This window comes from Nycticebus coucang, chromosome 1, assembly GCF_027406575.1.
Source record: "Nycticebus coucang isolate mNycCou1 chromosome 1, mNycCou1.pri, whole genome shotgun sequence".
NCBI classification, from domain to species: Eukaryota; Metazoa; Chordata; class Mammalia; order Primates; family Lorisidae; genus Nycticebus; species Nycticebus coucang.
The window spans coordinates 90863684-90935772 of NC_069780.1; the positions used below are offsets into that span (position 1 = coordinate 90863684).

The 72089-nt window shown below is 40.9% G+C and overlaps 1 protein-coding gene across 1 annotated transcript; it reads right to left on the reverse strand.

The window, feature by feature from the left end:
- Positions 1-3070: 3070 nt before the first annotated feature.
- On the reverse strand, positions 3071-51505 carry LOC128590611 (uncharacterized). The gene is given in 2 exon segments (XM_053597961.1): positions 3071-3127; positions 49463-51505. Coding segments are annotated over 2 exon segments (2100 nt in total).
- Between the last annotated feature and the right edge of the window lie 20584 nt (positions 51506-72089).

The window sequence follows — 72089 nt, forward strand, 5'->3', positions numbered from 1 at the left end:
AATCTAAATGCTATTTCAGCCCAAACTGACCAACATTTTACTGGACTAGTTTGAAAGTGTAGACAGAGAAAATAGAAAAGAAAAAAGAAAAACATATATATGGGGGTGTGTATGTGTGTGTGGGGTGCCAAGAATGAGCCCGCGGTTAGGTACCCATACATGTTTCAATAGAGGGGTGAGATTTTTCACTCTATCATGACTGAAGTGTATGAAAATTGCACCTCTTTCTGCTTAGTCTTCTTTCTTTCTTTCTTTTTTTGTAGAGACAGAGTCTCACTTTATGGCCCTCGGTAGAATGCCGTGGCGTCACACGGCTCACAGCAACCTCCAACTCCTGGGCTTAAGTGATTCTCCTGCCTCAGCCTCCTGAGTAGCTGTGACTACAGGCGCCCGCCACAACGCCCAGCTATTTTTTGGTTGCAGTTTGGCCGAGGCTGGGCTTGAACCCGTCACCCTCCGTATATGGGGCCGGTGCCCTACCAACTGAGCCACAGGCGCCGCCCATGCTTAGTCTTCTTTCACACTCATCTAGTAAAGAGAATGACTTATCTAATTGGTGAACTTGAGGAAGACACTGATTATACTTGGCCCAGTACCTTTGGGTGTTCTTTAAGGTTTGCCTACCTGCAGAGGATACATTCTGAGAAACTGCACAATAATAATAAGTGCAAACACATAAATAGAATTTACTGCGTTCCAGGCACTGTTCTAAGCATTATATAAATGAATTCACTTCTCTTCACAAAACTTTTAAGTAAAAGATATAATTATTATACCCATTTCACAGATAGGGGAACGGGGGCTCAAAGAGGTTTAGTGAGTTCCCCAAGGTCACGCTGTTGGTAAATGTTTCTTTTTCTTTTTTTTTTTTGGCCGGGGCTGGGTTTGAACCCGCCACTTCCGGCATATGGGACTGGCGCCCTACTCCTTGAGCCACAGGCGCCGCCCAGTAAATGTTTCTATATGTTCTTCCAGAGGAGGCCTGAACATTCTAGCTAATACAGCTTCTGTTGGGCAAATGTGATTAGTATTTAAAAATTCATTTTGCTATAGATCTGAAACCATTAACATGTTCTATAATCAGTTTCATAAGTAATTAAGGTAATATTATTTTTTCCATTTGTCTCTTGAGTCTTCTTTTTTTTTTTTTTTTAGAGACAGAGTCTCACTGTACCGCCCTTGGTAGAGTGCCGTGGCGTCACACGGCTCACAGCAACCTCTAACTCTTGGGCTTAAGCGATTCTCTTGCCTCAGCCTCCCGAGCAGCTGGGACTACAGGCGCCCGCCACAACGCCCGGCTATTTTGTTGTTGTTGTTGTTGTTGCAGTTTGGCCGGGGCCGGGTTTGAACCCGCCACCCTCGGCATATGGGGCCGGCGCCCTACTCACTGAGCCACAGGCGCCGCCCGTCTCTTGAGTCTTCTAAATTGCTCTGTCTTATACTCAGGGGGAGAAGAAAACATGTGATTACATTTATTGCCCCAAAAGCCTGACATTTAGAAGCCAGAGTTCAGGAAAAGTAACATACATAAAAATGAGTTTTCAATGCTGAATAGCAACACCTCACTCCTCCCAAAACAAATGACCCCTCAAATGCCTCCAAAGAGGATATTCCAAACTCGTTATATCTTACTGATATCCCTAAAGTGTTGGAAATGTTCTCTGTCGGTGCTATCTAGTGCAGTAGCCACTAACTAGCCACATTTAGCTATGGAGCCCTTGAAAGGTGTCTAAACAAATTTTAATTTATTTTAATGTGAGTTAATTCAGTTTTTTTTTTTTTTTTTTTGGTGACAGAGTCTCACTTTGTCACCCTTGGTAGAATGCTGTGGCATCATAGCTCACAGCAACCTCAAACTCTTGGGCTCAAGCGATTCTCTTATCTCAGCCTCCCGAGTAGCTGAAACTACAGGCACCTCCCACAACGCCTGGTTATTTTTTAGAGATGGGGGTCTTGCATTTGCTCAGGCTGGTCTCAAACCTGTGAGCTCAAGCAATCCACTGGTCTTGGCCTCCCAAAGTGCTAGGATTACAGGCAAGAGCCACCACACTTGGCATCCTTGGGCTAGTATTTACATGTAACCAACATCCCACGACATGATTATAGTAGGATATTAAATTAATGAAGCACGAGAATACATGAAGTGCTGTATTGGAGGAAGTTCTAGAATCAGGGGTCCTCAAACTACCGCCCGCCGGCCACATGAGGCGGTGTGATTGTGCTTGTTCCCGTTTTTTTTTTACTTCAAAATAAGATAGATGTAGCGTGCATAGGAATTTGTTCATACTTTTTTTTAAACTATAGTACGGCCCTCCAACGGTCTGAGGGACAGTGAACTGGCCCCCTGTTTAAAAAGTTTGAGGACCTCTGAAAACAGCCAACATTCATTCATAAAGACCTCAAACTCCCTTGCTCATAACAGAGTTATGAAAAAGTGGAATGGGGGTGGCGCCTGTGGCTCAGTCGCTAAGGCGCCGGCCCCATATACCGAGGGTGACGGGTTCAAACGCGGCCCCGGCCAAACTGCAACCAAAAAATAGCCGGGCGTTGTGGCGGGCGCCTGTAGTCCCAGCTACTCGGGAGGCTGAGGCAAGAGAATCGCTTAAGCCCAGGAGTTGGTGGTTGCTGTGAGCTGTGTGAGGCCACGGCACTCTACCGAGGGCCATAAAGTGACACTCTGTCTCTACAAAAAAAAAAAAAAAAGTGGAATGGGGCGGCACCTGTGGGTAAGGAACCGGCCCTATATACCGAGGGTGGCGGGTTCAAACCCGGCCCCAGCTGAACTGCAACCAAAAAATAGCCAGGTGTTGTGGCGGGTGCCTGTAGTCCCAGCTACTAGGGAGGCTGAGGCAAGAGAATCGCGTAAGCCCAGGAGTTGGAGGTTGCTGTGAGCTGTGTGATGCCACGGCACTCTACCGAGGGCCGTAAAGTGAAACTCTGTCTCTACAAAAAAAAAAAAAAAAAGAAAGAAAGAAAAAGTGGAATAGAGAATGAGAGGATTTTATGAAGAAGGTTTTGGGAGAGAAAGTTGGTAGAATGTTGGGATTCCTGCTCACTCCCTGAATGCCCCTTACCTCTTCTCTCTGTCACCGCCCCTCAACACAGGAAAACCTAGAATGATAATAAGCTGGAAAGGGGGAAATAGTAGGAAAGGGTAAAAGCGCAAAAGAAGACCACATTCCTCACACCTCCATCGGTAGACAGCTCAAAGAAGGCTTCAATGGGAATGAGGTGAGAAGATTTTATGTTGAAATCAAATTTAAAGCTTTGACTACTTTCTAGGACGTTTTGCATTTCTAGCTTGAGACAATGTTTGCGCTTTAAAAGATCAGATAATTTTTTTTTTTTTTTTTGGTTCTGAAGGAAAGTACTACCAAATCCAAAAAGGGGGGAGGGACCAGATATGTAGCAGCACCCCTCGCCCCCTACCATAAGAATGTGACCTTTTGTAACTGTCCTAGGAAATAGCCCCAAGCTGAAGCAGATAACCGGTAACTGGTTCTGAAAGAAAAAAGCTAAACAAATGTTTAATTGCTGATCTTTGTCTTAAGACAGATGAGTAATGAACCAGAGTTCTTCTTATCTGGAAAAGCCCCTATGTCTGCTACCCCTCCCTAAAGCCCCTGCTATGTCTGCTACCCCTCCCTAAAGCCCCTGCTATGTCTGCTACCCCTCCCTAAAGCCCCTGCTATGTCTGCTACCCCTCCCTACTTTATGGTTTTTGCCTTTATAAACTTGTAAAACCTGCTGTTCAGGGCTTGACTCCTCGGCTCCTAAAAGAGTTGTGAGTCAAGCCCCAGCATGCTGGAATAAAATCCTCTTGCTGTTTGCATCAAGCGCCGTCTCTTGCAGTTGATTGGGGTCGTCAGAGCTCAGGGCAGAGTGGGGGGTCCTGCCCCAAGTCTTTCAGTTCTTGGCCGGGGCTGGGTTTGAACCCACCACCTCTGGCACATGGGACCGGTGCCCTACTCCTTGAGCCACAGGCTCTGCCCCAGATAATTTTTTTTTTTTTTTTTTGTAGAGACAGAGTCTCACTTTCTGGCCCTCGGTAGAGTGCCGTGGCCTCACACAGCTCACAGCAACCTCCCACCCCTGGGCTTAAGGCAATTCTCTTGTCTCAGCCTCCCGAGTAGCTGGGACTACAGGCACCCACCACAATGCCCGGCTATTTTTTGGTTGCAGTTTGGCCGGGGCCGGGTTTGAACCCGCCACCCTCGGTATATGGGGCCAGCGCCTTACCAACTGAGCCACAGGCGCCGCCCTAATTTTTGTTTTTATCAAAGAGTAAATAGACAGATGGTGTTGAATCACCCCAAAATATGATTCCTTGGTATAAGGATTATTTTGAATTAAAGGCTATTCATAATCAGGAAACTCTGAATGAAGACTTTCCTCTGTCTACCTAAAATCTTAAAGGACTGCTAGACTCCTTATCACATGCTAATAGACCTGGCCCTAAGGTCATTTGAAGCACAATACCTGTCTCTCAGGTTAATATGCTAGTCAATCTTTCTCTCCATCTACACAGCCCCACCTTAGCAAGCACTTACTACACCTATACTTTCTTTTTTTTTTTCTTTGTAGAGACAGAGTCTCGCTTTATAGCCACGGCTCACAGCAACCTCCAACTCCTGGGCTTAAGCGATTCTCTTGCCTCAGCCTCCCTAGAAGCTGGGACCACAGGCGCCCGCCACAACGCCCGGCTATTTTTTTGATTGCAGTGCAGCCGGGGCCGGGTTTGAACCCGCCACCCTCGGTATATGGGGCCGGCGCCTTACCAACTGAGCCACAGACGCCACCCTACACCTATACTTTCCAGTTTTTCTCCCCCCTTCATTCTAAAAGGCATCCTTAAAAGCCACTGACTGGGCGGCACCTGTGACTCAGTGAGTAGGGCACCAGCCCCATATACCACGGGTGGCAGGTTCAAACCCAGCCTTAGACAAACTACAACAAAAAAACTGCCGGGCATTGTGGCGAGTGCCTGAAGTCCTACCTACTTGGGAGGCTGAGGCAAGAGAATCGCCTAAGCCCAAGAGCTGGAGGTTGCTGTGAACTATGTCACTTTGTCACCCTCGGTAGAGTGCCATGGCATCACAGCTCTACCGAGAGTGAGACTCTGTCTCTAAAAAAAAAAAGCCACTATCACTGGAACTTTGGGAAATCACTCTTGTTGTTCCCCCCATCCACATGGCATTTGGAAATAAATCTTTCTCTTACTAATCTACCAGAGCCGTGAGTTCATCTTTTCAGCCAACCAACCAAGGGGAAAAGTGGGAAAGTTTCCCTGAAAACCCAACAGTGTCATAAGAGATGAGTTTCATCCAAACATCATCAGATGTTTCTGTTAAAGTAAGCATTCTTCCCAGTTTGCTGTGGACAGTCCTGTGGTTTACAGTTATTATGTCTGTGGTCCCAGGGTAATTGTGGATAGCACTGCCTCTGATAGTTAATAGTGTCCCACATTGGACAATAAACTTCGTGGTCAGCCTGTTTACAATTTTATGTCTTATGGATGTAGGTCAATTTTCGAATTGGCCAATTTATTGGAAACCAATTGGCTAAATTTACTATTTGTCTTTTTTTTTTTTTTTTTGTAGAGACAGAGTTTCACTTTATGGCCCTTGGTAGAGTGCCATGGCATCATACAGCTCACAGCAACCTCCAACTCCTGGGCTTAAACCATTCTCTTATCTCAGCCTCTCGAGTAGCTGGGACCACGGGCACCCGCCACAACGCCTGGCTATTTTTTGGTTGCGGTTCAGCCGGAGCCGGGTTTGAACCCACCATCCTCGGTATATGGGGCCGGCATCTTACCGACTGAGTCACAGGCGCTGCCCTACTATTTGTCTTTTGCTTTTAACATTTGACTGGTTTTCATTTTATTTTCACAACAGCTATGAAATATCTTTCACTGGCCAAAAAAAGAAAAAAAGAATGATGAGAGAAGTCAGAGGCATTGGGTTTTTATAGACAGGAGAAGGATTACTCCCACTGGGCCGATGTAACAGGACAGCGGAAGACCAAAGAAAGCTGTTTTTCCAATTACATGGCATGAGTCCTCCATACTCAAAGCACCAGCTCCATAGTCATAATTCCCAGATTTTTCCACCCATCTGCCTGTCAAAACCTGGAAGAGTTCCCTGCTGCATCACACTCTTTATAGGCACAGCCAAGCACCCCAGAAAGTCTCACACAAAAAGTGCTTCTCTGAGAGTAGAGAGTAATTCAAGCAAAGGCACAAACTGCTGCATTGTGGAAGACCAGGTTCCTTTTTTTTTTGAGACAGAGTCTCCCTATGTCACCCTTGGTAGAGTGCTATGACATCACAGCTCACAGCAACCTCCAATTCTTGGGTTTAGGTGATTCTCTTGCCTCAGCCTCCCAAGTAGCTGAGACTACAGGCACCCAGTTCTTTTTTCTTGCAGTTGCCACTGCTATTTTAGCTGGCCAGGGCTGGGTTCAAACTTGCCACCCTCAGTATATGGGGCCAGCACTCTACCCAGTGAGCCAAAGGCGCTGCCCAGAAGACTAGGTTCTTGACACACCAGAGATTCATCACAATCTTGTCTAAAATCTTCCACTTTATATACTAATCATGGTTTTCTTCACTCTTTGTTTGCCTAATTGTTTTGTACACCACTCATACATTCTGTCCCAAACCAGTTGCATCACTCAGCTTCAGTGCCTGGCTCGGGAGTCTGAGGAGCACTTCAAGACCAGCGGCCTCTTCAAACACACTCCAGATCAGGGTATTCAGTGGAGGGGACAAGCCAGCCTACGGTAGGCTTTGTGTGGGTCAAAAGGGATCTCCCAGGTAGGGTTGCCGGGTCTCATGCCTGTAATTCCAGCACTCTGGGAGGCTGAGGCCTGTGGATTGCTTGAGATCAGGAGTTCAAGAGCAGTGGAACTGAGAAAGAGTGAGACCCCATCTCTACTAAAAATAGAAAAACTACCCTGGCTGGTGTTGTGGTGGGCATCTGTAGTACCAGCTACTAGGGAGGCTGAGGCAGGAGAATCACTTGAGCCCAAGAGATGAGGTTGCTGTGAGCTATGACAACACAGGACTCTACCCCAAGCAATAGAGTAAGACTCTGTCCCCAAAAAGGGGGTGGGATGGGGATCCAAAACCACCTTATAGCTATCTTTGTTTTCACTCTTTATTCTGAAAGGCCAGACAGACCCCATTTTGCACTTTCTTTCATCTTCCACTCATCACTTGCAGAAACAGGCTGTTAAACAAACATCCGATGGAGACAGGGGATTAGCCCAGAGTTACAGCAAACCCTTATAAAACCACATTCCTATCTTTGGTTCCCCTTGCACTTACCCAACATCCCACCCTGTAGATCTAACCTTGCCAAGTCTCTTGCTTTTGTAAACTGCTTTGCTTCAAGGATTCCTCCCCTCTACTGCCCCAACTGAAAGAAAGATATAAAAATTTCCTCCCATTGTCATTAGGCCCAAGAAGCCGGCCAATAAAGGCCCCCATACTCAGTTTGAACAGTGTGCGTTTTCTCTGTAATTCCATTGGTATTGGGTACAACAATTCTTCTGCTAATCTCCTTGTAATTTTTTTCCAATACCATCTCATTCAACTTTGCATTTATCATTATATTCCTAAATTACACTTTTGATATGATTAAACGTTGGCTTTTCATCCTACTATCAGAATTTCTTCCTTCAGTAGGTCCTTGCCCTTGGGAATTTGAAGAATGAACTCATAGACCACAGATCAGTGGTAATATAGGATTTATTCTAGACAGAAAGGAATACAGGAGTAAAAAGGACCAGGGCTTCCGGCAAAAGTTGAAAGTCTCCACTTGAGCATTGTGACGGGCGCCTGTAGTCCCAGCTACTCGTGAGGCTGAGGCAAGAGAATCGCTTAAGCCCAGGAGTTGGAGGTTGCTGTGAGCTGTGTGAGGCCACGGCACTCTACCGAGGGCCATAAAGTGAGACTCTGTCTCTACAAAAAAAAAAAAAGAAAGTCTCCACTTGAGTCCTGTGTCTGGAGGCAATTGTAGTTTGGAAAATTACAATTGGTCAGGACTTTGTAAGTGAAAAAACACTTTTTCAAAGTTAATTAGTGTATTAACAAATGAATGAATGCAGTCCCTCCACCCCACAACTTTTTTAGTTTTTGCAGTTTTTGCCTCAGGGAAGGAATTAGAGTGTGTACTCCCTACTCAAGGTGGAACGGACACCAAACTTTTCAGGCTGCTTTGTTCATGACCTTGCTAGAGCCCAGAGGGTATGGCCTGGAAAGGGAAGCCCGTTAGTGCCTGGAGATGGGGGTCTGATTTCTGAGCTCACCTGGGCCTAGAGACTGAGTAGTCCCTGTTCAGCCTTGAGTGGGGGAACTGTGTATCAATCCCACCCACCCATCTCAAAATGACCTTCACTAATACTGCTTCAGAATCTCTACTTAATCTCAGATAGTCTGTAACTGAGGGGGGCACTGTAGTGCTGCCATCCACTTGACCTCAAGCTTAGTTAGGCAGACATTGCAGGCGTGGGAGCAGGTGGCTTCAAGAAACAGCAAGCATTTTTGGAACTGCTGTAACACAGGATGAATGCAAAGGTAATAAATTCAATATATTTCCTTAATTTTACTTTTTTTATTTCCAGTTCTACCTGAAGCCAGGGTTTATTTTTCCCTTTTTCTAATGTAGAGTTTACAGGCAAATTTTGAGTATGTTTTTCTATTTGTTCCCTATCCTCAACCTTCAAGTTACTATAATTGATTTTACTTTTCCTAGAAAAATATTTTCCTTTTAATAAAGCAGTATGAAAGTTAAACAGAGGCCAATCAATAGTCGAATGGTTTCATGAAATACCCAATTAGAATGTAGCAGCTGTCCTCACTTCCAATTTGGGAAAAAAGCAATAAAAACAGATGTTTTGTGGTTTGTTTGTTTGCTAGATCAGAGAAAATTGTTTCCACACTGCTTTGTTGAGATTTCCTGATGACTGAGGGAGAGCTCTTACAGGAAATAGCTTATTTTCCTCTAGAATTCAAATTCAAAGATGTCAAGGTCATTTCTAGTTCAATTCTCTGGATTAAATCATGATGGCAACTAGTCTATTATTTACTGCATCTAGCTTTGAAAAGGTAATACTTGAATGATAGCACAAGGAAGAGGTGCATTAGCCTAATTGGCCCTGGAGTTTCTGTAGTTTTTATGTCAAAGACAATCTGGTGCTCTGATGAAATTAGACAAGAGCATTTCAGTATTTTCAGGGATCATACGATTTACTCACTTTCCAGCACTTCTGAAATATTCAGTGGCCCTTCTACTTCTGTCTGTTCTTCACCAATGTTAGGTAATTGCCCCAGTCGTAAAACTTACCTCATCTCCTTGTCCTAATTACCCCCTGAAAATTTAAACTTATGGCCTGCCCCTAATGGCTCTTCCTGCCAGAGCAGTAACTCCTTATTGACTATTCTACCATCCCATCACCATTCTAAGACTCTCCTCTAACTGAACCTATGTAAAGGTGCGTGCTCTCTCGCTCTCTCTCACTCTCTTTTCTCTCTCTTTTTTCTTCTCTCTCTTCTCTCACTCACTCTCTTGCTCTCCCTCTCCCCCCTCCTCTCTCTCCTCTCCTCTTTCTTTCTTCTCCTCTCTCTTCTCTCCTCCTTGGCGCTACTCTGTAGCATCCCTCCCTAGTCAGTAGAGACCTTTTGTACAAGCCTCAGTGGTCTGTGAGATCTCTGCTGGTCATGAAGGAAAGTACTACCAAATCCAAAAAGGGGGGGGGACCAGATATGTAGCAGCACCCCTCGCCCCCTACCATAAGAATGTGACCTTTTGTAACTGTCCTAGGAAATAGCCCCAAGCTGAAGCAGATAACCGGTAACTGGTTCTGAAAGAAAAAAGCTAAGCAAATGTTTAACTGCTGATCTTGTCTTAAGACAGATGAGTAATGAACCAGAGTTCTTCTTATCTGGAAAAGCCCCTATGTCTGCTACCCCTCCCTAAAGCCCCTGCTATGTCTGCTACCCCTCCCTAAAGCCCCTGCTATGTCTGCTACCCCTCCCTAAAGCCCCTGCTATGTCTGCTACTCCTCCCTACTTTATGGTTTTTGCCTTTATAAGCTTGTAAAACCTGCTGTTCAGGGCTTGACTCCTCAGCTCCTAAAAGAGTTGCGAGTCAAGCCCCAGCATGCTGGAATAAAATCCTCTTGCTGTTTGCATCAAGCGCCGTCTCTTGCGGTTGATTGGGGTCGTCAGAGCTCAGGGCAGAGTGGGGGGTCCTGCCCCAAGTCTTTCAGTCGAGTGCGCCCTTTCAACCTATGACCTATGAAGTGTCAATTTTAAGAAATGTTTGTGGGTTTGTTTATTACAAGTAGTGTGATTCCACTACATAGCCAGCTTCTTCATGAGGTGATGTGTTTCAAACCGTACTAGGCTATTTCAAGCAGAGGATGAGAGAATATTGAAGAAAGTCAAATATTGGGCTAGAAGGTAGTTTATGCCTTCTAAAATTTTCTTGTAACGTGTATGCACCTCATAAGAAAATGATTTTAGACCAAGTGGGGTGGTTCATGTCTGTAATCCTAGCACTCTAGAAGGCCAAGGCATGTGGATTGCCTGAGCTCACAGGTTCGAGATCAGCCTGAGCAAGAGCAAGACCCTGTCTCTAAAAAAATAGCCAGGCATTGTGGCGGGCACCCATAATCCCAGCTACTCAGGGGGCTGAGGCAAGGGAATTACTTGAGCCCAAGAATTTGAGGTTGCTGTGAGCTATGACGCCACAGACTCTACTGAGGGTGACAAAATGAGACTCTGTCATCAAAATGATTTGAGAGCATGCACCACCATAATACACAAATTCATTTACTTAATAATGATATGGATATAGTACCTTAATATTATAGTACACACATTAAAGTTCACAACAAAAATAAAAATTAGAACATGATGACTTTTACATGAATCTTTAGAAAAAATAAAACATACAATTAACATAATTCAAATTTTAAAACAATGCATACCTTTAAATGAATGGTCCAAAAAACAGCTTTTTTATTTTTTTTTGAACAGAGTCTCACTGTACCGCCCTCGGGTAGAGTACCATGACGTCACACGGCTCACAGCAGCCTCTAATTCTTGGGCTTACGCGATTCTCTTGCTTCAGCCTCCTGAGCAGCTGGGACTACAGGCGCCCACCACAACGCCTGGCTATTTTTTTGTTGCAGTTTGGCTGGGGCTGGGTTTGAACCCACTACCCTTGGCATATGGGGCCGGCGCTGTACACACTGAGACATAGGCACCGCCCAACAGCTTTGTTCTTATTGAATACAAATTAGTCTTTGTTTTAAAATTTTTAGTCAATTTTATAAATATTTTTCATAGTTTGAGAAAAATATTTTCATAGAAATTGGTTGCTAATGAACTCACTTCTGAGCTCTAAGTAACTACATATATATGTATATATATATATTTTTTTTTTCTGTAGAGACAGAGTTTCACTTTATGGCCCTCGGTAGAGTGCCATGCCATCACACAGCTCACAGCAACCTCCAACTCCTGGGCTTAAGCGATTCTCTTGCCTCATCCTCCTGAGTAGCTGGGACTACAGGCGCCCACCACAACGCCTGGCTAAGTAACTACATATATTTTCTTTTTTTTTTTTTGTAGAGACAGAGTCTCACTGTACCGCCCTCGGGTAGAGTGCCCTGGCGTCACACAGCTCACAGCAACCTCTAACTCTTGGGCTTAACGTGATTCTCTTGCCTCAGCCTCCTGACCAGCTGGGACTACAGGTGCCCGCCACAACGCCCGGCTATTTTTTTTGTTGCAGTTTGGCCGGGGCTGGGTTTGAACCCGCCACCCTCGGCATATGGGGCCGGCGCCCTACTCACTGAGCCACAGGTGCCGCCCCTTATATATTTTCATTTTATCTGCTTGGCCAGTTTTGCTTTTAAAAATATCCAAGTACTATTTTTTAGATGATAAATGTCAAATTTTGTTTCTATATTGGAATTGAAAAATAAAACAAAACCAAAAGCATTTTGAACAGTTTTTTTTTTTTTTTTTTTGAGACAGAGTGTCACTATTTCCTCCTCGGTAAAGTGCTATGGCATCACAGCTCATAGCAACCTCAAACTCTTGGGCTTAAGCAATTCTCTTGCCTCAGCCTCCCAAATAGCTGGGGATACAGGCCCTCTGCCACAACGCCCAGCTAATTGTATTTTTTTTTTTTTGTAGTTTTGTTATAGTTGTCGTTGTTTTAGCTGGCTCTGGCAGAGTTCGAACCCACAAGCCTCAGTGTATGTGACCGGCACCCTACCTACTGAGCTACTGGAGCCACTTGTGCTGAAGCATTTTTTTTGTTTGTTTGTTTTTTGTAGTTTTTGGCCGGGGCTGGGTTTGAACCAGCCACCTCCGGCATATGGGGCTAGCGCCTACTCCTCTGAGCCACAGGCACCGCCTGTGCTGAAGCATTTTAAGAAAGGGTTTACAGGAGACTTGTGGTAGCCGTGTCTCTGGGGAGATTGAGAACTTTGTGTGAGCAGGAGTGGCTCAAATGCTTTGATGTTCAGATGATTGTAGTATTATTTAAGATAAAATTAGTTTTAAAACTGTTATTAAAGTTCAAATGTTCAAAGATTATAAAATTGCCACCTCTGTAATATTTCTAAATTTGCTAGATTAACTATGAGCTTATGTTCTTGATTTTAAGCCTCTGAATTCTGTGAGACCTAAGACCATGTTCCCCATACTTAGACCAGCAGCTGCAGGACACAGCCTAGCCCACATGGCCCTTTCTTCCCTGCTCCAACTTTGTTGGAACAGCTCCTGGCTGTTCTGAGAGAAACTAGATGTTCCTGTTTCCTGCTTTCAGTCTTGAACTCAGCACCTGGTAAAGGACACAGGGCCTGTCCTTTGTGGCCATCTTTGATACCTTGTGGCCATGTGAGACTTAGGGAGACAATGAAAAGAGATCAGAATGATGCCTATTCTGTCAGAACATTTTTTTGGTAACTTAAAACCTTAAAGTCATGTTGTTACTGGAATTTCTTCTTCAGTAGGTCCTTGGTCTTAGGGGAAGGGATTAGGGTGTGTGCTCCCTACTCAAGGTGAAACCACCCAAAAATTCAGACTACTTTTTTGGTGTCCTTGCTGGCACTCAGAAGGTGTGGCCTGCAGGGTGCAGCCTGTTTGTGCCTAGAGATGGGGGTCTGATGTCTGAGCTCACCTCAGCCTGAAAAATGGTGGGTCTCTATCTAGCCCCAAATGAGACAATCCTGTATCAATGTTATATTCCATGAAACATCTCTCATTTGTAAAATGTAATGATTTGGTTGTTAAAATTCTTTGGGAAACTTGAGTCTTTGTCAAAGAATAAGATTTTTGCCTTTAAAACCTTGCAGTTATCAGTTTAGCTAAGAGAATAATTGACTTCATAGAAAACTGTGATCCTGTTTTGTGAAAAGTGGTCTTTTTGAGAGTAAGAGAAATTAGGCAGAAAGCAAAAAGTTATTGTGTAAGAAAGGAATCTTGTGTGGTAAATTTTGTCTGGAAACAAAATGGTTATTTAAGAAAATGATGGGTGGTGCCTGTGGCTCAAGGAGTAGGGCACCGGTCCTATATGCTGGAGGTGGCGGGTTCAAACCCAGCCCTGGCCAAAAACCACAAAAAAAAAAAAAAAAGAAAAGAAAGAAAAGAGGTGTCCAGACTATGTTAAGAAATTAAGGTTGACTTTATAAGGCCAAAAAGCCTGTTGAAAAGACTAGTCAGATACTTCACCAATAACATTTCCTGATCTGTGGTGAATAAAGAATGTCATTTTATGACAGCTCTGAGCATCACAATTTGCTTGGGGATCTCAAGAGAAAGAGAAATTTACCCAAGGTATGCAGATACCTAATAGCACAGATGAAACCTGGGCTCATGAGAGGCTTTCAAGTTTAACCCGAGATTCCTTATAAAAGTTTCCAACAATGCCAATTTTAAAAGGAAGAAAAGCCTACATGGCTAATAATTTTTCTTGCTGCACTTTATGCAAATAAACCCAGTATACTGAAAGTACAATTTATTTTGGCAATTAAATTAGTTCTGCTATAATTTGTTTTTAGTAAACTGAGAAAATAGAGAAAAATGGTTCAAAAGGGGAAAAAACTGTGGCCCACCTGCATTAGATTCCAGGTCTGCAATGCCAGCTCATAAAATGAGACATGGCTATTTTACTAAACTGATCTGTTAAATAGGACTAAGAGATTGGCCAAAGAATATAGAATTATATATAGTAGTTATATTGACTCTGAATCTTAAGGCTCAACAAGGGTCGCCTGTTGGCTACACTGGAAAAATTTGTGCAGTGTAAACACTATCTGCTGTGTCTATATAGATACCTCAGGAAAAATTGGAACCTGAATATTCACTTGAATTGTCCAGAACTTTGGATTAGTTCTGTAGGGACTCTTAAAGTTAGGTATTATCTTAAGAACTGTTCTAAGTCTATAAATAGGAATACTAATGTTCTCATTGTGTTAACCTTAGCCTTAAAATCCAGAATTTGTGGGTATTTGTAAGCAACTACTAAATGGTTTCATTCTCTTATGCTGAACCCAACCTTGACTTTATCCCTGTCAGTGTAAGGGAGACAAAATGCCATAATGTATACAAGGTGACGGAGATCATGCAGAAGACAGATGAAAGCCCTGGGAATTTACATGAAAGACTGTGTGAAACATACAGGTTGGCCAAACCATTGTATGAAGTTACAAAGTGGGGAAAGGGCCAATTGAGTAGAAATCTGGCCAACCAAAAGCCTTCAAGAGGCTAAGGAAAAACTTTGGGCAGCCCTGGTGCTAGACCTCCAGGCCACGCCTTTTGAATTGTACATATCAGAAGGAAATAGAACAGCTGAGGAAGTGCTCACCCAGAATGTAGCATTCTGGGCAAGACCAGTTGCTTACCTCTCTATGCAACTTGATGGTTTTGAAAGGATGGCCTCTATGTCTAAGAACATTTGCAGCCACTGCCAGGCTGGTGCAAGAGGCTGATAAGTTGACTTTGAAACAATACTTAAGAGTCTGTGTACCATAGCAGTGGTCACTCTTATGAACACCAAAGGGCACCATTGGTTGACCAACTCATGCCTCAACAAATATCAAAGCTTACTGGGTAAAAATCTGAGGTTGGTTATAAAGGTTGTATGCATAAGGCCATACACTTAGGATAGAGGCAAAAGAAAATTAAGAGGCTTTGGGGAGATACTTTTACATTCCCTTGGGGGCCACCCTTGTCAAGAAAGTCAGCCAGCATTGTGTGACATGCAACCAACAAAATGCAAAACAGGGACCATCCTTTCCGCCTGAAATTCAGTCCTATAGGGAAGCCCCTTTGGAGATGTGCAAATGGACTGTATTGAGTCATCCAGATATGGAAGAAAGTGGTACTTACTAATTATGATCTGTATATACTCAGAATAGGTGGAATTCTTCCCCACCAGGCTTGAAGTAGTAAAAGTGTTGCCCAGAGAGATCATCCCATGGTTTAGGTTGCCACTTGGGCTCAGATCTGACAACGGACTGGCCTTTGTAACAGAGATAGTGCAAATGATAGCTAAAGCCTTGAATATCACCTGGAAACTACATGTAGCATATAGGCCTCAAATCTCAGGCAGGGTAGAGAGCATGAACAGAGCCCAAAAAACAGGAATTCTTTGCCAGGAAGCAAAGCTTAATTGCATACAGGCCTTGCCACCGGTCTTGTTCATACAGACAAGTGTATGAACAAGTGCCTTGCCACTGGTCTGTGTCCATCAATCCTCTGCAATTTAGCAGGGACTCCTAAAAGAATTGAGAGAGACTGAATTAGAACCCTTAGGAAGAGTAACAAGGAAGATCTCCACTTGGGTAATCAACCATGTTCTGTTAGTCTTTTGTGTCTGTACATCCTTTCTGTCTGGGGGATCAAGTCTGGGTCAAGGATCAGAACCTGGTCTCCCTCAAACCAAAGTAGAAGGAGCCCTACACCATCATTAGCAGCAAAGATGGAAGGGATCCTTGCCTGGATCCATCATAGTAGGCTGAAGAGAGCTTCACTGCTCCATGGGAAGCAAAGGTAACTTTTAACATGGTCAACATGCCCTACTCCAGCCACATACTGGGAGCTGGCTGGTCAATGCATGGCTGAAACCTGAGACTCATGGGACTTGTCTTAATTGGACTTTGGACTCTTGGAAGGGGAGAGGAGGAATGTGATTTGTGCATTCTCACCTAAGATAGGATAAAAGGTGACTTCTTTATAGCTTTTATGACTGTGAAGGCACCCAGAAGGGAGCTTGAGGGAGCTTGCACTCATAATTGGACACAATACTCAACATATGACACAGGGAAGAGTGAAAACTCCCCACCCCCAAGGCCTGGAGAGAGAATCTGAGAGAAGTCACAGTCCCTGAAATCTGAATTCTGGTCTAGACCAGGAAAATAGGAAAGCCCTGCCAGGTGACTCTGAAGTTTGATGCCTACAGCTCCATGAGAAGGTGCTGCAGCAGAAGGAGCTGGGAAAGAAACTACAGCACAGATCAGAAATACTTCTGTGCCTTAAACTTTACAGAAAGTGGTGTAAGGTCAAATGTGAAAGTTGGGAATCTATGATAGAGAGCACCTGAGACAGAACTACAGCAAAAGAAATGTACTCAAAAAAAGTAGTGAAGACAAATTGCTCCATAGAGTCAATGTAACCTCTGGAGCTACTCTTGCAAATTAATAACCAAGTAAAATCATATGAACACCCCCAAAATAGCCGGGCATTGTGGTGAGCCCCTGTAGTCCCAGCTACTTGGGAGGCTGAGGCAAGAGAATAACTTAAGCCCAAGAGTTTGAGGTTGCTGTGAGTTGTGATGCCATGGCACTCTACCCAGGGTGACAGCTTGAGACTCTGTCTCAAAAAAAAGATAATAAAAATAATAATAATAACCAAGTAAAATCATATGAAAAACTACCAGCTCCTACAGAAGCTGATACCAAGACCCCAAATTAAAATATATAGAGTCTCAAAAGTGGGGAATGACTGAGGATACTGGGGAAGGGTGAGGTCTAGGTGAACAGAGGTCTTCTCAAGGAGACCCCCAGGATACACCTGCAAGGTCCTCCCCATGGTAACTCAGCTGTTAGGAATTTATAAAAACTTAACTTCCTAGACCTGAAAACTAACTCTTGGTTCCGCTTCTGGGAAAGCCTCCGATTCTGTAAAAGCCTGAGCCCATTTCCCCAGCTTAATCAAACTGACCAATGAGAAAGGTACCCATGGGCTGGAACTTTTTGATTAGATATAAATAAGGGTATACCAAGCCAGTCAGGGAGCGAGGCCCTTTTGAATTCTATGCCACTGTTCCACTGGCTGAATAAAAAGCTTTCTTCCTCTTAAATACAGCATTTGGGTGTTCATTCTCTCCATTGGGTCTCGTTTTCCTGAAACACTACAAATTTCTAAGAGCTGAGTCACCACAGTAAGGACCTCACAAGTGTATCCTCCAGGTCTCCTTGAGAAGACCTCTGTTCTCTTAGACTTCACTTTTTCCCGGTATCCCGAATACTACTCCTTGGATGGGAGAAGGAACACGGTCTATAATCTAATCAATAAATCTCCATCTTTCAGTGGACATGTGTTTTGGTGCTGTTATCTTCTCAAGTGTTTCTTAGTTTTTCCCTTCCTTATTTGAGACAGAACACGCCTAGCGTGGATTAGAGTAAAATGCTCTATCCTAGCTTGGTGAAATGCTCTGCTAACTTATCCCACCCCCTACCCCCCCACAACAGGTCTTTGTTATGAAGAAGGCTGTAGGCATTTGTGACAATTAGAACTGTACTCCCACCCCTGCCAAAGTCAGAAGGGGATGGACCTTTCTAAACTCTTCATCTTGAGAGCCAGTTTTGGAATAATGTACCAAACTTCTGTACCATGGCCTCTCTTCTATTTCTAGGACTCTAATTTTTTTTTTTTTTTTGTAGAGACAGAGTCTCACTTTATGGCCCTCGGTAGAGTGCCGTGGCCTCACACAGCTCACAGCAACCTCCAACTCCTGGGCTTAAGGGATTCTCTTGCCTCAGCCTCCCAAGTAGCTGGGACTACAGGCACCTGCCACAACGCCTGGCTATTTTTTGGTTGCAGTTTGGCCTGGGCCGGGTTTGAACCCACCACCCTCCGTATATGGGGCCGGCGCCTTACCGACTGAGCCACAGGCGCCGCCCTAGGACTCTAATTTTACATGTGATAGATCCTTTTTCTAGGTCACATGTATTTCTCATATTCCTTTATGAAGTTTAGGTTTTTTTGTCTCTCGTAATTTACTCAGTTTTTCATAACATGTATTTCAATTTATTCATTCTCTTTTCAGTGATGCTTAACTTGTTAAACCCATCCACCAAGTTCTTTATCTTGTTAATTGCATTTTTCAGCTCAGAATTTTGGTTTGATTCTCCTTTGTAGTTTACATATAGTTCCTTGCCAGAAAGACCACACTGTATTTTAACTCTTTGAACATATTAATCACGGTTACTTCAAAATTCATGTTCAACAATTACATAATATGGATCTCTTATTTTTCTTTACTTTCATTCATTCTTCTTTTTATTTTTTTGAGTTTTTTGAGACAGAGCCTCAAGCTGTTGCCCTGGGTAGAGTGCCATGGCATCACTGTTCACAGCAACCTTCAACTCCTGTGCTTAAGCAATTCTTTTGCCTCAGCCTCCCAAATAGCTGGGACTACAGGTGCTGGCCACAACGCCCAGCTAGGATCTCTTATTTTTCTCTCAGTATTTCTCAAGTATTGTCTTCTATTATGCCTGATTTTTCTTTAATGTCAGAAACCATTTATGAAAAATTATATATGACTTAAATCTCTAAATAGTATTTTCCCACAGAAGTTACATTTTCTTTTTTTACTAAAGTGCTAGGAATCTCAGATAATCTCATTCTAATCAGCAATTGAGATGATTTTTATTTGAGTCTTATTTCTGGGTTCATCCTTGTTTCCTTACTTACATTCCCCAAAAGCCCCTAACCCTACTCCTTTTTGTCACTGGAACTTCATGAGTCTATAAAGTATCTACTTAGCTTTAAAATCAGCAGTTACTTTGGAATTGGCAGACCATAGGTTCACCTCTCTGAACTTCCATTCTCTCTGGGATCTTGGTCTCACAAATCTGGTTGGAAGCTTTTCTATGGCTTCAAATAGATGTTATTTTATTTTATTTTTGTCCAGGACTTCTAGTTCTAAGTCAGGATTAGAATTATGGAAAATACTTTTGTTTTAATAGGCCCACAGAGAGTAATAGCATTTGTTTAGTCTCTGTATTTTAGAGATCTGAAATTTCAGTCCCATAGCAATTAAGAAGCAAATAAGGGGGCAGCCTGTGTGGCTCAAGGAGTAGGGTGCTGGCCCCATATAACTAGGGGTGGTGGGTTCAGGCCCAGCCCAGGCCAAAGCTGCAAAAAAAAAAAAGTAATAATAATAATAATAAAAAAGAAGCAAATAAGGTCTGGGCCAGAAATAGGATGCATGCCTATTTTGTGGCAGTATACTAGGGATCTAAATTAGCTACTTTTAAATAATATATTCTTTAAATTTCACCAGAAACCCTAGTTGATGTCATATGTGCAGTTTCTTTTTGTACTTTCCTTGCAAACACCAGTTCTGGTAAAGGCAGCAAAATTTTAGGGCATGTAACTGAAAAGGAGCCTGTAAAGTTAACTGTCACTGTGGGAATTCTGTGGTTAAGCAAGATCTATAGTGATTGGTTTCTCTTTTAAGCCTCTACAGCTAGTTTATTCGATTTCCTGATTACAGAAACTTTGCATAACTTTACTTATGCAAACTTGAGCAAGCTTCCCAAAGTTGCTTTAAATAGATTCTGAACTCCTACAAAGAATATCTCCTGACCTTACCCTGTGCCTTTTATATTCCCTGGATCATGCAAATAAATGCTTAGTAAGTACCTGACGTATGCATGAGTGAACGAATGAAGCCAATGACATTCTCCAGATTTTCTGAAAACATGAAACGTCAAACTGAAGTTTTTAAAAAGAGCAGATTGCCTATGGTTCAAGCTATTATTTGCCTTCAGGGCTTAAAATAATTTCCAAAGGTTTGTATATCTTAAATCTGTTTTCAAATTAAATTTTTGTATTTTTATGATAATTTACTCTTTCTCTGGAAGAAGATATTGCCATTGACATTTTCCTACCTTGTATGTAAGGGATGATGCCAAGATACACTAATGAATCTGACTAAATGGAGAAAAATTAAAACTTGAACAGCATTTAATGATTTCCAAATATATTTTTCTTGAACATGGCAAAGGTATGCATTAACATTATGTTATTTCTATACCAATTTTTTTTTTATTTATTGCACTCTACCTACTTTTTAAAGCCATCTTAAAAGTTATGAAAATAATAATAGATAATTAAAGAAGATTGTGAATCTTTGGTTTTTTGCTAGATATTTAGAGTGGCTGATTGTTTCTGTTTGTGAAATTTAATAGGGTTTATTTTAAAGGAATTTTTCTTGTTTTATTGTATTCAATAGCAATACTATGAACTGTTTAAATTAGACTAACTATGTAGAAAATACTATCAATAGTCCTGTTTTTATTACAACTGGTGGTTCTAGCCCCAAAAGGAAATGTTCCAACTAGATATATTCTGAACATACAGCATTTAATGTTAAAAATATAAATATGGTTTGGTTTGAACAAAAGCAGACCATTTTGCATTGTTTATGTGAGTTCTTTTGGTGTTCTCTTAAGAACTTTATATGTAGAAAAGAAACTTCAGAAGTTTACCATGTGTATGATCAATCTATTAAATTTATAATTTTAAAATCCCGATACTTTCTTAAGCAAACTTCACAGCATTACTGTATTATTCACTTGTGAGAGTAGTAAATTTTAATAATCACTTTTATAATACCGTTAGATAATATTGGGAACTGTTTAAATAAACACCTTCACCATTTCATTTTGCAGTTATAAGTCAAAGGTACTTCATTTCTTTTTTAAGTATTTCAGTTGTCTTCAAATGGATCATGCCTACTTAAACAACTCTTATAAATATAATAAATTGAATTGTTAAATATGGTATACCTAAAATTCTCTCAGATGTCCTAACGCTGTGCAAAAATTTAGTAAATTTGCACTTAAAAACCGTCTAAGTCTAAATTAATTATTCAGTTTTGCATGTTAAATTAATATAAGAAAACTTGCATTCTAATTAACCAAATTCCTGTTAAAATTACTAATATATAATGTCTTTTATGTACTATTCTTCCAAACACAAAAAAAATTGATTCTTATGCTTCTCTTAAACCCTTAAATTCTCAATCCGTATGTTCCTGTGGTTAAAAGATACATACCTATAAGAAATAAAATGAAATCTAATCTAATTCATTCACTCATTCTTTGAATAGATATTTCCTTAACAACTATTATCTGGCAGGCACTGTGTATAACACAGTGAACAAAGAGAAGAAGCTTGGCTCAGCACGTGTGGCTTAAGCAGCTAAGGCGCCAGCCACATATACCTGAGCTGGTGGGTTTGAATCCAACCTGGGCCCGCCAAACAATGACGGCTGCAACAAAAAATAGCTGGGTGTTGTGGCAGGTGCCTGTAGTCCCAGTTACTTGGGAGGCAGAGGCTGGAGAATCGCTTGAGCCCAGGAGTTGGAGGTTGCTGTGAGCTGTGATGCCATGGCACTCTACCCAGGGCGACAGCTTGAGGCTCTGTCTCAATAAATAAATAAATAAATAAGAAGCAGCTTGCTGTCAGGGAGAGGGCAAATAATAGCAAGTATGACAAATAACAAATAAGTATAACTTATGGTCTGCTAAAACTTGATCTATGCCACAGAGAAAAATAAACTTGGAAAGGGGCTTGTAGCAATTTTAAATAGGATCACCAGAGAACTGAGCTTCCTTATGATTGTAGATTTGAGTAGGGCCGGAGATCTGGATTTGCAGATATTCAGAAACTTTGGTCTTCATGTCATCTGAGCCATAATTTTTGGTCACTAGTTTACCAACTACAAAACATACAGAGGTTAGTCTCACAGCTCTTCTTGTCTCTGAGACCACATTCAAAGAATGAGGACAAGTGTTTGAGAAAAAGGAAAGAGTGTATTAATTTGCCAGCAAATGACGAGAATGGCTGACTGCTCTCTGAAAGGACCATTTCTTCCCCACAAGCAGAAAAAAGGGAGTGTGTAAAGGGAGAGATTTCAGCTTCCGCACACTGTGAGGGTGGTTCTGAGGGATACCATCTCTAGCAAAGACAATCTTGTGGCCTCCCTGAACCTAAACCTCCCAGACTTCCACCCCACAATTCCCTTGAGCCATCCCCTGAGGTACAAAGAGCAAAAGACACTCCCCTGCCCCTCCCATCTACTGGCCTGGGGCAGGGATGCAAGTTTTAGTTGTCAAAAAGGGTGAAGGGGAGCTCACTGCCTGTAACTCAAGCGGCTAAGGCACCAGCCACATATACCAGAGCAGGAGGTTCGAATCCAGCCTGGGCCTGCCAAACAACAATGACAACTACAACCAAAAGAAAAAAAAATAGCCAGGTGGGCACTTGTAGTCCCAGCTACTTGGGAGGCGGAGACAAGAAAAACGCTGAAGCCCAGGAGTTGGAGGTTGCTGTGAACTGTGATGCCACAGCACTCTACCCAGGGCAATAGCTTGAGGCTGTGTCTCAAAAAAAGAAGAGGTGAAGGGGGTTTAAGGAAATAGAAAACATTTTTACCCCTTTTCAGGCCATTATTTCTGTTACAATCTTACCTAATTTTCCTTTCAGTCACAAAAGTCTTTAACTCTTACCCAGGTGGACACTTCAGAGAATTCTGCATGTCTTTAAGATACATAAAGTTATCCCTTTTCATGGTAATGAATTCTGTTTATATTTTTCAGGACCTCCAAACTCATATGGATATTTAAAATGTTATCTGATAGACTTTTGGATATTTCATAGGTTTTGTCTATGGAATAGAGAAAGATGGTTTACACAGGTAGTTACATTAGAAGATTATTCTACCTTCAGAAACATACAATTTTCTTTTTAAATGCACAAAATATAAATATTGCTTGGAATTGTATTAATAGATGTTTTTCCTGAGAAAATCTACTTATTTCATTTAGAAAATGATACTTAGAAGAATATATTTAAAATGGTAGTGGTTTCCAAGAGTAATTACATTAGACTTGCATAAATAAAAGATTGGGAAAGGTTGCTAATTTATTTCTAAAAATTATATTAACGTATTTTAAACTTCATCTGGCCAATTTCATTGAAATGAGCTATACCTGTTTCCACCAATGGAAATTGATAAGAGAAACAGTAAAAATTTTCCGTGAGTTAATTTAACAAAAAGAGTAACTTGCCAATATTTTAGGTTCATTAGAGTTTGATAGGATTTCTGTGTGACTATAAGAAAAATATCAGACATAAATTGATTAAGATTTGCTGATCTCATTTAAGACCCACATGGTACAGAAACTAAATTACGAAATCTATGTAGGACATTAAATTGCATGGCATGTGTGCATACAGGTGATGTAATAAGCTGACAGGCTTTTTCAAGTTAAAAGTTTTAAATAAATATATACTTGTATGGCACACAAAATATTAACTCTCTAAAGCAGAATCACAATTATTCCTCCTACTCCCACTCCAAGACCTAAATTGCTTCAAGTAGTCAGAAGGAGGAAATTGCTAGAACTGGAAAAGCTTTCCCTAAGCCTAGAGGGAGGAAATAGCATATGTTTTGTGAGTAGCTGGAATGGGGAGGTGACAGGGCCTTCAGAGGGAACAGCTACATGGTACACCAAGAAAAGTTTCATTTGAAAGGCGTGGGGGATCTCCTAGTGACCAGGACATAGTGGACATCATAAAAATGCTTTTTGAATGAATGTGTAAATATGAAAACAAGGATGACGATATAGAGGAACAGCTAGAGAACACAAAAGAAAAGGCTAAGAGGTAAGATCTGCTGGAGATGATGTCATCTGAAGTAGTGGACAAGAAGTTTGGCATTTTAGGAATATAGAATTGCTTAGAAAATTCCAGAAATAATTGGTTTGGGGTTATTGAGTATAACTTGAGATGTGGAGATAAGAGCAAAATAAAATTTAAAAGATAGAAATTCATCATACTATGAATGCATTTTTAAGCCAACTTAATATTTAGTCCATACACAATGAGGAAGCAGCAAAGAAGTGATATTCTTAGGCAGATGTGATATGGCGCTGATTTGGAGGATAGATTTGATATAGGTAGTGTTGGGGGCCAAACACAGCCCCACATGATCACCTACTCCGTCCGTTCCTCTGATACCTGTGTTGGAACTATTTGCTTCCCACCTACACTCTTGCCCTTGCCCCAGGAGTGAGGTGCACATTCCTCCACAGTCAGAAGCAATTAAGAAGAGAGATGTGAGATCTCAAAGTATCAAAAATCAGGTCAACCTTGCTATTTCTCTCCTCCTTACTTCATGCTTTATGTTTAATAATCTGGCTGTTTCTTTCTTCCTATGATCAAGCTCAAAGCTCTACTCAAGTGTCTACTAAGACCAGGGCCATGTTTCAGTGTTGCTAACTGTCTTGATTAGAAAGTTATCACTGCTATGTGTAAAATTTTTTGTGAATTATAAAAATATATCCTTTTTTTGAAGAAACAGGTGAGACTTAAGACTCACAGGATTCAAATTTAACCCATATTTACTCCCTTGCTAGACACCGTTGTATTGTTTGCAAACTGAACAGCAATACATATTGTCGACCCTGCCTGAATCCTGTCAATTATCCCTGAACCTCAAGCTCATAACCCTCCTGTTGCTGTTAGATTTCTATCACTGGATTGGGCACCTGTCTGAATTTCCACCATCACCTTTCTGAAATTATGGAGCTCCTTTTAGCTGCTAGTACAGTTTAGGATTTTAGGGGGAAAAAGGCTTCATTTGAAGTTTTATTTTAGAGAAATATTGAACTTTTTTAAAATTTAGGTTTAGAAACCATATATTAAGGGTACAAACTACATATTAAACTTTCTTCTTCTCTTTTTTTTTTTTTCAGTTTTTGGCTGGGACCAGGTTTGAACCTGCCACCTCCAGTATATGGGGCCAGCGACCCAATCCTTGAGCCACAGGCACCACCCTATTAAGCTTTCTTTTATAAGTTATTTATACATATTGATAATAGAAAATTAATATTTTGTTTTATCATGTGGTTAAATTTCATTTTTATAATTGGCCAAAGTCCCTACTATTTGATTTTCTTTCTCAAGAATGCCACTTAAATTGCAAATCAGGTACTCACATATTTGCGGATCTCTTTCTGTAACCTTTATTCTGTTCCATTGTCTACATGTATATTATTACATCAATGTCACTCTATATTAATTACTCTGGCTTTATAAGAGTTATATATATATTATATATATATATACACACACACGTATCTTCTCTTTATGTGTACTAATGTTTTGTGGGTTTTTACTTGAATGTCTACTAGCTTGATTTTAATGTACTCAAACTTCCTTTTAGGTAATGTTTATGTGGTATATCTTTTTCTTTTTTTCTTAGCTTTTCAGCGTTTTATATTTCATGTGACTCTCTGATAAGCACTGTATAATTAGCCTTGATTTTGTTGCGGTTGTCCAATAAAATAATCATTGTCTTTTAATTGGAGAAATTAGTTCATTTTTATTTATTTATTTTTTTGAGACAGAGTCTCATTATGTCACCATTGGTTGAGTGACGTGGTGTCACAGCTCACCGCAACCTCAAACCCTTGGGCTTAAAGCAATTCTCTTGCCTCAGTCTCCCAAGTAGCTAGGACTACAGGCACCTGCCACAAAAACCTGGCTAATTTTTAGTTGTAGTTGTCATTGTTGTTTGGCAGGTCCAAGTTGGATTCAAATCCACCAGCTCCAGTGTATGTGGCTGGTGCCCTAGCCACTGAGCTACAGGCTCTGAGCCTCATTTTATTTATGAACTGATATGTTTCAGTTTAAATCCATCATTTCATTATTTGTTAAGTATTCATTTGTTTATTCTGTATATCTTTTTATCTCATTTAGGTCAGTCACTGCTCAAAAAAATACATAATTTAAGTTATCTTAGCAAGATCCCATTACTAAAATACAAACAAGTAGGGAAACTTTATACGTTGAAATAAAAAAAACTTCACCCAATACAGAAACACACTGTGAATGAGGCAGGATGTAAAATTAGCAGGCAGAGATCTGAAAAGACCAAAATTGGAGAAATAATGAGTGGGTAGCTATTAAGGAGACAAATCTTAAGAAAAATTTAGCATCGGGCGGCGCCTGTGGTTCAGTTGGTAAGGTGCCGGCCCCATATACCGAGGGTGGTGGGTTCAAACCCGGCCCAGGCTGAACTGCAAACCAAAAAATAGCTGGGCATTGTGGCAGGCGCCTCTAGTCCCAGCTACTCGGGAGGCTGAGGCAAGAGAATCCCTTAAGCCCAGGAGTTGGAGGTTGCTGCGAGCTGTGTGATGGCCATGGCATTCTACCAAGGGCCATAAAGTGAGACTCTGTCTCTACAAAAAAAAAAAAAGAAAGAAAAATTTAGCATCTAAGGTACAGTGGCTCATGCCTCTAATCCTACCCCTCTCGGAGGCTGAGGAATGAGGATCACTTCAGGCAAGGAGTTTGAGACCAGACTGAGCATGAGCGAGACCCTATCTCTATAGTAAATAGCAAAATTAGCTGGACATTATGGTGAACATCTGTAGTCCCAGCTACTATGGAGGCTGAGAGGTAGGAGGATCATGTGAGCCCAGGAGTTTGAGGTGAGGTTTCAGTGAGTTATGATGATGCCACAGCAGTCTAGCTTGGGTAACAGAGCGAGACCCAGTCTCAAAAAGAAACAAAAAATGTTCACTTCTAGTCAATCCCATTATTAGAGGGACTAAGTTATGGCTGAAGAAGTGTCCAAAGACCAAGGGTTTGGGGATTAAACTGAGCATTCTCAATTTCTATAGTCACCAGGTATTTGCAATTTGGGCTGCACATAAAACAACCTTACAAACACTGTATCATATAAGAAGTGTCTGTTCCCACACTCAAGACCACGTGGATCAGCTTCCATGGCTCTGCTTCTGAGGTGGCGTTGCTCTGTGAATGTTCATTCTAGGACCCAGAAAGTAGGAGCAGTGGCTGCTTTGGGAGAGGTTTGAATCTCCCAGAGGAATGAGTGGAAATAGACAATGACATTTAAGATGTGGGGTAAAATTTGTACACTGTCACTTCTACCCACATTCCAAGGACCAAAACCAGTCACGTGAAGAAGGTCAACATCAAAGGGAAGGGAGGTGTCCTCCTCCCAAGGATGTCGGGGTTAAAGAGTAAATATCTGTGGAACAATAGTCCAATTGATCTCAGTGTCTGACAATAAAATACTTTTAAGGAATCCATGATTCTCTCCTGTGCTTTTTGCTCTCGCAGCAAAAATGTTATCCTTGGGCTTCTGTACCTCCTTATTTTGATCTTAATGAACCTTTAAATGAAATCTGGAAAGCAGCTGGGTCCTTTCTTTATAAACTCAGCCTAGCATTTATATTTGAACTTGAAAACATTTTTGACTTCTTCCCTCCTTCCTCCACAACAAGAAATTTTGTAGTACTATTAGATGCAAGAAACACCTATTTTATTATTTTTATTTTTATTTTTATTTTTTGAGACAGAGCCTCAAGCTGTCGCCCTGGGTAGAGTGCAATGGCATCACAGCTCACAGCAATCTCCAACTCCTGAGCTTAAGCGATTCCCTTCCCTCAGCCTCTCAAGCAGCTGGGAGTACAGGCACCCGCCACAACACCCATCTATTTTTTGGTTGTAGTTGTCATGGTTGTTTGGCAGGCCCGGGCTGGATTTGAACCTGCCAGCTCTGGTGTATGTGGCTGGCGCCTTAGCTGCTTGAGCTACAGGTGCCTAGCCAAGAAACACCTATTTTAATAGGCAATTTCAGCGAGATTCCATCAAATGTAGGAATCTGTTCTTAGGCTTTAGGATGTTTGTAATTATAGTCTGAAATTTCACTATTTTGAAATGGATAAATATAATAAGTATTGGAATAGTAGAAATTCAGAATGTAAAAATAGGATACTGCTTTTAATCAATTTAATATTTTTCATATTAGAGAAACATAAATTTCTAATGTACTGAAAATATTACCATAAGTAATAAGATGAAGGTAAGAAGTACATTTCTAAGAATGTACTCACATAAATAATAATGTATAACACTTTCTGCTTGCTCAAGATATAAATATAAAACCATGGATAGATTTTATTGCCAACGCCTCAAAAGCACAGGTAACTAAAATAAAAATAGACAAATGGGACTATATTAAACCAAAAAGCTTCTGCACAGCAAAAGAAACAATCAACAAAGGGAAGAGACATCCTGTTGAATGGGATAAAATATTTGCAAACTATACATCCAACAAGAGACTAATATCCATAACATACAAGGAATTCAAACATCTCAATAGTAAAAAAAAAAAAAATCATTAAGAAGTATAAATAGAAAAAGCAAAATAGAAAAACTCAGGCAAGAGGATCGCTTGAGCCCAAGAATTTGAGGTTGCTATGAGCTATGATGCCATGGTACTCTACCCAGAGCAATAACTTGAGACTCTGTCTCAAAAACAAAAACAAAAATACCCAAAACAAACAAATGAAAAAGGAATTGAATTACCATATGATCCAGGAGTCCTACCACTGGGTATTTATCTGAAAGAAAAGAGATACCTGCACCCCCACGTTTACTATAGCACTGTAAGTTCCATCAACAGATAAATGAATAAAGAAAATGTGGCATATATATATGCAATTGAATACTATTTAGCCATAAAAATGAATGCAATTCTGTCATTTGCAGCAACATGGTTGGAACTGTCGGCCACTGTGTTCACTGAAGCCACTCAAGCCCAGAAAGACAAATGTAACATATTCTCACTCACATGTGGGAGCTGAGCAGAGGGTAGAATGATAGACACCAAACACTGAGAAGAATGGATGAGGGGAAGGGAAAGATGGAGAGGTTAACAGATACAAACATGCCATTAGATAAAAGCTATACATTCTATCCTATAGCAAGGTAGAATGACTGTAAGTAACAATAATCATACCATATATTTCAGAGCAACTAGAAGAGGGGAATTAAAATGTTCCCGTCGGGCAGCACCTGTGGCTCAAGGAGTAGGGTGCTGGTCCCATATGCCAGAGTTGGCCGGTTCAAACCCAGCCCTGGCCAAAAAACAAAAAAACAAACAAACAAAAAAAAGTTCCTGTCACGTAGGAATGATAAAAATGCAAAGTGATGGAGATGTTAAATGCCCTGACTTGATCACTACACCTTCTATGTGTGTAATAAATACCACGTGTATCCCATAAATATGTGAAATCTTGTGCATCAATAAAAAAATTTAAAGAAAAAAGGAAATGAAACCTATGTGCAGAAGAAACACTTTAATTAAAAATGAACACAGCAAAATACACACCAAAAAGAGCATGAATAAAAGAAAAACCTCCAGACCACTGAATACATGTAGCAAAAGAAAAGTATAATCTAAGATGACAGAATATTGGGACAGTTATGTTAGCTGTGGTGACAATTTTATCGTTACCTAATGTCTTCAGATAAAAGGAATCAAAGTAGGCACTTCAAAAGAAATAAAAGAACCGTAGGCTTGGTGCCTGTGGCTCAAGAGGCTAAGGTGTCAGCCACATACACCTGAGCTGACAGGTTCAAATCCAGCCTGGGCCTGCCAAACAACAATGAAGGCTGCAACCAAAAAGTAGCCCGGCGTTGTGGCGGGTGCCTGTAGTCCCAGCCACTGGGGAGGCAGAGGCAGGAGAATCACTTGAGCCCAGGAGTTGGACGTTGCTGTGAGCTGTGATGTCACTGCACTCTACCCAGGGCGACAGCTTGAGGCTCTGTCTCAAAAAAAAAAAAAAAGACGTGGCAACTACATGCAAAAGAATGATCCTTGACTGTATCCTAAATGGGGGGGCAAGAACTATAAAGAGGATTTGTGACAATATTTAAAATGGCACATTTTATAAACTGTGAAAGAACAAAACAGGTTCAATGACAGTTTTACTGGGTTTGCCTGACTCAAAATGGCAAAGCATCATTGATGCTAAAAAGTCACAAGCAGCGGGCGGCGCCTGTGGCTGGTCGGTAAGGCGCTGGCCCCATATACCGAGGGTGGCTGGTTCAAACCCAGCCCCGGCCAAACTGCAACCAAAAATAGCATTGTGGCGGGTGCCTGTAGTCCCAGCTACTTGGAAGGCTGAGGCAAGAGAATCACTTAAGCCCAGGAGTTGGAGGTTGCTGTGAGCTGTGTGAGGCCACGGCACTCTACCGAGGGCGGTACAGTGAGACTCTGTCTCTACAAAAAAAAAAAAAAAAGTCACAAGCAGCAAAGACAGACCACAAATTAACCAGCCAGGCAGAAGATAAAGTGCAGGAGAAATCGAGAGTCTTAGTTAAAGAAATAAGAAAAATATAATCTGCAAAATTCAAAAGTTTCAGAAGAAATGACAAGAAGGAAGGATCAGAGGGAGGGAGGGAGGGAGGAAAGGGAACTGGTAGGTAGATCCCAGGTTTCCAGCTTTAACTCTCATGGGCTCTGTGGATTTTTGCTTTGTTACTATTTTTATTATATGGGGATTTCTCTCTCTTTTTCCCTAGCAAGAATGTTTCAAAAATATGTTCAGCAGTTTGCACATGCTACATGTATACTGAGAGGTTTCTCTGACCACTTAAACTCTATTGCCAGAAATAAAAGTCCCTGCTTATGAAAATCTTTACCAAGCCTAAAGCAGGAATGAGATTCTTACATTACAATACAATTTGCCAAGTCTTGGTAGTGATGGTCAGAGAGATGCTCAGTTTCTTCAAATCAAAGTTTTTCTTTTAAGGTAATTTACTCATATAAGATATTAAAATGTACTGTAATATTGGCAGTGCCCATAGGTCAGTGGTTAGGGCACCAGCCACATACACTGAGGCTGGCGGATTCGAATCCAACCTGGGACAGCTAAAAGCAACAATGACAACTGCAACAGAAAAATAGCTGGGCTTTGTGGTGGGAGCCTGTAGTCCCAGCTACTTGGGAAGCTGAGGCAAGAGAATTGCTTAAGTCCAAGAGTTTGAGGTTGCTGTGAGCTGTGATGCCACGGCAGTCTACGGAGGGCGACAGTGAGAGTCTGTCTCAAAAAAAAAATTTTGTAATGCAAAAGTATTCCTGTTTTCTGTTCCTGTGGTAGCACCTCTTTTTGATAAGGTGTGCTCCACACATCTGTGGGGAAAGACCAAGGGAAGAAATTTTGGGAGAATTATTTCCTTAATATTCTAATTTTATCCCACCTTGTTTAGTTCAGAACCCCACATTTATGGGAGGAAATACTCAAAATGCAAAGCTTGTCTCATTCTTTCTTGTGGATGGGCCATAAGGTAAACATATGGGAGTTTGTGAACTTTCTTCTTACTGCTACCATTCCCAAAGCCCTTGGCTTCATCAAAGCTTGTCTCCTTTAATATAATCACCCACCCAGTTTCCTCTTTTCTATTATGAATGATTTTCTGGATCATTCTCCTTCATTCACAGGAGACTTGAAATCCTTTCCCAGAATAAATGTATTAGCCTCTTAGTTCTTTGATTCCATCATCTTCCTTGTCTTCTCCAACCATTTCCATAGTTCCTCTCTGCCCTAGACTTTATTATCAGTAACCGCAGCATCACAGAAGCTTCTCCTTCAAGCACCACACACTCCCACCTGCTCACTTAGCTCTTCTACCAATTCAGTCACTACAATAGTCCAGTCTGCCCCAATTCTTTGATCTCAACCAACCTACATTTTCTTTTCTTTTTTTTTTCTTGGTATCTTTTTAATGTTTCAGGAAGAATATTACATATTTTTTGCTAAGAGTGGTTATGTTTGTTTGTGGTTATGTTATGTTATATTTTTTGCTAAGAGTGGTTATGTTTGTTTGTGGTTATGTTATGTTTGTTTTTGAAATTTTTTTTTTTATTAAATCATAGCTGTGTACATTAATGTGATCATAGTGCACCATACACTAGTTTCATAGACCGTTTGACACATTTTCATCACACTGGTTAACATAGCCTTCCTGGCATTTTCTTAGTTATTATGCTAAGACATTTACATTCCACATTTACTAAGTTTCACATATACCCTTGTAAGAGGGGGATTGGTGGGATTACAACCTACATTTTCAATGTCACTACTCTCCTTTCTCCAATTTCCTCTTTACTCAAGGATTCATGGTCATTATATCACATTTATTTATTTATTTATTTATTTATTTATGTATTTATTTATTTAGACAGAGTCTCACTCTGTTGCTCTGGGCAGAGTGCCTTGGCTTCACAGCTCACAGCAATCTCAAACTTTTAGGCTCAAGGAATTCTCTTGCCTCATTCTCTCAAGTAGCTGGGATTACGGATGCCTGCCACAATACTCAGAGGTCTCCCTCTGGCTCAGGCTGCTCTTGAACTCGTGAGGTCAGGCAATCCACCTGCCTTGGCCTCCCAGAGTGCTGGGATTACAGGCATGAGCCATTGGGCCGGGACTCATCATACCACTTTTATATAAACACCCCCCAAATATCTTGCTTTCTCTCTCTTATATGTACACTAGAGCAGTGTTTTTCAACCTTTTTAACCTCACAGCAAACCTGAACCTGTAGTTAAACTTCTGTGGAACACTTAACTTCTGTTGATCAAAAACTACATAAAATAAAATATATATACACACACACACACACATACACTTATGGTGCTTTCAACTTCTTTTGAAAATAATTTCATTACTTCTCTCTAAAAGATGTTGTGGCACCCCTAAGATTCTCTCATGAAACACCAGTTGAAAATCACTGCACTAGAGAAAAAAAATTCCATTCTTTGTTGAATTCAGTTAACTTAACTCCCTTTGCACTAGATCAGTACAGAAGAAATATATCTACTCAGATAACTTGGGATTGAATGATTGAATATGATATAAATATTATAATTAAAGCCCCCAAACTGGTATTCAGAAGTGGCCAGAAATTTTTTTATGATTTGCTTAAAGTTTTACTTTCACTCTTTCTGAGATGACTATTTCATAACTTCCTCAAACTTCTCATACCCCTTTCTTCACTCCCTTTAGTGATGACTACGCCTCCCATTTTATTGTAAAAATACTCAACATAAAATATTCATACTGCATGGGTCTTCCTTCCTGCCACAAAGGAAAGCATGTTCCGCTCCCTGCAAAAGGGCCAACCCCGCCTAGTGCTCAGGACCCTGTCTCCCCTTTCTGTCCCTCCTGCAGCAACTGCTCCCTACCTAGTGGCTTCTTATTCTCTTTGGCACACACATGGTCTACTTCAACTTCACCTTCCTTGTTCCATGTCCTTTGCCCGCCATCCTATTTGTCTGTTCTTTCTTACTTTAACTTTTTCATTTTCTCCCTTCCCATTTATTTTTTAATCTATTCAAACTGGCTTCTGTTCCCATCAAATTTACTGATGTCGTTTTTGTCAAATTCTCAGTTTTCAAAGTTATTAAATTTAACGGACAACTCATTCTGGTCTTGATTGGGCTCTCAGCAGTATTAGAGATTATTAGGCACTCTCTCTGCTTCTTGAAATAATTTATCCTGTGCTTGGAGGACACAACTCTATTTAGTTCATCTTTTGCTTTCTACTTTGCAGGCAGTCTCAGCATCTTTAATGATTTCAACTTTTCTAGTAACATCTAATATTGGCGTTCTCTAAGCTGTAGCTTGATTGTAGTTTTTGTGTCTGAACATGCACTCTTTGTAAGTTATAGCTAGCTAGTCGCAAGCCTTTGTAAACATTTTCAATGTCAACTCTTACCTTTACATCTCTCATCTTGCCCTCTCCTCTGATCTTTAGGTTCATATTTAATTGCTTGCTAAGAATCTCCTTTGGTGTAATGTATTAGTTGGGGTAGTATTATCAGCTAACAAACCTTCCAAATTTCAGTGGCTTAATGTAAGAATATAAATCTATGTATCATTTCCAGAAATGGTGCACTTTTGGGAGGTACCCAAGGCCTCCGTTCTCTTGGTGGGGAGGTGTATGCCAGACTCCTTCTTTCTTGTGTTTCCCACACTTATCTCGGGCCTGGGGATAGTCTGCCTTCAGTTGATAGGAAATCAGGAGTGGAGTAAGCATACATGTGTCTTGATCTCTGCTCAGCATGATACACAACATGTTCTCCGTTATTCCATTCATGAGAAATAGTCAAATGGCCCCAGGTGGATGCAATACAAGCTGGGAAACACTGTCTCTGGCTGGAAAGCTGCTCACCAGCACTGACCACCCCATCATAAGGGCACTATGAATTTGTGATTGACAGCCAGCTGTCTCTGCTATACTCTGCCTTCGTTGACCTCAAATAGACATCCAGCTCTCTTCTTCTCCTAAACAAAATACAATCTTCTGCTTTTTGAGGGAGACAACCAAAAGTTTCACACAGCTACTACATCCAGCAAAGAGTCCGAGATCCCTAGGTGATGAGTGCTTGTCTCCCTCAGCGTGGATGCCACTTCTCGTGCTCCAAATACAGATGAAATGAAAGGAAAGTCATCTGACCACTTCACCCCCCACTCTGACAACATCAAAAACACAGCGTGGAGCAGGGACAAAAAAAGCTACGAAAGCTACATTCTGAAAAGGGCAGCAGTCACCATTCCACAATAATGATGAAAACCTGATGGGCAGGCCCTGTGCGTTCCTTTAAGCAGGTAGGAGAGAAATTTCTTAATTAGACTTTAATTCTGCCTTCTGCAAGAACTCATGTATTCTATGGGCTCTGTGGCCACAGTCTCCACAGCCCAGAACTACCTTCTGAGATGTCCTATCCTGTCCTTTATCTTGAAGGTCACATCTGAAGTAGATTTGGGGACATCTGCCCCTCTGTTCCTTCTTGGAAGTGTATTTCTTTTGCCATTATTTTCTCGTTCATGCAAGTCTGAGAGCCCCGTGATAGCTAGAAAGCTCAGCGAGGCAAAGGCACGCTACTGGTTTCTTTGGCAATGTGGCATCCCTAAACTTCTCAGGCTTCTTACCAATTTATTTATAGTTCCAGGTACCAAAACCATATCAAAATTTCTTTCTTTGACAGTAGTTCTCAGAACAGTTTATTTTTCCTTATCAAATGCTTCTTTCTTTTTTTTTTTTTTAGTAGAGACAGAGTTTCACTTTACTGCACTCGGTGGAGTGCTGTGGCGTCACACAGCTCACAGCAACCTCCAACTCCCGGGCTTAGGCGATTCTCCTGCCTCAGCCTCCCGAGTAGCTGGGACCACAGGCGCCCGCCACAACGCCCAGCTATTTTTTTGTTGCAGTTTGGCCGGGGCCGGCTTTGAACCCGCCACCCTCGGCATATGGGGCCGGCGCCCCGCTCACTGAGCCACAGGCGCCACCCCAATGCTTCTTTCTTTTGACTTGATAGTTGTTACTTTGAAGCAGTCTGAAACAATATACTTAAATGGCAAATCCCTATCTTTAATGAGCCTCCATTGCTCAAGCTTTTTCTTTTTCTTTCTTTTTTTTTTTAAGACTGGGAGAGTGCTTTGGCATCATAGCTCACAGCAACCTCAAACTCTTGGGCTCAAGAGATCCTCTTGCCTAGCCTCCCAAGTAGCTGGGACTTACAGGCACCCCTCCCCCATACACCTGGCTATTTTTAGAGACAGTATCCCACTCTTACTCGGGCTGGTCTCGAACTCCTTAGCTCAAGCACTCCACCAATCTTTGCCTCCAAGAGTGCTAGGATTACAGGCGGGAGCCACCACACCCAGCCTACTCAAACTTTTTCTTTTTTTTTTTTTGTAGAGACAGAGTCTCACTTTATGGCCCTCAGTAGAGTGCTGTGGCCTCACACAGCTCACAGCAACCTCCAACTCCTGGGCCCAAGTGATTCTCTTGCCTCAGCCTCCTGAGTAGCTGGGACTACAGGCGTCCGCCACAACACCTGGCTATTTTTTTTTTTTTTTTGGTTGCAGTTTGGCCGGGGCCGGGTTTGAACCCGCCACCCTCGGTATATGGGGCCGGCGCCTTACGGACTGAGCCACAGGCGCCGCCCTACTCAAACTTTTTCAATCATAAGTGTTGAATGTCTGCAGCAGTAGTTTTTTTTTTTTTTTTTTTTTTTTGCGGTTTTTGGCCAGGGCTGGTTTTGAACCTGCCACCTCTGGTATATGGGGCTGCTGCCCTACTCCTTTGAGCCACAGGCACCGCCCAGCAGTAGTTTTTTTGTTCCCCCAATCCTAAAAGATCCTAACTCTCTGGACACTATTCATTTTCAATTTTGGTCGCAAATTGGTTAATTTTCATCTAAATATATCCCTTTATGTTAATACCATGTTAAACAAAGGGAATAAAAATCAACTCACATTACTAATGTGGCTTTCCAATTATTTTCTCCTAGAGCAGAAGTTCTTAACCTTTTTCTTCTTATGAATCCCTTTGGCAGTATATGAAATTCTACCTACTTGTTCCCACAAATTTTTTTTTTTTTTTTGTAGAGACAGGGTTTTACTTTATGGCCCTTGGTAGAATGCTGTGGCATCACACAGCGCAAGTTAAAATAAATTTTAAAAATATGTATTAGTATAAGCTGTTGTCACTTGGCTTAAGTAAAAGCATTAAACAAAAAAATTGACTTCTGGACGGCACTTGTGGCCTCCATATGCTGGAGGTGGCGGGTGCAAACCCAGCCCTGGCCAAAAACTGCAAAAAAAAAACAAAAGAATTGGCCTCTAGTTCATCTCCTTTCACTAATTTGGAACTAATTTGTGTTTAAGGGGAAAACTGTAATCAACTGTATGTAAAACATCTTTATAGTTTATCTGATTCTAAACTCTTATTGTCTTTTTTCAATTTCAAAATATTATGGGGGTAAAAATGTTTTTGGTTACATGGATCTCTTTTGTTATGCTTGAGTCTGGGTTATAAGGGTACCTATTACCAGAGAGCGTTCACTGCCCCCTCTAGGTAGGTTTTCACCCAATCTCTCCTCCCTGCTTGATTTACATGTAAATTTCCATAAACATGTAAATTCTGTTGTATCTGTTAGACATTTAGTTGTCTTTATCAGCCTTCTTTCTTGCCTCCCAAAGGACCCAACCAAGGTCTTTCTTGCTCTGTCACAATTTTCAATTCATTTCAGCTTTTGCGTGTGTGTGGCAAAGTTTTACTCTGTAGCTCAGACTATTGTTCCCTGGCCTCACCCTAGCTCACAGCAACTTCAAACTCCTGGGTTCAAGAGATCCTCCTGCCTCCGCCTTCCAACTAGCTGGGACAATAGGCCCCTGCCACAATGCCTGCCTAATTTTTCTATTTTTAGTAGAGATGGGGTCTCGCCCTTGCTCAGGCTGGTCTCCAACGTGTAGAGCTCAAGTGATCCTCCTGCCTTGGTCTCAGAGTGCTGGGGGTACACATCTGAGCCACTGGGCCCAGCCTGTTTCAGCATTTTCTCTACTGCATGTGAATTAGTGCTTTTTTGACTTTTCCTTTGAACTGATTATAATATCTGCATGGTTCCCTCATTGAATGAATAGAATAAAATCTTTACCATTTGTTCAATTTTATATCTTTATAAGAATCATCATTTTACTTTTTCCTAAAAATTATCTTTTAACACACGTAATGATCAACGCACAATTAGAGACAGCAAACACTGGAAAGCACCATGCATGTCTGATGATCACACACAGTTTACTAGGTGAAAAGTTGCCTGACAGGGTCTCATGGTGACCCTAGTGAAAGAGAGACACTTGGCCTGGAAGTGACACATGGCACCATATCTCACATTCTTTTAGTCAAAACTAATGATATCTCTTCACCCAGATGAAACAGGTTAGGTAATGAAATCTCGGAAAGGGCAGCTATTTATTCATCAGCAACAACTCACATTGTAGATTGAGAGGACAATCATTTAGTGGGAAGTTGATGTCTTGAGCAAGAATATACAACAATTAGTAGTCTTTACCACTAGTCTACCATTAGCAGTCATCTTAAACTTAAACTCATGATACCTACATTCAGTAGAATAAATGCTGTAAAGTTAAGCAAATGTATTTCTTTTAAAAGGCCTTCTCTTTAGAGTGGCACCTGTGGCTCAAGGAGTAGGGTGCCAGCCCAGTATACTGGAGGTGGCAGGTTCAAAGCTGGGCCAGCTAAAAAAAACTGAAAAAAAAAAAGATTACTTTGGGCAGTGCCTGTGGCTCAGTGGGTAGGGTGCCAGCCCCCTATACCGAGGGTGACTGGTTCAAACCCAGCCCTGGCCAAATTGCAACAAAAAAAATTGGCGTTGTGGTGGGTGCCTATAGTCCCAGCTACTTGGGAGGCTGAGGCAAAAGAATCACCTAATCCCAGAAGTTAGAGGTTGCTGTAAGCTGTGATGCCACAGCACTCTACCAAGGGTGATAAAATGAGACTCTGTCTTTAAAAAAAAAAAAAAAAATTAACCTTGTCCAACTTCAATCAATATCGAAGCATTAAAAACCTTGTATTATATTTTGGTATTAAGAGATTACAGACAGAAATGCATATAGGTATGTCCAATTCTTAATAAATTAATGACTGCTGTAATTATAGGATAATACATGACTATATAGCTAACTGTGAAATATGCAGAATCTTAGCAGCCTTGTTTTTAGAGAAATCTTACAAACTATGAGAGTAAGTAGCAATGAGGCCCAGGTTGCATCATTATTCAGAACCATAATTAAAAATTATGTGGGGGCTGGGCTCAGGGGTTTACGCCGTAATCCTAGCACTCAGGGAGGTCAAAGTGGGTGGATTGCTTGAGCTCAGAAGATCAAGACCAGCCTGAGTAAGGGCGAGGAGGATCACTTGAGCCCAAGAATTAGAGGTTGCCATGAGCCATGATGCCACGACATTCTACCCAGGGCCACAGACTGAGACTTTGTCTAAAAAAAATGAAAGAAAAAGAAAGAAAGGAGTTATGTGAGGACAATTTTCTTATCTATATTGATCTTTTGCTTGTTTATATCCCAGCTGTTTCTCTAATTACATGTATATGCTTGCTCTGGAATAAACTACTTTTTCTTGTTTATAATTGGTCTGCCCTAAATGCTAGCCCTAGCCCAGAATATTGACTTTAAATAAAATTATATGTAATTATGGCAATTTTATTGAATTTAAAGTCTGGAATTTAAGTATGGAAGTATTTATCATGAATTGGAATTTAAAAGGCTACTTATATGTCTGTGCAGTTACAAAAAAATATATATCCTAGCTTTATGTTCCTTTTTACAAATTATCTTTAATTGGCTATTGTATGGATTTTTCCTTCTAATTGGGATAATTTGAGATTATCTAAAAGGCCAAACCAACATTTCCAAAATGCGTTTCATGGAACACTGGCTTCTCAAAGTGTTTGTAGGTACAGTGTCAACAGAAAGTTATTATAATAGAAAAAATGTGAAAATGTTGACTTAAAATTGGTTTATTTTTTGCTAGAAAACATCTTAGGTACTTTAATACATGAAAATTAATGTGAATATAGTACCTCTGAGATTTGTTTTATTACAAATCCTTTTTTTTCCTGACACAACTAGCAGAGGTAGTGTTCTGGAGGACACTTGAGGGAAACCCTGTCAGTCTGTGGGCGGTGCTGGTGGGTTCTGCGTGACTCCACTGTTCTGCTGTACTTCCATAACATCACGAGGACCGTAAAACAGTCCAATACCGGCCAGGTTCTTGGTCTCGAGAATGGAAGAATGAATTCACCCACCAGAGGCAAGTGGAAGCAATAGAACCACAGTTTATTAGAGGAAAAGAGGTAAGCTTCCAACACAATGGAAGAGGCCCCACACGGGTTGCTGCTCGGCTGGGTTGGGTTTTTTTTTTTGAGACATAGTCTCACTATGTCATCCTTTATAGAGTGCTATGGTGTCATAGCTCACAGCAACCTCAAACTCTTGGGCTTAAGCGATTCTCTTGCCTCAGCCTCCCAAGTACCTGGGACTACAGGTGCCCACCACAACACCTGGCTACTTTTGTTGCAGTTGTCCTCGTTGTTTGGAAGGCTGGGGCTGCCTCTGTGTATGTACTACCCTCAAAATCTGCTGGCAAACCCTGGTTGGGTCCTTCAAACTTGCTAGTTTATACTGATGTTTCTTTAAACCTTAACTGTGGCCCTTTATTTGTGCCAGTGAATTTTTTCCCCACCCAATCCCCAGGGGCAGTACCATCCCCACCCCTCACCTAGCAACAGCCAACCACAAGGGCTGTACAGGTCTCTAAAGTAGCCCTCCTCCTTCTCTTCGTGCTGTTTTCCAGTCCCTGCTTAAAGCTGACCATAGGAGGGGTTCTTGTATCATTCACATTATTTAAAGTACAACAGAAAGTTAGTTTATTTCCCTTTTCCTGTGGAAAAGTGTTGCTGCTGAAATAACCAGTTATCGATATGTATTACAATATTGGTATATTTATTCCATCAAAAGAAAAGATTTGCATTCACCTGTCACAGCTGTCACTGACAACCTTAAGGGTAATAAATATTTACTGTCTTTTAGAAGATAGGAATCTCCCCCCTCCCTTTTTTAAAATTGTAATTTTTTGTGTGAAATCAGATAACTTGGGCGGCGCCTGTGGCTCAGTGAGTATGGCGCCGGCCCCATATGCCGAGGGTGGCGGGTTCAAACCCAGCCCCGGCCAAACTGCAACAAAAAAATAGCCGGGTGTTGTGGCGGGCGCCTGTAGTCCCAGCTGCTCGGGAGGCTGAGGCAAGAGAATCGCGTAAGCCCAAGAGTTAGAGGTTGCTGTGAGCCGTGTGACGCCACGGCACTCTACCCGAGGGCGGTACAGTGAGACTCTGTCTCTACAAAAAAAAAAAAAAGTACTGTAAAAAGTAATAGCTAACATTACTTTTGGCTAAGCACAATTTAAATACGTTCACTATTTTAAAGTTACTCACAATTATCCTACAAGAAAACACTTACATTGTTCCCATTTTATAAATGAGAAAGAAAAGACAGAGATTTTGAAACTCTTTCCTAGGTCATGACATACCTGGACACACAGGAACAGAATTTAAACCCATTCTAGTTCATTCTTTTTTTATTTCAATTTTTTATTTTATATTAATTTTTTATTTTAAATTACTGTGGATACATAGTTGTAGATGAATATGGGGCACATATGATATTTTGATACGGGTATACAATGTGTAATTATCAAATCATAGTAACTGAGATAGTGACTTCAAACATTTGTCATTTTTTGGTGTTAGGAACATTCTAAATCCACTCCTTTAATTAATTTGAAATATATTATAAATTATCACTAACTACAGTATCCCTATTGTGTTACTGAACACTAGATTTTATTCCTTCTATCCAACTGTATACTTATCCCCATTAGCTAAATCCTCTTTATCCTTCCCTAGACTGTAGTAACCATAACTCTGCTCTCTACTGACATGAAATCAATTCTTTTAGCTCCCATATGTGAATGAGAATGTGCAATATTTGTCATTTTGTGCCTGCCTATAATGCCCTCCAGTTCTATCTGTGTTGCTGCAAGTGGACAGAATTTCCTTCTTTTTATGACTGAATAATATCCCATTGTATATATGTATCACATTTTCTTTACTTTTCATCCACTGATGGACATTTAGAATGATTCTATATTATTATATTATGAACCGTGCTGCAGTAACCGTGGAAATGCTGATACGAGGTCGCACAATTAAGTTTGTGAGTTCATCCTAGACAAAGTGCTACATACCTCATTTCTGAATATCACTGTGGTCATCTTTGAAGTACTTCCCTTGGGAAGACAAGCACTGATGCAGCGCCCAGTCCCCCTGGAAAGCACTTTTTCTAGGATGAACAAACTTAATTGTCAGACTTTGTTCAAGGACAGTTCTGATAGCCATTCTAGAAAGAGTTCCAAAATTGCTTTGAAGTGGGATTACTGAATCATATGGTAGTCCTCTTTCTATTTTTATTTTTTTGAGGAAACTTAACATTGTTTTTCATAGTGGCCATATTAATTTATAGTCCCACCAATGATATACATGCATTCCATTCCTTTCTCCAAATCCTCACCAGCATGTTACTCTTTGTTTTCGTTTTGATAAAGCCATTTGAACTGAACATAAGAGCAAAAAATCCTCAACAAAATAATAGCAAACCAAACTAAACAACATATTAAAAAGATCATTCACCACAATCAAATGGAATTCATGCCAGGGATCCAAGGACAGTTTGATGTACATGAATCAATAATTGGAATACCTCACATCAGCACAATGAAAGACAAAAAAATCACAGGATCGTTTTAATGAACACTGACCAGGAAAAAGCATTCAATAAAATTCAATATCCCTTCATAGTAAACTCTCTCAGACTGGGTATTAAAGGAACATACCTCAACACAACAAAGGCTATTGCCAACCTGAAATAATCAAAAGGATCAGAATCTACTTTTAAAGGGTTTAATCAAGTGAAAAGCTCAGACTAGCCATCCAGAAAAAGAGACTCCAGAAACATGAGGTCAGTGCTCTGAATTTAAAGACTAACATTACTTATACAGGCAGAAAATGAAGAAATGCCATAAGATTATAACATTTCTCTTTTGCAAAGCTGGTTAACGAATTATGACAATTTAATTAGCCACAGTTTATTTTCTATACAGCTTATTTTCACTTCTTTTACAATTTGAAAGAGTGTATTTGACATCATTTTAGACAATGTAATAATTACAATGTCTTTGAGAAATGTAAGGGGAACTTAAACTATAATGATCCATTAGGAGGGGCGGGTTCTCCCATGGAACCCTTTAGTTATTTATAACATTTTACAGAATGATGCAGGTAAGGAAAAAGTTTAATCTATAATCAGAGAAACAAAGATTAATAGCTGTCTGCTTTTGTGACTCACGTATCATAGTCACATTCCCTTGAAGCTCAAAATATTATATTTTTTTCTCTTTTTTCCTTTTATTATTATTTTTAACACATAAATATATATATTTATGGAGTACAGTAAGATATTTCAATACATATATACTTTTTCCCCCTGTGGCTGACTAGTTTTATTTATTTATTTTTTTAATATTGACCATTATTCTATTATTTTTTAAGTTCAATATACAAATATCCATTGTATACCATTAACAATTAGAGAATTAAAGTTAACATGACAACACAAAATATGAAATACATAGAAATAATGCTTCAGAAATGTATAGTATTTCTACATGGAAAACTTCTAGTTATTATAGAAAATATTTAAATATTAATATTAAATATTTAGATATTTGCAACATATCTATATATGTTGCAAAATTATTATTAATGATTTTTTTATTTGTTTAGGTATTCCTTCTGTTATGACTTGAGTTATTGTCTTTCTAGGGAGATCAGTATACTACATGGCAAATTCAGTTTGCTCTGGGAGTTTAGAAGGATTATAGCAAACAGCTGGCCCACTTCGGGGGCACGCATATTTGATATTGGGTGTTACTATATATGCAAGTACTTCAGGTTTTTCTGTACATTCATAATAAGAGTAAACCAATAAAACAATTTTGACAGTTTGTCTAGTTTGGGTTACCTTTCAGATGTATTTTTTACAACCTTAACCTTCATCATGTCTTACACCTAAGATTAAAGAAGGAAGGTGAAAAAGTCTAAAGCAAAGATTCAGTAATCTGTCCCACACGGCTGCTGCTCATCCTCAAGCTTCTACCGTGAGTAGACCAGTCAGATCCTGCTATGTGACTGAGGCAGGGAGGGTAAGATGGTGAGGATGCACTGGGTGTTACTGGACCATCCATTCCCCATTGCTGGTTGGTTTCACTCGTAAGTGATGCATCCAGGCAGGGATGCCATTCACGTTCACTGTTGGTGTGGACAGGATCACCAAGTAGGGGGCTTTTCACTATGGTTTCAGCAGGCTCAGGCTCCAATCTTATTATTTTTTTTTTTAGACAGAGCCTGGAGCTGTCACTCTGGGTAGAATCCTGTGGCGTCACAGCTCACAGCAACCTCCAACTCCTGGGCTTAAGTGATTCTCTTGCCTCTGCCTCCTGAGTAGTTGAGACTACAGGTGCCCACCACAGCACCGCCTATTTTTCTTTTGGTGCAGTTGTCATGGCAGGCCCGGGCCAGATTCAAATCTGCCAGCTCTGGTGTATGTGGCTGGCACCTTAGCCTCTTGAGCTATAGACATCAAGCCAGGCTCCAATCATTTATCCACACATGGTTACCTGTACAGGGGGAATGGACTGGGGGTGATAAACTAACAGGATATCTATCATTCATCCATTCTGAAATCTTTTTTTGCCTCTTATTTTTCCTAGTGACATTAGTTGGTTGGTAAGTTAATAATTGTTTCTTGCAGTTCTCTCAGGGTCCCTGGTAAATTTCTTCTTTTTTTTTTTTTTTTGTAGAGACAGAGTTCCACTGTACCACCCTCGGTAGAGTGCCGTGGTGTCACACGGCTCACAGCAACCTCTAACTCTTGGGCTTATGCGATTCTCTTGCCTCAGCCTCCTGAGCAGCTGGGACTACAGGCGCCCGCCACAACGCCCAGCTATTTTTTTTTGTGTTGCAGTTTGGCCAGGGCTGGGTTTGAACCCGCCACCCTTGGCATATGGGGCTGGCGCCCTACTCTCTGAGCCACAGGTGCCGCCCCTTGGTAAATTTCTTAAAATGGGAGGGGGTCCTGTGATAATAGTATTTTATAGGGTGGGTAACCTATTTATTTATTTTTAATTTTTATTTTTTTTTAGTTTTTTGAACCAGGTTACATTGATTGCATTTGTTAGGTAAAGTTCCTCTTCTAGTTGTGTCTTGACCCCCCAAGACACAAAGGCATGTCATACACTGTGACCCCCAGCCCCCTGCCTCCTAACCTCTCCCTATTCTCCCCTTCCCACCACCACCTATAGTGTCATTAATTGTCCTCGTATCAGAATCGAGTACATAGGATTCTTGTTTCTATTCTTGTGATACTTTACTAAGAATAATGTGTCCCGCTTCCATCTAGGTTGTAAAGTCTCCATATTTTTTAATGGCTGAAAGCATTCCATGGTATACACATACCAATGAAAGACTTGGGGCAGGACCCCCCACTCTGCCCTGAGCTCTGACGACCCCAATCAACCGCAAGAGATGGCGCTTGATGCAAATAGCAAGAGGATTTTATTCCAGCATGCTGGGGCTTGACTCACAACTCTTTTAGGAGCCGAGGAGTCAAGCCCTGAACAGCAGGTTTTACAAGCTTATAAAGGCAAAAAGTAGGGAGGAGTAGCAGACATAGCAGGGGCTTTAGGGAGGGGTAGCAGATATAGGGGCTTTTCCAGATAAGAAGAACTCTGGTTCATTACTCATCTGTCTTAAGACAAGATCAGCAGTTAAACATTTGCTTAGCTTTTTTCTTTCAGAACCAGTTACCGGTTATCTGCTTCAGCTCGGGGCTATTTCCTAGGACAGTTACAAAAGGTCACATTCTTATGGTAGGGGACGAGGGGTGCTGCTACATATCTGGTCCCCCCCCCTTTTTGGATTTGGTAGTACTTTCCTTCACTCCCCCATTTGTTTTTTGGGAAGTTCTAATCATGGAACTTCTGGCTCTATGTATTCATTCTCATGGCTATCGTCCCGGCGGAGAGACTGGTAATGCTGTCTGAGCATTAACACTTGTATAGTACTTACTTTCTCCTGGATGAAGGTGACTATACGGTTGAAAATGCAGGGCCCAAAGGTACGAGTATTAAGTCCCAAGAGGAAATGGGGTACCAGGAGGCCTGCCCAGTCATTTCACATTCCCATTGCTTACAATAGAAACTTTCTATCCCCCCGCATCTGTTGGCCTGGCTTCTCGTTCTCCCATCCCGGGGACAGATATAGAACTCCGTTTGTCGCATCCGGCACTGGGCGGGTGAGTTGCCACAGCCAGGGGCGTCTGCAACGTACTGGCCTTGGGATGTGGAGCCTTGGGTAAGTGAGCGCTTTGCTAAATGGTGATCAAGGCTCGATGGAACCTCTTTAAAGGTCTCATCGGGGGTATCCCAATTATCTAGCCCTGCTATTAAGGCGCAAATTCCTGGGGTGAGGGACGGCCACCAGGTCCAAGGAGGGTCCTCTTTTGTAGTACTCCATACTACAGCACCAGTCTGAGAGAGAACCTGCCAGGTTAACCTCTGGGGGGCATGGGGATTGGGACCAGAGCTACTTATCACCGGGAGTTGTATCAGCAGGAGCAGGGCTACTGCGGTGGATGCGGAGCTTGAGGGGGTTGTCCGTCTTTTCCACTTTCCACCCGGAGTCTGGCGGCGGTGCTGGTTTGACATGAGACGCATGGATCCAGGCTGCGATGCCATCAACTTTTACTGTGGTTGGGGTTGTGAGCAGTACTAGGTATGGTCCTTTCCACCACGGTTCAAGGTTGGCTGTCCGGTGGCGCCGGATGTATACCGAATCTCCAACCTGGAACTGGTGAGGTATTTGCAGATCTCCGGGCTTGTAGGCATCGATCAGCCGGCTCCACACCTCCTTTTGCACAGTTTCAAGGGCTTTTAATCTGGTGTATAGAGATTGAGAGGAGTAAGATTCTGGGGAAGGGAGGTGCTGCATGGCAACGAGCGGGGGGGTGAGCTCCATATAGGATTTCAAAGGGGGTCAGCTTGAGAGTACTAGGGGTGTTGCGCACACGGAACAGGGCAAAGGGAAGGAGGACTGTCCAGTCAGTAATGCCAGTCTCTAAGGATAATTTAGTCATGGCTTCTTTTAGGGTTCTATTCATCCTCTCTACCTGCCCTGAGCTCTGGGGCCGATAAGCACAATGTAATTTCCATTCAAGCCCCAGGATTTTGGCCAAACCCTGACTAACCTGGGCAACGAAAGCGGGACCGTTGTTGGATCTGATTACTTTGGGTAGCCCAAATCTTGGAAAAATCTCTTCTAATATTATTTTGGCCACAACTTGAGCAGTCTCCCTCTTTGTAGGAAAAGCTTCGACCCATCCTGAGAAAGTGTCTATGAACACTAGCAAGTACTTGTATCCGTACTTAGCTGGCTTAATCTCAGTAAAATCTGTTTCCCAGTAGCTTCCAGGGCGATCCCCTCGGAGTCGCTTTCCCTGAGGTAGTGTGCTAGGCTGGGTGTTTACTAATTGGCAAGGTCTGCACTCTTTTACAGCTGCATCAACGAGCTTACTTAATTCTATAATATAGTATGGAGAGGACTGAACAATGGTTTTCAGATGCTTGGGGCCCAGATGGGTTAATTTATGAAGTTGCCTGAGAAAGGTGATTGCCTCCTCCTCAGGGAGGATGTTTTTCCCTTCCGGGGTTTCTCGGATCCCCTCTGGGATTCTAGGTGGAGGCCTAATCTGTCCATCCTCTCGAGATCCCGCTCCGAATATTTAAAGTTTTTGATAAGGGGGGGTGCTATTTCTTTAAGGCTAGGCCTTAAAGTGTTTTCATATAGCGGTAGGATGTTGAGCCCTTGAGCCACTAGCTTAGCTTCTCGGTCAGCTCTTTGGTTTCCCTCGGCAACTCTGGACCCCCCCTTTCTGACGTCCAGGGCAGTGGATTATGGCCACCTCTCTTAGGGAGGTGAACAGCCTCCAGTAGACTTAGGATTTTTTCCCTGTGTTTAATTTCTTTTCCTGCTGAAGTCAACAGTCCTTGCTGTCTGTAAATGGCCCCATGGATATGGGCTGTAGCAAAAGCATACCTGCTATCGGTGTATATGTTAACTTTTTTTCCTTCTGCCAAACGTAAGGCCTGGGTCAAGGCGACCAACTCGGCCTTCTGGGCCGATGTTCCTTCAGGCAGACTACTTGCCCAGATGGTCTGCTTATCATCCACCACCGCCGCCCCGGCCACCCTTTTACCTTCTATTATGGAGCTGCTCCCATCAGTGAACCAGGTCAATTGGGCATCCGGCAGGGGCTGATCACAGAGGTCTCTCCGAGTTCCAGTCTCCTCAGCCAGTATTTCTCGGCATGTGTGTAATACATCCTTCCGGACAGAGGTATCAGGTAGTAGGGTAGCTGGGTTGAGTATGACAGGCGGGCCAAACTGGACTCTGTCTCCATTTAATAGGAGACTCTGGTAGTGTGTCATGCGGGCATTGGACAGCCACTGGTCAGGGGGCTGTCTGATGATGCTTTCTAAGGCATGGGGGGCAATGACTGTCAACTTCTGCCCCATAGTCAATTTGTCTGCATCTTTTACCAATACTGCCACTGCCGCCACAGACCTCAGACAGGCTGGCCAACCACCAGCGACGGGGTCCAATTTCTTGGAGAGGTATGCTACCGGTCTTTTTCATGGCCCTAAAGGCTGCATCAGCACCCCTCGGGCCACTCCTCTCTTCTCATCTACGTATAGGACAAAGGGCTTTGTTACATCTGGTAGAGCCAGGGCCGGGGCTGATAATAATGCCTTTTTAATGTTGTCAAAGGCCCGCTGTTGGCTGGCACCCCACTCGATGGGAGTGCTTTCCTTGGTCAAAGGGTAGAGGGGGGCTGCCAGAGTAGCAAACCCCAGTATCCATAAGCGGCAGAACCCCGCAGTCCCTAAGAATTCTCGCACCTGGCGGGGCGAGCGGGGAACTGGAATCTGAGTCACAGTATGCTTCCTGGCTTCTGTTAACCATCTCTGCCCTCCTCTTAGGGTGTAACCCAGGTACGTTACCTCTTTCTGGCAGATCTGGGCTTTCTTGGCGGAGGCTCGATATCCTAAGCGGGCTAGCTCTTTCAGTAACAGTTCTGTGCCCCGATGGCACTCTTCCTTTGTCGTTCCAGCTAGTAGTAAGTCATCTACATATTGTAGGAGCGTTACCTGAGGGTGGCTGGCGCGAAAGTGAGCTAGGTCTTGGTGGAGGGCTTCATCAAAGATGGTTGGGGAGTTCTTGGACCCCTGTGGAAGCCGGGTCCATGTCAATTGCCCCGTCATTCCAGAGTCTGGGTCTCTCCATTCAAATGCGAAGATGTTCTGGCTAGAGGAGTGTAGTCGGAGGCAGAAGAAGGCATCCTTCAAATCCAGGACAGTGTACCAGATATGGTCCGGAGGGAGAGAGCTTAACAGATTATAAGGGTTAGGCACGGTGGGGTGGATGTCTTGCGCCCGCTTGTTTACTTCTCTTAAGTCCTGCACAGGGCGATAGTCTCCTGTGCCGGGTTTCTTGATGGGTAATAAGGGGGTGTTCCATGGTGACTGGCACTTTACTAGTATGCCCAGCTGTAGGAGACGCTGAATGTGAGGCCTAATCCCTTCCCGAGCTTCCCTAGTCATAGGATACTGGCGCACTGCCACAGGAGTGGAAGTAGCTTTGAGTTCTATGACTATAGGCGGCCTTTCTGCGGCCAGTCCCATTCCGGCAGTTTCGGCCCATGCCCCAGGATATTTTTGTAGCCAGTCATGTATGAGACTAGTCCCTTTCTCCCGTTGCTTTTCAAAGAGTCTATGTTCATCCTCCAAACGCATGGTCAGGGCTGTTACTCTCTTATTCTGGGTTACCTCTGGGCCATCAGGAGTGAAAGTGATCTGGGCTTCCATTTTGGTGAGTAAATCTCTCCCAAGGAGGGGCGTAGGGCACTCAGGGATAATTAAGAATGAGTGGGTTACCCGTCCCACTCCCAGATCTACTGATCTTCGGGTAGTCCATGAGTACTGCTGATGCCCTGTGGCCCCTACAACCCAGGATTTTTTCTTGGAGACGGGTCCTGATGGTTCGAGTAGGACTGAGTGTTGAGCTCCAGTGTCTACTAGGAACTCAACTGGCTTCTCCTCCACCTTAAGTATTACCCTAGGCTCGGGGAAGGGTTCCGAGCCCCATCCCCGCTAATCTTCTTCTTTCTGTAAGGCCAGTACTTTCTTCCTTTTTTTAGGACATTCCCTGGCCCAGTGCCCCTTCTCCTTACAGTAGGCACATTGATCCTTATCTAACGGGATGCGGTTGCCCAGGCTACCTGACTTCTTAGTTCTACCTTGGGTCTGTTCCTGGCTCTTATCCCCTACTACTGTGGCCAAAATCCGTGTTAAGTTTTTCTCCTGTCTTCGGTCTCTCTTATTTTCCCTTTCCTCTCTCTCTTTCTCCTTTCTCTGCTCTTTTTCTTCCTCAGTTTCTCTTTTATGGTATACTTTCTCAGCTTCCTTAACTAAATCCTGCAAGGTATAGTCCTGCAATCCTTCAATTCTCTGCAGCTTTCTTTTAATGTCTACAGCTGACTGCCCTATGAAAGTCATAGCCATGGAAGCCCTCTGTCCTTCAGAGGCAGGGTCAAATGGGGTGTAGCACCTAAAAGCTTCCATTAGGCGCTCAAGAAACACTGAGGGGGGTTCTGTGGCCCCCTGTATTACTTCTCTTACCTTAGCCAAATTAGTGGGGCATCTTGCCGCCCCACGGAGGCCAGCCACTAGAGCCTGGTGATAGACTGTCAGTCACTCCCTACCTTCTGCCGTGTTGAAGTCCCAGTCAGGTCTGGAGAGGGGAAAGGCAGCCTCGATGATGTTGGGGAGCTGGGTAGGACGCCCGTCCGCCCCGAGTACATTCTTCCTAGCTTCTAGTAAAATCCTCTCCCTCTCTTCAGTAGTGAAGAGAGTCTGTATGAGCTGCTGGCAGTCATCCCATGTGGGCTGATGAGAGAACATCAGGGACTCTACCAGCCCAGTCAGGCGTTGGGGGTCTTCTGAAAAAGGGGGGTGATTAGTTTTCCAGTTATACAGGTCTGCGGAAGAAAATGGCCAGTACTGGAGGGGCTGGAGAGGAGGTGGTCCCTCATTTGTTGCCACCGGTGGGGGGCCATATGCCCTCAGGGGCAGGGCAACAGTAGTGTCAGGAGACATTCCTCCCCGGCGGTGACTCCTGGTACCTTGTGCGGGCCCCAGTGAAGGTTCCCCCGGGGGTGCAGAGGGGGCAATCGCCGGATCTGGCGATGCTGGTCCTCCCTGCCCCCCGACAGGAGCCAAGGCGGGAGGGTATGGGGGAGGAGAGGGCGGAGGGTCGAGGAGAAGATGATCAGTCTGAATTTCCGGGTAGATCTTCTTAGGAGGGTCCGAGCTGTCGCCCCCTTTTCTGGAACCAGAAGATTGGACAGCAAGCACCTGAGGATTAGACGGGGGCCTGGATGTGGCAGTCCACGGCCGAACGCAGGGGGGCGGATTCTGCACCAGGTCCTGCCAGACTATGATGTAAGGTTGTTGATCCGGATGGGCTCCTGGTCCTCTCTGAAAAACAATCTCTTTGATAGCAAAAATAAGAGATAAGTCAAAGGTTCCTCCTGAGGGCCAGCCGACGTTAAAAGTGGGCCACTCCGAGGAGCAGAAAGTCTGCCATGGGCCTTTTTTAACCTCTACTGACAGGTCACGACCTCTTCTCTTCACTTCAGTCCAATGATCTAGAGTCAAACTCAGAGGGGTTGTCACAGTCTGTCTCATCGTCAGTAGATATGTCAGAAACATAAATAACAGGAATAATAGAAATATTACAGATACAAGGACCTACCTACCACACTTGGTCCCTCACAAGCCTACAACAGAATCAGACGGGCGCGTTTCCCGTAATTTTTGATCAAACAACTGGACTCGATCAGCGCCCTTACAGCAGGAGACAACCAGGCGTCCCTGGTTCTCCTCAGTTCCTGGGGCGTCCCCCAGGATTTCAGCCTGTGGTCCTCCGGGCACGTCTACCGACCACTGTCCAGCCACTCTCACGAGGTGCCAAACAGCTGCAAAACCGAAAGCGCACACACAAAGTCAAACAAAGGACTCAAGACACAGACCAGACAGTTTTTGGGGTACCCCTTTCTTACCCCTTCGACTCTGCAGGTGAGGGGTGGTCGTCAAATCCCGGGAGAGCCCCCAAATGAAAGACTTGGGGCAGGACCCCCCCCCCTGCCCTGAGCTCTGACGACCCCAATCAACCGCAAGAGATGGCGCTTGATGCAAATAGCAAGAGGATTTTATTCCAGCATGCTGGGGCTTGAGTTGTGAGTCAAGCCCTGAACAGCAGGTTTTACAAGCTTATAAAGGCAAAAACCATAAAGTCGGGAGGAGTAGCAGACATATCAGGGGCTTTAGGGAGGGGTAGCAGATATAGGGGCTTTTCCAGATAAGAAGAACTCTGGTTCATTACTCATCTGTCTTAAGACAAGATCAGCAGTTAAACATTTGCTTAGCTTTTTTCTTTCAGAACCAGTTACCGGTTATCTGCTTCAGCTCGGGGCTATTTCCTAGGACAGTTACAAAAGGTCACATTCTTATGGTAGGGGGTGAGGGGTGCTGCTACATATCTGGTCCCCCCCCCTTTTTGGATTTGGTAGTACTTTCCTTCACCACAGTTGTTAATCCATTCCTGGGTTGGTGGGCATTTAGGCTGTTTCCACATTTTGACGATTGTAAATTGAGCTGCAATAAACACTCTAGTGCAGGTGTCCTTATGGTAAAAGGATTTTTTTCCTTCTGGGTAGATGTCCAGTAATGGGATTGCAGGATCAAATGGGAGGTCTTGCTTGAGTTCTTTGAGGGTTCTCCATACTTCCTTCCAAAAAGGTTATATTAATTTGTAGTCCCACCAGCAGTGTAAAAGTGTTCCCTTCTCTTCACATCCACACCAGCAGCTGAAGTTTTGAGATTTTTGTGATGTGGGCCATTTTTACTGGGGTTAGATGGTATCTCAGGGTGGTTTTAATTTGCATTTCTCTAATAATTAGGGATGATGAGCATCTTTTCATATGTTTATTAGCCATTCAGCTGTCTTCTTAGAAGGTTCTATTCATCTTTCTTGCCCATTGATATAAGGGATTGTTGGCTTTTTCATGTTGATTAATTTGAGTTTTTCATGTTGATTAATTTGAGTTTCTGGGTAGATCCTGGTTGTCAAGGTTTAGTCTGATTAAAAGTATGCAAATACCCTTTCTCATTGTGTAGGTTGTCTATTAGCTTTAGTTTTTATCTCCTTAGCTGTACAGAAGCTTTTCAGTCTAATTAGGTCCCATTTGTTTATTTTTGTTGTTGTTGCAGTTGCCATGGAAATCTTCTTCATTAAAGTCTTTCCCCAGGCTGATATTTTCAAGTGCTTTTCCATGCTTTCCTTGAGGATTTTTATCATTTTGTGCCTTAAATTTAGGTATTTTATCCATCTTGAATCAATTTTTGTGAACTTTAAAATATTTTAGAGCTGCAATAGTTTAAAATTGGAATTATGTATTTTCATACCATATATGACAAACTGTCAGCTAGTATCATACCATACAGGGAAAAACTGAAACTTTCCTCTAAGATCTGGAAAAAGATAACGTTACCTACTTTCACCACATTTATTCAACATAGTTCTAGGAATTCTAGCCAAAGTGATTAGACAAGGGAAAGAAATACAGGGCATCCACACTGGAGAGAGAGAGTCTAATTATCCTTGTTTATAGACTATATTATCTTATATTTACAAAAATCCAAGGAGTCCATCAAGAAAACTATTGGGACTGATAAGCAAATTCAGTAAAGTTGCAGGATACAATACCAACATACAAAAATAAATAGCATCTCTATATGCCAACAGCAAGTAATCTAAAAAAGAAACCAAGAAAACAAACCTATTTACAATAGCTACAAAAAAAACAACAACAACAAAGAAGATAACTTAAGAATAAACTTAACCAAAGAAATGAAATATATCTACAACGAAAACTATAAAATGTTGATTTAAAAAAAAAAAAGCTGGAGATATCTCTCATCCAGATCATTCTTAATCAGTGCTATACAGCACTTGAATGGAGACATTGCTTCCAAGATTCATTTGCACACTCTCTGAAAGAGCTATGGCTAGAAAGATCTTGTTATTTGGTTACAACATTAGAAATTGTCATTATTAACTCATAAAAGTGGTTGAAAAATGGCAATTTCATATGTTCAGCCTGACAGCACACAAGAGTCGTGAGGTGGTAATGTGACTATTTACTGAGCACACACTATTGGTCAGGGTTTGTATTTTTTTTTTTTTTTTTTTACATAAGGGAGGAAAACAGTCCCAGACCTTACTAAAAATATCAATTAAATTAGCAAAAATTTGAATGCCTAATTACCAACAAAATGCTAAGAGACAAGAAAATCTGGTGCTCATTATGCAAAGGGACCTGATCTATTCTGTTCTGGGGACAGATTTCAAGAAATTGCCTGACGGGGAGAAACTAGAGTTGGAATCAATCTGAAAATGGAATTGGAATGAATAAAGAGGCGGCTGGGAAGGAAAGAAGCAGAAGAGAAAGAAAACAAAAGGAGGCATAGGTAAGATAAGGGAAGGGAAAGAGGAAGGTTGCAGGTAGTAGAGAAAGTTTCTCCAGGCAGACTCACGAGGACATGCAAAGAACTGAGGAATATACGTGTTGAGCTTGAGAGACTGAAAAAGACCAGCATTTCTACAGTGTGGGAAACTTTCAGAAGAGGAATAATGGGGCCAGGTAAACCCCTGGGGTATTATCCGAAGTGTACTGGAATATTATTAAAAAGACTTAGGGAATCCCATGATAATGACTGAATGTACTTTTTTGCTGCATTATGGATGGACCTAATAAAACAGACTCCACTGTTCACTGGAATAGTAAGAGAAGCATCAATTCTATTTCTGATCAAGGACTCAGGATCAAATAAATTATAGAAATGACTAAAATATATCTTAGATGAAAACTGAAATACCCATAAATCGTTGAATCTATTTAAATAGTAAATCTGTTCTAGCTTTTATAAAATAGGTATACAATGATGCACAATAATCAAAATATTACAGAGTATGTTAAAGAATAGATTTTTTTAAAAAGTAAAATTATGATTCATGCAAATATAAAGTGAACAGGTCAAAAGTCTTTCTAATCCTTAACTGATGATGAAATTAGCAAGATGCCACAACCAGTTTTGAAGGAAAATTCATTCAAAGAACCTTACATGTACAGGCAGTTAAGAAATAGGCGTTACATATACACACATGGTGAATCTATTCACAAACGAAGATCAAGTTCATTTTACCTAACACAATAAATGTATATTTCTTTGAGGAGGAATCTTTGCACTGTTATCTGTTATCCCATAAGTTATTGGATCATAAAATATCACGAGGACAATGAAAATATGAGAAAACCTAAAACGGTATGCTAGAGGAAAGTATTTTTGGTCAACTTCAAAGTTTTTCAGGACTTTTTTCCTATAAGAGAGAGAAAGAGAGAGAGAGAGAGTGTGTGTGTGTCTGTATATATTTTATAGACCATAACAATGACTGCTCTACTACTGTTCTAAAAGTTATGCTTTGACCTAAAATGAATACTCTTATTTCTGGCACAGCTCTGTGGGCTCCTGGAGCACTTCTTTAATCTGGATATGGGTCAGCTTCAGAACCTTTGATTCTAGACACATTTCAGTCTTGTGAGACTCTAAGCAGAGGATTTAGTCATGACATGCGGGACTCCTGCCCCCACAGAAAATACAAGATGATATATTTGTGTTGTATGTGTATCAAGCTGGTGGGTTTATGATAAATTTTTATACAGAATACCAAAGTTATATAAATACACACTATATGATTCAATTAATATAGAATTTGAATGTAGGCAAAACTGAGCTATGTTGTTAGAGATAGTGGCTACCTCTGGGAAGTAGGAAGGGGGTAATAATTGGGTGGGAGATGGTGGCTTCTGAAATCAGAAAATGTTCTTTTTTTTTTTTTAATCTTGGCAGGTGTGCTCACTTTGTGGAAATTTATTGAGTTGTACCCTTAGGACTTGTGTATTTATATGCATATATAATTCATTAAATATTACGGAAGAAAAATACGGTTTTGCTACCTATGAGTTGAGATCTTTTGCCTGAAGAATGCAAGTCCTTTTACATGATCAGGCCCAGGCCCAGAGAGACGTTAAAATGAGACAGCCCTCTTGTCCTACTCTCCCCCTTTTCATCTCTTAAAACTACTTGCTGTTTGAGTGCTTTGAGGTTTCTCCATACTTCCTTCTAGAAAGGTTGTACTAGTTTGCAGTCCCACCAGCAGTGTAAAAGTGTTCCCTTCTCTCCACATCCACGCCAGCATCTGCAGTTTTGAGATTTTGTGATGTGGGCCATTCTCACTGGGGTTAGATGATATCTCAGGGTTGTTTTGATTTGCATTTCTCTAATATATAGAGATGATGAACATTTTTTCATGTGTTTGTTAGCCATTCGTCTGTCATCTTTAGAGAAAGTTCTATTCATGTCTCTTGCCCATTGATATAAGGGATTGTTGGCTTTTTTCATGTGGATTAATTTGAGTTCTCTATAGATCCTAGTTATCAAGCTTTTGTCTGATTGAAAATATGCAAATATCCTTTCCCATTGTGTAGATATCACAAGAATGGAGAAGCATGAATCCTATGTACTCAATTTTGATATGAGGACAATTAATGACAATTATGGTTATGGGGGGGGACAGAAAGAGGGAAGGAGGGAGGTGGGTGGGGCCTTGGTGTGTGTCACACTTTATGGGGGCAAGACATGATTGCAAGAAGGACTTTACCTAACAATTGCAATCAGTGTAACCTGGCTTATTGTACCCTCAATGAATCCCCAACAATAAAAAAAAAAAAACAAAAAAAAACTACTTGCTGTTGCCACAAGTAGTTATAAATTAATCCAATAATGCCATATCGGACACTATAGCCTGCACACTACAATACATAGCCAATCACTAATCAATGTTGCTTTTGTAAACCAGCAGAGAATGTCAGACAAACAACTTTGTATCAGCTCACTCTCAGTCATTACCCCTGTAATGTTTTTAATCAGCACAAATTGATTAGACTACCTCCAGGAGCAAGTAAATTGTTTCCTACATTTGATGATTAATTTAATGTACTCTATTTTGTAAAGACGAATACAGAGTCTTGATGTGTATGAAAAGCAGCTTCCATTTACAGGCAGAAACCCATAATTAAGGAACATTTTATTAATTATACTGAACCTGTTTTTTCCATTCACTTTTGATAAGCAACACCAGTTCTCAGGCCTAACATATAAGGACTCTCTTGCAAGATTAATTTTGTTCATAAAAATGAAATTGCTCAGGAAATTTCACCACAACATATGACTCCTTGGAATGAAGAGTATTTTGAATTATAGGTCCTTTAAGATCAAAAAAGCATTGGAGGGGGCTTTCCCCCTGTTTATATAAACCAGACTAATAAATAAAAAATTAAAGAGAACAGTTGACTTCCCTTGCTCTCCATGTTATCTCGATATATTGCAGGAAGAAGATCAAGAATACAACCAGACTTGCCACAAATCATGTGAAACATCATTTCTGTCTCTCAGGTAAATTACAATTCAATCTCTTTCCCCCATCCGTTAGCTCCCCCTAGCACCATTTTGTCACCCCTGAACAAAATTACCTATATTCCATATTTTCCCCCTCCTCTCTAAAAGGCATGTATAAAAATATCTGATCTCATTAAGATATTGAGTAATCACTCTGTGATTCTCCCCCATTTGCATGGTAATTAAATCTTTCTCTACCTTGAGTGTGAATTGATCTTTCAGATAACTTTTGGGGGGAAAGAGTGAGTTTCCTTTCACCATTTCTGTTTGCATAGTTGGTAGGACCTCAAAGCCACTCTGCTCTCTGGAAAGCCCACAGTGAGGAAAATCGGAACTCTGATCAGCTGGCAACAGGATAAAATTCCTTCTTCCCAGTCAGACTCCCTATTTTCCTCTCTCGGTGGGCTCCAATTGAGCAGATGGTGAAGGATCCTTGTCCTTTCCAAACTTAAGATTAATGAGAGAAAAGGTTTCTGTGGGTTACTAATCTTGTGAGAGATCTCGTATTGGTTTATTTTTTGGTACTTTGTGGTATGAATATTCATATTGTTTGATTCCATCTCCTCTCAGAAATATCCTTTGTTTTGTTATTGTTGTGCTTTCTTTCTTTTGTTGTCTTTTTGTCATGAAGTGGGTTACCATAGGGAAGAACTCAGGTCTGACATCCCATAGGCCCAAAGTTCAAGCCAACCCTGCAAGCTGGCTGGTCACATGGTTCTGACTAGTCCTGTGTCTGTTAAGATAAACTTTGATCCAGGTCCCTGGAAAATAATAGTATGAAGTTTCTCTCTCATCATGTGTCATGCAGCGTTCCCCTTATCTTTTCAAGAGTGAAATGTTTGGCCAGGCATGGTGGCTCACGCCTATAGTCCCAGTACTCTAGGAGGCACGTGCAGGTGGATTGCTTGAGTTCAGGAGTTTGAGGCCATTCTGAACAAGAGCTAGACCCAGTCTCTACTGAAAACAGAAAAATTATGTGGGCATTGTGGTGGGTGCCAATAGTCCCACAAGGCTGAGGCAAGAGGATTGCTTGAGCCCAAGAGTTTCAGATTGCTATAAGCTGTGAGCTATGATGCCATGGCACTCTAGCCTGGGCAACACAGTGAAACTGTCTCAAAAAAAAGAAAATATTTCTTTTTCTTTCTATTTTTGAGACAAAGTCTCAAGCTGTTGCCCTGGGTAGGGTGCCATGGCCTCACAGCTTACAGCAACCTCAAACTCCTGGGCTTAAGCGATTCTCTTGCCTCAGCCTCCCAAGTAACTGGGACTACAGGTGCCCACCCACAACACTTAGCTATTTTTTTTGTTTCAGTTGTCATTGTTTTTTTTTTTTTGCACAGTTTTTTTTGGCCCGGGCTGGGTTTGAACCCACCACCTCCGGCATATGGGACTGGCGCTCTACCCCTTTGAGCCACAGGCACCGCCCTGTCATTGTTGTTTTAAGTGGCCGAGGCCTGGTTTGAACCCTCCAGCCTCAGTGTATGTGGCCAGCACCCTACCCACTGAGCAATGGGCTCCACCCTAGAAATATTTTCTTTTTATTTTTTTCTTCTTCTTCTTTTTTTTTTTTTATTAAAGACAGAGTCTCACTTTATCACCCTCAGTAAAGTGCTGTGGTGTCATAGCTCACAGCAACCTCCAACTCCTGGGCCTAGGTGATTCTCCTGCCTCAGCCTCCCGAGTAGCTGGGACTACAGGTGCCCACCACAATGTCCGGCTATTTTTTATTGCAGTTTGGCTGGGGCTGGGTTTGAACCCGCCACCCTCGGCATATGGGGCCGGCGTCCTACTCACTGAGCCACAGGCGCCGCCCTAGAAATATTTTCTTGTTAGATTTTTTTTCTAGGCCAAACAGAAAGAATTTATTTATAATTCTCTAACAAGCCTCAAGTATAAACTCAAGTATAAAGTATAAATGGTTGCTTAAGCCAACCATTTTTGCTATGTAGCTCCAAGTTTATACTATTCTTAAGTAAAAACAAAAGCTAATTTATCCTTTAAAAATCAGTAAGAGTAAGCAACATTCTCCTGAAATTATCTCTAAGCAGTCACTTGTCAGTGTGCTGCACATATTAGAGAAAACACAAAGTGGGGTTGTAATTGCTCTCTGACATTGGCACCCTAACAGCATATTCCCCATATTCCCTACTCATAAATACCTTAAAATCATGCCATGATGAATAATACGGCACAGAAAGCATGCAGATGTTTAGAGAAAACATGGGCATTCTTTGTCAACTTTCACTGGGTAAATGTTAATTCACACTGAAATATAAGAATAGATTATGTAGTAAGAATAGTATAGTAATGATAAAGTGTATCTATCAGCAGTCTATAACTTCTCTGGCACCAGGGGCCAGTTTCATGGAAGACAGTTTTTCCATAGCCAGGATGGTAGGTTGGGGGTGGGGGAACTAGATTCTCATAAATAACATGTTCTCTAGACCCCTTGCATGCACAGTTTACAGTGGGGTTCATGCTTTTATGAAAACCTAATGTCTTGGCTGATGTGACAGGAGGGGCAACTCAGGTGGCGATGCCAGTGATGAGGAATGGCTGTAAATACAGATGAAGATTTGCTTACTCACCTACCACTCACCTTCTGTGGTGCAGCATCATTTTTTCCAACTAATCTCCTCTAGATGCATATTTAGGTTGTTTTTAATAGCTTGCCATTATAATGTACATGTGATCATCAAAAATGTTTTACAGTTTTTCTCTCATTTATTAATAACTAACTTCAATTGAGTACTTGTATGATGTCACACCATGGGAAGTGCTTTATCTATACTATCTCATTCACTTTTCAAACTAACTCTATGAGGACTGTGCTTTTTTAATTTCTGTCTTACAGAAAAGAAAATGAGTTTGTCTAATTTAAGAAAATGAATAAGCAGAAGACCTACCCTGTTTCCCCGAAAATAAGACATCCTCCGAAAATAAGACCTACTTACAGGAAAGATAAGACCTCCCCTGAAAATAAGACCTAGCGCATCTTTGGGAGCACACCTTAAAAGACACTGTCTTATTTTAAGACAGGGTAGAATCTGATTTCTGGCCTGTATGTCTCTAAGAGTTGTAACAGAAAATAATTAATTACTATTGACAACCTACATGTTCATAATGTACTGGGGAGGTCGCAAAGATGAATCAGAACTCAGACTCTCACCTTCAGGAGCTTATTGTCTGTACAAGGAAAAGCTTGAACATTTCATAGCAACAGTAAATCAGTTAATTACAGCAAATGTCAAAAAGTGACTGACAAGTCAGTGCCAAAAATATTCTGCGTACACAGAACTTACAGTTTAAAATCAAATTCTCAATGTCTATTTTATAATTTAATTTAACTAAAGATTTATAAAGAAGTAATCACAGCATATAAATAATAAAATGTCAACTTTGTTTCTGGATATAAGCAGAGTAGGGTGTAAGTTTAAGATCTAAATTTCAAAAATGACCACTTTTAAGAAGTGACCTGGAAAACACCTCTAAATTATTAATTACAGATTGAAATAAATCTTCCAACAGAGGAGAATTTGAAAAAAAAAAAGATTAAGAAAACCAGTGGATTGGAAAGAATTCCGAAAATGATTTTCTATCTTCTAGAACAGCAGTTCAATTTGATTATTGGGTTTCAATCATTTCTATTTAATTTTTTCCATTGTCAGTTTCCTTCAAGGACAAACATGAGGAGTTTGTCATGTTCAATAACATGAAAGAGATATTTCTTCCAAGTATTGGGGTTTGGGTTGAGACAGAAAATGTTATGAAGAAAAACTGCTTTCAAATTTCCATCCGAGTTTGGAATGTTAAAAAAGAAAAAAGAAAAATAATTATAGGAAGAACATAAAACACAGTTTTTAGTACATCGAAATATAGTCTTAGCAATTAATTTGCTCCTTTTACTTTAGTTCAGCAACTGCCTTTGAGTTTACTCAAGACTTCAAAGCTTGGCCATCATATTCCTCAACTAAAGACTCCTGTAATTTGTCTACATAAAGTTAAAAATTAAGGTACAATTAGTACACAGGAATATTTTTAATTTGGGGGCTTTGTACAGCAACTGAATCAACCGATTTGACAATTGATACACAGATTGCTTGGCCCGGGTCCTGATGGTTTGAAACTAAGAAATTAGGAGTCTCCTATTTTTTTTTTTTTTTTGAGAGTCTCACTCTGTCACCCTGGGTAGAGTGCCATGACATCATCATAGCTCACAGCAACCTCAAACTTTGGGACTCAAGAGATCCTCTTGCCTCAGTTTTTCTATTTTTAGTAGAGACAGGTCTTGCTCTTGCTCAGGCTGGTCTCAAGCTCCCAAGCTAAGGCAATCCACTGCCTCAGCCTCCCGGAATGCTAGGATTATAGGTTTGAGCCACCGTGCCCAGCCTGCGTTTTGGTAATAATCACATATACATACTCAAGTTTTAGAACCACCACACTGAGAGGAAGGAAGCTATGGCTATTATCTCATGCCCTCTCTCTTCCCTCATGAGTTGAAAGACAAGTCCAGACTCTGGGAAAGGGTGTTCTGTACCCGGGCCTGCTATTTCTCTAGCAGACCAATCTTACATAGGTCCCTAGGTTCCTCCTGTACTCATGGATTATTGTGGGGTTGAGACAACACAGGCAGACTTTTTATGTCCTGGCCATGTAGCAATACTCAAATGTTATTATTACCATAGTATTAAATGGATCATAGAGTTGATGCTCAAAGTACCATGAAGACTATCTGATATAACAGCCACCTGATAAGTGGTAGCTGAATTTATCAGTGGACATGTTTTTAATATTTGTTAGGATTCAGTATAGCAATAGTTAGCTTTCTGGGTAGTTTTTCTGTTATTTTAAATTTGGAGTCACAGATTCTTTTGATCATTGCTCTAGAAAGTCTACTACAAAATTTGAAAATAAATTTGCATTCAAATTTTTAATAAATCTAGAATGGGATAGAAAACAAAACACATTTCCTTTCTTCATCTGCTTTATGCTTACTCAGAATTAAAATATGTATATATTTCAATATAATTACTATTAACTTTATTCCAGGATTTATAAAGAAAAATTGAAAGATACAAAACAAGAAGTATTTTTAAATTCTGCCAGGGTGGTTGGATTTATTATTCCATTTTATCTAGCTTTTTAAGGTTAAGCTCATAATCCAAAGGCTTTTGGGTAAATCTCCGACATTTAAAATGTAACTAATAAATCAACTAACATAGAGTGGTTACCAGAAACTGGAGAGGCGGGAGGAAAGGCTGGGGAGAGGTTGGTTAACATGTACAAAGTTGTAATAAGATAGGAGGAATATGTTCTTACGTTCTTTTGCACAATAGAATGGTTATAGTTAACTGTGGCATTGTAAATTAAAAAATAGCCAGAAAAGAGGCTTTTACATTTTCTCACCACAAAGAAATGATAAATGCATGAGGTAATGGATTAGCTGACTACCCTGATTTTGTCATTATATAACCTATACATATATTGAAATATCCACTTGTACCCCATACATTACATGTGTACAATTATAATGTGTCAATTCAAAATTTAAAAAGAAAATTAACAAATTGATTGATTAATTAATTAATGTGGAATAGGTAGACTCAAGATAAACCGGGCTACTTTTTTTTTTTTTTTTTAACAAGACTAAATTGTAAGTCCTTTATTTTAGACTATATAATTTTGTTGCTGAAATATATTAGTATTAAAATATTTCTTCAATATGTTCCTTGCAGAGAATTTTTAATGGAACCCTAGGCAAGGGATGAGTATAATTACCTTGCTGCTTGTAGTCTGATTATATAGTTATGCTGTGCAATTCAGAAACATAAAATAGAGCTTGTTGCCAATTGATTTACATTTTTTATTGAATTGGCCACAGTTTTGAGAACACTGCAGTAACTCTACTATTATATGTCACATATTATTTAATGACTATGGACTGAACTTGTAGGTCTTAAGGGAGGTGACTAACAGGGATTCAAAACATGATCTATTTGGCATCAAGAGAATACCAAAAGAACATTGGCATGCCACCTACCACTCCTTTCCAAGGACATAATCAAGAGAGTTGGAGAACCCACACCACCCACTGTTCCCAGGTGGCTACAAAATAAATAGATCATTATTGAATAGCCTAGCAAAATATCATGATGTTTCCAACAAACTGTCCATGACTACTTTTCTAGTATAGAAACATCAAGCAGCTCATTCCAGACATTTAGAAAAAGAGACTAGCTAAATCATTTTCAAAGGAAGAAAGTGATCTCATGTAAGGTGGAGGTCAAACAATTTCTATTGTTTTTGCTGTGGCTGCTGCTGTTGTTTTTCCCTTGCTCTTGGCAAAGCAAATTTTTTTTGAGACAGAGCCTCAAGCTGTCGCCCTGGGTAGAGTGCCATGGCATCATAGCTCACAGCAACCTCCAACTCCTGGGCTCAAGTGAGTCTCCTGCCTCCACCTCCCAAGTAGCTGAGACTACAGGCACCTGCCACAATGCCTGGCTACTTTTTGGTTGCAGCCGTCATTGTTGTTTGGCGGCCCGGGCTAGATTCAAACCCGCCAGCTCAAGTGTATGGGGCTGGCGCCTTAGCTGCTTGAGCCACAGGCACTGAGCCAAGCCAAGCAAATATTTTTATTTTGAAATTTAGGGTGACTATTTTCTTTCTTTATATAAGACATTACATAATTTGGTTAGTATAAGCCTAAGGTTAGCAAAATTGTGGTTCCAGTAATTGATAGAAGTTCGCTACATTTTTTCCCCCCAATTTAATGTATTTTAGTCTGTTTGCAAATGTTTTTTGGTAATGGTATGACAATTTTGATGGCATGACTGGTTTTGATGCAACAGTATTAAGAGAATAAATATATTTATTTTAAAGTTACTTAGACATAATTATATGGGAAAATGTGATTGGAATAATCTACAATGGATAAATGCATAATAATTGAAAGTTAAAAAATATACTACATTCAGGAAAAAAAAAAAAAGGTTTCTTCAGAGATATAAGACCTTACCACTCAGTTTGAATTTTATTCTGTATTCCCTAATCCAATTGTTTTTTAAAATAATAGCTTTATTGAAGTATAATTCACATACCATAAAATTTATCCCTTTAGCAGTTTATACTGTGTCAAAAGTTGAGCAATTACTATCATTACCATGTAATTTCAGAACATTTTCATCACTCTCCCCCCAAACCATTACCCATCAGCTGTCACCCATTTTCTCTCCCTCACTTCCTAAGAACCACTAATTCACTTTTTGTTTCTTAAGTGTTTGTTTATTCTGATGTGTTGTATAGTCTATGGATCTGATAACATGTGGCCTTTTGTAACTGCCTTTTTAGCATGATGTTTTCAAAGTTCGTCCACATTGTAGCATGTATCAGTAATTCATTCATTTTTTTACCAAATGATTTCATTGATGGACAAATAATAATTCAATGTATAAATATAGCACATTTATCCATGGATTAATGAACGGACAGATATGTGTTGTTTCAACCTTTGGGGTGTGATGAATAATGTTGCTATGAACATTATGTGTAGGTTTTTGTGTGGCAATGTGTTTCCATTCTCTTGGCATATATCTGGGAGTGGGTGTTTCTGGATCCTATGGTAGCTCTATGTTTAACATTTTGAGGAGCCCATAAACTATTATGATGCATCATTTTACATTCCTGCCAGCATTGTGTAAGAGTTCTATTTTCCCACATCCTTGTTAACACATGGTATTGTCCGTCTTTTTTATTTTAGCCATCCTGGTGATGGGAATTGGTATTTCATTGCTGTTTTGATTTGCATTTCCCTAATGACTACTGGTTTATATGCTTATTGGATGTTTCTAAATCTTATTTTTGTAGAGACATCTATGCAATTCCTTAGCCAATTTTTAAATTGGGTTATTCAGCTTTTTATTGTCAAGCTGCAAGTTTCTTTATACAAGTTTCTGAATACAAATCAGATATATGATTTGCAAATCTTTTCTCAAATTTCATGGATTGTCTTCACTTTCTTGATGTATTTTGGGGAAAGTTTTGATTTTGATGAAGTCTAATTGGTTTTCTTTTACAGTTTGTGTTTTTGGCATCATTGCTTTTAAAAAAGAAACCATTGTCTAATAATCCTAAATCACAAAGACTTCCTTTTATGTCTTCTCAAAGTTTCATAGTTTGAGCTCTTACATTAGTACCTATGATCCATTTTGAGTAAATTTTTGTATATAGTATAAGGTAGTGGTGCAAATTCATTCTTTTGTAAGTGGATGTCCAGTTGTAATTTGTTGAAAAGACTATGATTTGGGTGGCGCCTGTGGCTCAGTGAGCAGGGCGCCGGCCCCATATGCCGAGGGTGGTGGGTTCAAACTAAGCCCCGGCCAAACTGCAACAAAAAAATAGCCGGGCGTTGTGGCGGGCGCCTGTAGTCCCAGCTACTCTGGAGGCTGAGGCAGGAGAATCGCCTTAGTCCAGGAGTTGGAGGTTGCTGTGAGCTGTATGATGCCACGGCACTCAACCGAGGGCAATAAAGTGAAACTCTGTCTCTACAAAAAAAAAAAAAAAAAAAGAAAAGACTATGATTTTCTCTAATGAATTATCTTTTTTTTTGTTTTTATTGTTGGGGATTCATTGAGGGTACAATAAGCCAGTTACACTGATTGCATTTGTTAGGTAAAGTCCCCCTTGCAATCATGTCTTGCCCCCAGAAGGTGTGGCACACACCAAGGCCCCACCCCTCTCTTTCCTTCCCTCTCTCTGCTTTTCCTCCCCCCCATAACCTTAATTGTCATTAATTGTCCTCATATCAAAATTGAGTACATAGGATTCATGCTTCTCCATTCTTGTGATGCTTTACTAAGAATAATGTCTTCCACTTCCATCCAGGTTAATATGAAGGATATAGTCTCCATTTTTTTTAATGGCTGAATAGTATTCCATGGTATACATATACCACAGCTTGTTAATCCATTCCTGGGTTGGTGGGCATTTAGGCTGCTTCCACATTTTGGCAATTGTAAATGGAGCTGCAATAAACAGTCTAGTACAAGTGTCCTTATGATAAAAAGATTTTTTTCCTTCTGGTTAGATGCCCAGTAATGGGATTTTAGGATCAAATGGGAGGTCTAGCTTGAGTGCTTTGAGGTTTCTCCATACTTCCTTCCAGAAAGGTTGTACTAGTTTGCAGTCCCACCAGCAGTGTCAAAGTTTTCCCTTCTCTCCACATCCATGCCAGCATCTGCAGTTTTGAGATTTTGTGATGTGGGCCATTCTCACTGGGGTTAGATGATATCTCAGGGTTGTTTTGATTTGCATTTCTCTAATATATAGAGATGATGAACATTTTTTCATATGTTCGTTAGCCATTCATCTGTCATCTTTAGAGAAAGTTCTATTCATGTCTCTTGCCCATTGATATATGGGATTGTTGGCTTTTTTCATGTGGATTAATTTGAGTTCTCTATAGATCCTAGTTATCAAGCTTTTGTCTGATTGAAAATATGCAAATATCCTTTCCCATTGTGTAGGTTGTCTCTTTGCTTTGATTATTGTCTCCTTAGCTGTACAGAAGCTTTTCAGTTTAATGAAGTCCCATTTGTTTATTTTTGTTGTTGTTGCAATTGCCATGGCAGTCTTCTTCATGAAGTCTTTCCCCAGGCCAATATCTTCCAGTGTTTTTCCTATGCTTTCTTTCAGGATTTTTATTGTTTCATGCCTTAAATTTAAGTCCTTTATCCATCTTGAATCAATTTTTGTGAGTGGGGAAAGGTGTGGGTCCAGTTTCAGTCTTTTACATGTAGACATCCAGTTCTCCCAACACCATTTGTTGAATAGGGAGTCTTTCCCCCAAGGTATATTCTTGTTTGGTTTATCGAAGATTAGGAGGTTGTAAGATGTTAGTTTCATTTCTTGGTTTTCAATTCAATTCCAAGTGTCTATGTCTCTGTTTTTGTGCCAGTACCATGCTGTCTTGAGCACTAAGGCTTTGTAGTACAGACTAAAATCTGGTATGCTGATGCCCCCAGCTTTATTTTTATTACTAAGAACTGCCTTAGCTATGCGGGTTTTTTTCTGGTTCCATACAAAAGGCAGAATCACTTTTTCCAAATCTTGAAAGTATGATGTTCGTATTTTGATAGGGATGGCATTGAATAGGTAGATTGCTTTGGGAAGTATAGACATTTTAACAATGTTGATTCTGCCCATCCATGAGCATGGTGTGTTCTTCCATTTGTTAAAATCCTCTGCTATTTCCTTTCTGAGGATTTCATAAATTTCTTTATAGAGGTCCGTCACCTCCTTCGTAAGGTATATTCCTAGGTATTTCATTTTCTTTGAAACTATGGTGAAGGGAGTTGTGTCCTTAATTAGCTTCTCCTCTTGACTGTTATTGGCGTATACAAAGGCTACTGACTTGTGGACACTGATTTTATATCCTGAAACATTACTGTATTTTTTGTTGACTTCTAGAAGTCTTGTGGTTGAGTCTTTGGGATTCTCTAACTATAAGATCATGTCATCAGCAAAGAGGGAGAGTTTGACCTCCTCTGCTCCCATTTGGATTCCCTTTATTTCCTTGTCTTGCCTAATTGTATTGGCTAGAACTTCCAGCACTGTGTTGAATAGTAAAGGTGACAGAAGACAACCTTGTCTGGTTCCAGTTCTAAGAGGAAAAGCTTTCAGTTTTACTCCATTCAGTAAAATATTGGCTGTGGGTTTGTCATAGATAGCTTCAATCAGTTTTAGAAATGTGCCACCTATGCCTATACTCTTCAGTGTTCTGGTTAGAAAAGGATGCTGGATTTTATCAAATGCTTTTTCTGCATCTATTGAGAGGATCATATGATCTTTATATTTGCCTCTGTTACTATGGTGGATTAACATTTATGGACTTGTGTATGTTAAACCAGCCTTGCATCCCTGGGATAAAACCTACTTGATCATGATGTATGACTTTTTTGATGATAAACTGTAATCTATTGGCTAGGATTTTGTTGAGAATTTTTGCATCTATATTCATGAGTGAGATTCGTCTGAAATTCTCCTTTTCGGTTGGGTCTTTTCCTGGTTTTGGTATCAAGGTGATGTTTGCTTCATAGAATGTATTGGGGAAGATTCCTTCTTCCTCAATTTTTGGAATAATTTCTGAAGTACAGGAATAAGCTCTTCCTTGAAGGTCTGATAGAATTCTGGTGTGAAGCCATCTGGACCAGGGCATTTTTTTGGTTGGAAGATTTTTTATTGTTTCTTTAATCCCAGTGCTTGAAATTGGTCTGTTCAGGAGCTCTTATTTCTTCCTGGCTAAGTCTAGGGAGAGGGTGTGATTCCAAATATTGATCCATTTCCTTCACATTGTCAAATTTCTGGGCATAGAGTTTCTGGTAGTATTCAGAGATGATCTCTTGTATCTCTGTGGGATCAGTTATTTCCCCTTTATCATTTCTGATTGAGGTTACTAGAAATTTTATTTTTCTATTTCTCATTAGTCTGGCCAATGGTTTATCTATTTTACTTTTTTCAAAAAACCAACTCCTTGTTTCATTAATTTTCTGAATGATTCTTTTGTTTTCAATTTCATTGATCTCTGATTTGATTTTGGAGATTTCTTTTCTTCCACTGAGTTTAGGCTTAGATTGTTCTTCTTTTTCCAACTCCATAAGATGGCTGGTGAGTTTGTTGATGCGCTCTTTCTGTTTTTCGAATGTAGGCATCTAAAGCAATAAGTTTTCCTCTCCAAACTGCTTTTGCAGTATCCCACAGGTTTTGGTAGCTTGTGTCTTCATTGTTGTTATGCTCAAGGAAGTTAATAATTTCCTTTTTTATTTCTTCCTGCACCCATCTGTTATTCAACAGAAGATTGTTGAATTTCCATGTCTTTGTGTGGGTCGAACATTTTTGTTAGAGTTGAGTTCCACCCTTAGTGCCTTATGGTCTGAGAAGATAGAAGGTAAAATTTCAATTCTTTGATATTTGTTTTGTGTCCCTGAATATGATCAATTTTGGAGAATGTTCCATGGGGTGATGAGAAGACTGTGTATTCTTTATCTTTTGGATGGAGTGTTCTATATGCGTCTATCAATCACAGTTGTTCTAGGGTCTCATTTAAATCTCTTATATCTTTCTTTAATTTCTGTTTGGAGGATCTGTCCAGCTCTGTAAGAGGAGTGTTAAAGTCCCCTGTTATTATGGTGTTATCGGATATCATATTCTCAGACTGAGTAAGGTCTGTTTCAAGAATCTGGGAGCATTTAAATTGGGTGCATAAACATTTAGAATTGAAAAGTCTTCTTGCTGTATTCTTCCCTTGACCTATATAAAGTGACCATCTTTGTCTTTTTTCACTTTTGTTGCTTTAAGTCCACATGTATCTGAAAATAAGATTGCAACTCCTCTTTTCTTCTGAATTCCATTTGTCTGAAAAATTGTCTTCCAACCCTTGACTCGGAGCTTTAATTTGTCTTTTGAAGCCAGGTGTGTTTCTTGCAGACAGCAAATGGATGGCTTGTGTTTTTTAACCCAGTCAGCCAATCTATGTCTCTTCAGTGGTGAATTCAAGCCATTAACATATATTGAGATAACTGATAAGTCTGGTAGTGTTCTATTCATTTTATTTTGTGAGAGTCCATTGCTTAGTTTTATCTTTTGCATCAGTGTGGAGGTTAGGTTCTGTCATTTAATTTCTGAGTTCTTACTTTGATGCTGATCTGTTGTGGTGGTCAGTGTGCAGAACAGGTTGAAGTATTTCTTGTAGAGCTGGTCTTGTTGTGGCGAATTTCCTCAATGTTTGTATATCTGTAAATGTAAATCTCCATCAATTTTTAAGCTTAGTTTAGCAGGGTACAGAATTCTGGGCTGGAAATTGTTCTGTTTAAGTAGATTACAGGTAGATGACCATTGTCTTCTTGCTTGGAAAGTTTCATTAGAGAAGTCTGCGGTCACTCTGATGGATTTACCCCTGTAGGTCAACTGGTGCTTACTCCTGGCAGCTTGCAGAATCTTTTCTTTTGTCTTGACTTTGGACAGGTTCATCACAATGTATCTTGGAGAAGCTCGGTTAGAGTTGAGGCGACTGGGGTCCGATATCCCTCTGAAAGCAGTGTGTCAGAATCTTTGGTGATATTTGGGAAATTTTCTTTTATAATATTCTCTAGTATGGCTTCCATTCCTCTGGGGCATTCTTCTTCCCCTTCTGCGATTCCTATAACTCGTATGTTGGAACGCTTCACAAAGTCCCATAATTCTGACAGTGAACATTCTGCTTTCTCTCTCTTCTCTTCTGCCTCTTTTACCATCTGAGTTATCTCAAGAACTTTGTCCTCTACCTCTGAAATTCTTTCTTCTGCATGGTCTAACCTGTTGCTGATACTTTCCATTTCATCTTTAAGTTCCCTAATTGACTGCATCAGTTCCTTCAGCTCTGCTATATCCTTTCTATATTCTTCATAGCATTCATCTCTGATTTGATTCTGTTTTTGGATTTCCTTTTGGTTATTTTCCACTTAGCATTTTCCTTCATTGTGTCCATCATTTCTTTCATTGTTTTCAACATGTGTATTCTAAATTCCCTTTGTGTCATTCCTAACATTTCTTTATAGGTGGAATCCTCTGCAGTAGCTACCTCATGGTCTCTTGGAGGGGTTGTTCTGGACTGGTTCTTCATGTTGCCTGGAGTTTTCTGCTGATTCTTCCTCATGAGTGATTTCTTTTATCTGTTTCCTTGCCCTAATTTTCCTTTCACTTCCTCTTGCTCTTTACGTTCCCTTGCCTGTGGACTAAGGTTTCCATGAGTCCTTTTGGTATAGGACCAGAATGTTGAGAAGGTTGAAAAGCAAGAAGGGATGAAGGAAATAAGGAAAGAATGAAAAGAAAATTGAGAAAGGAGAGGGGTTGGGGAAAAGGAATATTGAGAGGCAAAGAAAGAGGGAGACAGAGCAACATAGGTATACAGTAGGGTACTTTGACCCAACCTTAAAAAACCGCAACCTCCGGTTGGGTGGTTCCCTTGAGGTCAGCAACACTTTGCTAACCTGATCAGACACAGTACCCTACCTCCACCAAGTAGAGAGGAAAGACAAAAATGCTATAAATCAAACCAAAACAAGGAAAGAGAAAACTTTATGGTATAAAATTGGGCAAAAAAACAAATAATAGGGGTAGAAACACTGGCAAAAATGAAGTTCTAGTTATTGAAAGAGGCAGCAGTGGGAAATTGTATTTATACTAGAAAACTGGAGAAAGAAAAGAAAAAATCTGTACATAAAAGGTTGAAATTAAAAAACAAAACAAAACAACATCATCAAAATAAACAAAAAATAAACAAACAAAGAAAAGAACCCCCCCCCAAAAAAAAAAAAAAAAAGCAGTATATATATCTTGTTGAATATTGTCTGGGCAACAGGTGGTCTTCTGGGGTATGAGATGTTAATTACAATGCTCATACGACTAGAGGCCTCCGCTGATTTCTCAAACCCCATAGGGTAGACACCCTAAGTCTCTCTTCAGCTCTCTTGAAAGGCACTTTAAGCTTTTAAACTTGCTAAGCAGAAGCTTTCCTAGGAAAGTGCTTGTCGCTAGAATCACTGGTGAAGTGGCTATCCACTTACCCAGTGTGCCAAAATCAGTCTCACTCTGCCCCTGAGGGTTAAGGCTGTAAGGCGGCTCAGTCCCTGCCTTTAGGCTGCTCAGTCACTATGTTACT